Here is a 72,089-nt window from a genome sequence, read left to right on the forward strand (position 1 = left end):
ATAGATGGACTTTTTAGGGCTCACTTCCACCACCACAGATGGACTTATAAAACCTCCCAAGAAGTCTATTAGATGGGAGGAAGCAGAGGTGTGAATGTCCTGGGGCACTACTGGGGACCTTTTCAATGTAAAGTGATTTTAAAAGATTTTAATGTAACTTCCAAAGGTCATTTGATTGCTGTGTAGTATTCACCCCCAAAGGAGCGGCAGAAAATTTTGCTTTGCTTTCATTTTACTTGACAACTTATCCAAACACCAATGGTGACAAATTGGCTTTATTAAAGAAATAATAAGTCCTGAAGAGCGGAAGTGACTACCAGGATTGACAATAATAAACACAGTGCTTCCATAACAGTGATACAATTCTATATCACATCCATGGTAAGAGAGTTGGTACTCGTACTTTCCCACCAAAGAAAGGCCTTGCCTGAAATGCACAGTGGGTGGAGAATGACATTGAAAGCAATAGAAGCAAACAATCAATGCAACCAGTGTCCTCTATTGGCGATAGAAGGGTTCCACTAACTATAGAGACCTAACTGGGCTCCTTGAGGGTAGGGACTGATGTGAGTATGCAATTTACAGGGATAGGGACAATGGTAGACACTAACTCAGGTTGAACTGGATGGACTGGTGTCTTCATTCAACCTTACTAACTATGTAACTATGTTATTATGTAACTACGTAACTGGACTCTAAGCCCTTGTACACACGGTCGGAGAATCCGTCGGAATGTGTCCTATCGGACCGTGTTGTCGGATAATCCGACTGTGCGTGGTATGCATCGGACTGAGTCCGTCGGAATATCCGTCGGACCCAATTTTCCAACTTCTTGGAAATATTTTCCGACCAACTGGTTCGATCGGACATACTCCGATCATGTGTAGAGAATTTTGATCGGACCATGTGCCACGCATGCTCAGATCAAATTCCTACATCGAAGCTATTGGCTACTAGCCTGAACGTAGTCCCATCGTAACGAAATTACGTCATCACGTTCTGAATGATCGGATTTTTCGACAACTTAGTCCGACCGTGTGTATGCAACAGTTTCGGACAAGATCCGACGGGCAAAATCCGACGGACAAAATCCGACGATTTGGTTGTCAAAATCTCCGACCGTGTGTACATGGGCTTAAGATACTAAATAATCACTGACCAGTGGGTAAGTCTATCAAAGTCTGCCAGGACTGTTTTAAACTTCACAGTTGAACACTCAACCTTCAAGAGAAGGTATTTATGACCCACAGGCAGGGCAGGACTTACCATTGGGCTTGACTGGGCTCAAGCCCATGGGCCCCGCCAAATAGGGGGCCCCACCGAGATACATAGCCGAGTGTACTCAGCTCAGCTCCACTCACAGTCACGCCCAGTCACGCCCTATGATGGACATAACACAGGGACTGGGCGTCAACCTGAGCCGAGTACACTCGGATACTCTCTGCTCCGCTCGGGACTGCGACAGGACCCGAGAGCCGCCAAGAGGACCCGAGACCTGCCGAGATCTATCTCGGCGACGCCATTTTTAAACTTCAAGACTGCAATGACAAGGTTACAATTGCAAATGACACTGGGGCAAGGCTGCAAATGACAAGGCTACACTGACAAGGCTGCAATGGCACTGGACAAGGCTGCAGGTGGATGGGCAAGGCTGCAGATGGACACTGATAAGGGTGCATTGATGGGCATTTAAATGTAAGTTATTTTCCTTAAAATCCCCTCCTAAACTTCGGGTGCGTGTTATTTGCCACTGCATGTTATACGTCGATAAATCCGATAATGTATAGAAGGTAGGGCCCGAAAATGACTCAAGGCCAGGGGCCCCCACCACCCTAAGTCCTGCCCTGCCCACAGGTAAACATATCTCAGTGTAGTGTCCTAAACAACTAACAATGAAAGGTTGAATAGGATCCCTTTAATAAAGCTTTACAATAGATGGTGGTGTTCCCAAAAAGGGGTAAGCAAAATTTAACACAGCAAATGATGGCCAAAGACCACTCACCAGTCCAGTGTTTGAAAGATGTCCTTCTAGAATGCAGTCTTTTCTTTGGACACTCTTACTGGTGGATGAGAAATAGGCCACACTGTCTCTTGTAGGATTATGGCAGATGAGAGGTAGGTCACTCTATCTCTGGCATATCTTCCCATGGAAATTCTACCTATTGGGTCACATGGCTGCAGTACTAATGCAGGGAGATGAGTGGAGTTGAGCAATTGTCCTTTTTTTGCCTGTAAGGCCTCATTTCCAGATTGTGTAGTCTAGCTCCCTGGGGCCTAGTGGGTTCCCTCATGGGTCGGGTTGCCTCTCGCCGGCTGCGATACTGTCGTACTGACTAATGTCCCAGAGAGTTCTTTGTCTTCCCCTGTACAGTACCTGTAGTCTCAGGCCAGTTCACATCCACCGGTGGCATCACCCCTCTGCCTCTCCTTGCCTACCCTGCTCATTCCAGGAGTCCCTGGCAGCTCTCCCCACAGACCGAAACACATCAAATTATTGCACAGAACAAAATCACAATCTGATAGACATCAAACATGATATTGATCTGATTCCTCAGAAAGGGTAATTTCCCCATCATTTTCTCCAGCCCTCGATAAAGTCGCAATAGTGATTCAGCGCATCCGAAGGAGCCGGGTGATGTCCAAGTTTGGATTCTGTCAGTGTTCAGCTCTTCTGTGGCCCCTTTGTCTTGCCGAATGTCAGATTTTTAAATGTAAGTTATTGCATTGATTTGAATAAATAGTAATTTTTACTACACCATGAGGAGTTTTATTGTATTTCATATGTACGAGCCGATTCATTACCTGTAAGCCCTTGTACACACGGTCGGAGAGTCCGACAACCAAATCCGTCGTATTTTGTCCGACGGATTTTGTCCGAAACTGTTGTATACACACGGTCAGACGAAGTTGTCGGAAAATCTGATCGTTCAGAACCTGATGACGTTATTTCGTTATGACGGGACTATGTTCAGGCTAGTAGCCAATAGCTTTGATGTAGGAATTTGATCTGAGCATGCGTGGCACTTTGTCTGATCGGAATTCTCTACACATGATCGGAGTATGTCCGATCGGAGCTTTTTGTCGGAAAATATTTCGGGCAAGTTGGAAAAGTTGGTCCGACGGATATTCCGACGGAAACAGTCCGATGCAGACCACACACAGTTGGAATATCCGACAAAATGCTCCGATCGGACACATTCCGACGGAATCTCCGACCGTGTGTACAAGGGCTAAGAGTGATGGAGGCTACATGGAGGCCAGTGTTTGACTTATTGCCTGATATTCTCCTGAATAAGGTGAGCGGCCATTGAACTTCCTGGTGGATTTCACTCATTGCTCTTGATTAGGCACTGGACTACGTGAACAATATTTTCGCCATTTGGATTTCGAATATATATAGTTCTTTTAGCACTGTCACTTTAGTACTTTTTTTTACACTTTTTTTGCACTTGACTATTTTTTCACTTAAGGTTACTCTTGACTGGTATTTTGTTTTTTTCTGTGGTGGATTTCCCCTCACTGGATCTTCAGGTTATGTTGATTACATACGTTTTTGTTGTGTGCAAGCTCCTTTTATTGTGATTTTTATATTTTTATATATAAGCACTTTATATTGTGATTTCTACAGATTTAGCGCCTTTGCATGCATTACAATCATCACTGTTCATTTTCCCATCAGCTTTGCTGATTGTTACTTTCTTATAAATTATTATAGCCGGGTGTTATGACGTCATCTTCATCACAGTACCTACTCTGACACAGTGGCGTAACTAGAACCTTCAGGGCCCCGATGCAAGAAACCAAGAAGGGCCCCCCTGAACCCAAGCCAGGGCCCTTCCCTCCGAGTCCGGCGGTGGAACTCCAGGGCGTGGTCACAGGTATGACCTTTGTGAGCCCTGTAGTTCCACCACTGGTATCAGTAGTTTTTATTTTTAGGTGCCCCATTGGGGGACTGTCCCTAGGTAGGATGGGGTCCCCATCCCCAGAAGAGATGAGGTCCTTTTCTCCAGGGAAGATGAAGTTACTGCCCCCAGGTGAGAAGGGGTCCCTGTCCCCAGGGGGAGATGGAGGGGGTATGTAATGGTGTGTGGAGGATGGGGTCCTCTCACTCACCATGACCAAGTGACCAAGCTGTAGGCTGCACACTCATCCAAGTTGGCCTGGGCTCCATCCAGTGTGCTGGACGGGCGATCAGCATATCTCCCAGAAAGACCTTTCATCATCTGTGTATGACGGGGGAGAAGGGGGGCTGGCAGACAAGCCTACAGTGTCCTCCGGGGGGCTCTCTTAGGGCTGAACTGCATTTGTGTGCTTAAAGTTTGTTTACCTGGGAGAAGTATGCAGTGCAGTGTGGGCCGGACTTGGGGGGGGGGCGGGACTCTGGCTGGGGACAACAGACATCGGACTGAGCTGCAATGCATGGAGCAGGAAAGGGGTACTCTGAGGAGCCGGCTGAGGACACAGGTCATGCGGGGAATGCACAACTAAAGAGCATCCAGTGCGATAGTCGAGCATGGAGCTCTGCTAGTCATCCTCCACCTCCAGCCACCCATGTGCATGGTGCACTGGTACCCCTAGCTGCCTACGCTGCTGCCGGCCATATGTAGAGGGGGCTGCATGGGCCCCCTGCATCACAGGGCCCGGTTGCGGTTGCTACTGCTGCACCCCCTATAGTTACGCCCCTGCTCTGACATATGAATAGAGTAGAGCAGCCTTTTTGAACCTTTTCAACACAGCGGAATCCTTGAAATCGTTTTCTGGTCTCGGGGAACCCCTTCTAAAAATTAGAAATCTACAACTCATGATACATTAGTGTGATGGTCAGTGGGGAGAATGGTCTTTACACTTGTGGTCAGTGGGAAGAATGGTCCTTACACTTGTGGTCAGTGGGAAGAATGGTCCTTACACTGGTGGTCAGTGGGAAGAATGGTCCTTACACTTGTGGTCAGTGGGAAGAATGGTCCTTACACTTGTGGTCAGTGGGAAGAATGGTCCTTACACTGGTGGTCAGTGGGAAGAATGGTCCTTACACTTGTGGTCAGTGGGAAGAATGGTCCTTACACTTGTGGTCAGTGGGAAGAATGGTCCTCACACTTGTGCTCATTGGGAAGAATTACCTCCTTACAGATAGATAAAAGATCAATGGTTTGAGTGGGAACTTATCTGAGAGGCAGAAATTGCCCAATACTGAAGGAACCCCCAGCAACCTCTGGAGGAACCCTGGTTGAGAATCACTGGAGTAGAGGGCTGGAAATGTATGGAAGGGCAGTTTCAGGTAAAGTGGAGCCAGACACAAGCGTACATTCCTTAAAACCGCTCTACTAGAGTAATTAAGACATGCATTAAGAGTCTCTACTAATGAAGGTTTACTATTTCACAAAATGTCTTTATTAAAGTTTCTGGAGGTTTATGACCCCCAGTAATAGTCAGGACATATCAGACTCTGTATATTATATATAGTTACATAGTAGGTGAGGTTGAAAAAAGACACAAGTCCATCAAGTCTAACCCATGTGTGTGATTATATGTCAGTATTACATTGTATATCCCTGTATGTTGCGGTCGTTCAGGTGCTTATCTAATAGTTTCTTGAAACTATCGATGCCCCCCGCTGAGACCACCGCCTGTGGAAGGAAATTCCACATCATTGTCGCTCTTACAGTAAAGAACCCTCTACGTAGTTTAAGGTTAAACCTCTTTTCTTCTAAGTTTCATGAGTGGGTACATGTCTTGTTAAACTCCTTTCTGCAACAAAGTTTTATCCCTATTGTGGGGTCACCAGTACGGTATTTATATATTGTGGGGTCACCAGTACGGTATTTGTAAATTGAAATCCTATCCCCCTCTCAAGCGTCTCTTCTCCAGAGAGAATAAGTTCAGTGCTCACAACATTTCCTCATAACTAATATCCTCCAGACCCTTTATTAGCTTTGTTGCCCTTCTTTATACTCGCTCCATTTCCAGTACATCCTTTCTGAGGACTGGTGCCCAGAACTGAACAGCATACTCCAGGTGCGGCCGGACCAGAGTCTTGTAGAGCCGGAGAATTATCGTTTTATCTCTGGAGTTGATCCCCTTTTTAATGCATGACAATATTCTGTGTGCAGCAGCTTGCTATTGCTGTGCCTATCATCTACTAGGACCCCCAGAACCTTTTCCATCCTAGATTCCCTCAGAGGTTCTCCCCACCAGTGTATAGATTGCATTCAGGTTTTTGCCACCTAAATGCATTATTTTACATTTTTCTACATTGAACCTCATTTGCCATGTAGTTGCCACCCCATTAATTTGTTCAGATCTTTTTGAAAGGTTTCCACATCCTGCGGAGAAGTTATTGCCCTGCTTAGCTTAGTATTGTCTGCAAATACAGAGATGGAACTGTTTACCCCATCCCCATCCTCCAGGTCATTTATGAACAAATTAAATAGGGTTGGTCCCAGCACAGAACCCTGAGGGACCCCACTACCCACCCCTGATCATTCCGAGTACTCCCCATTTATCACCACCCTCTGAACTCGCCCTTGTAGCCAGTTTTCAATCCATGTAATCACCCTATGGTCCATGCCAACAGACCTTATTTTGTGCAGCAAACGTTTATGGGGAACTATATCAAATGCTTTTGCAAAATCCAGATACACCACATCTATGGGCCTTCCTTTATCTGGATGGCAACTCGCCTCCTCATAGAAGGTTAATAGATTGGTTTGCCAAGAACGATTCTACATGAATCCATGCTGATTACTGCTAATGATACCGTTCTCATTACTAAAATCTTGTATATAGTCCCTTATCATCCCTTCCAAGAGTTTACATACTATTGATGTTAGGCTAGCTGGTCTGTAATCCCCAGGGATGTATTTTGGGCCATTTTTAAATATTGGTGCTACATTGGCTTTTCTCCAATCAGCTGGTACCATTCCAGTCAGTAGACTGTCAGTAAAAATTAGGAACAATGGTCTGGCAATTACCTGACTGAGTTTCTTAAGTACCCTCGGGTGCAAACCATCTGGTCCTGGTGATTTATTAATGTTAAATTTCCCAAGAGGTGTAATGCTTTGCTAGAGGTGTTATGAGATGCCAATTTTATGACAGTGCCCAATTAGAAGACGTTTGAAGTTTACATACCCCTAAGCAATGTTTATTCAACTCTGATCTGCTGGAGCTGGCTGTTTTAGTGAGGCAATATTACATGGGACATGTCAGACCTCTGTCTGGACCTTGAATACAAGATTTGAATCTGATGGTTTGTCGCAGACTTGTGAATGTTGGAGGAATGGGGTTGACAATGTGTGCAACGTGTCTGCCTCCTTCTCACTCAGTCTGGTATTTATCAGACTCAAAATCATAACGCAGGCACTCACAGATTCTTGGCCTCCCGCTTGGCATGTCAATCAAAAGGAAAGAGATCTCACGGTGTGCTGGTGATAATGCTCTGAGCAGTGGGCCTTTGCTTTAAAGGGACTGCCAGCCAGGGCTACAACTGTATGTAGACAAGGAAGCATGCTATAATCATGTTTGCTATATCTCATTAATACTGTAAAAGGCTTTGCTTGTGTAGCGCTGTGATTCTTTGCCAGGCAATGTTATGGAGCAAAACCATGTTGTTGGATTGGTATTTGGCTCCCTCTACTGGTATGTAATAGAAGAAGACTTGTTTAACTTGCAAATAACAGCTAAGCAGGAAGTGACTTAATTGTTTACTTTGTGAAAGGACTCACTTACCCACAATGCCCACTCATCTACCCATGAACCCTGAGTGGCTAAACTGCATGTTGGGTAGGTTATAAAAAGCCCGGTGCAGCCATTATCTGGCTCTTTTGAATGCGTGGCCTGCCTACAGGGATCTGTGAGGGAGTGTTCTAGAGAGCGTTACCTGCATTGTGCAGAGCGGAACAGCAACCACTGAGAGTGCCTTACCACAGTGTGCTGGAGAAGCTGTGTGATTGGGTCTGAGATCCAGAATGCCTGACGGAGCCAAACGAGGGTCCCAGTCATCTTGCGGATCAGTGCAGCGTGATGGAGCTGGCTGGCAGCAGGACGGAGACCACCAGAGTGGAGGCATCAAGTTATCCAGGCCTGGTGTCGTGAGAGGGCTGTTGCCCAGAAGTTATATACAGCACTTTACACATTTAGACTAACTGTGCAGTGTTTCTGAGACCTGCAGTTCCACAGCAAGGGTCTCATTTAAGTGGACTGAGTCCAACCAGGCCTCAAAGCTTATATTCCACTAGTTACTGACTGATGGCTTGAGTGTGCTTTCACTTGAGACAGTTACATGTGTATTACATAACTAGAAGAATTGCTGTCACCATTCACTTTATGCCACTTTATTACCTATCAAACCTTTGGATTACAAACACTGCAGTACAATAGCTAGCAGAAGAAAGAAGACCAGAGACTATATCTTCACTGGGGGACTTGGTGTCACAGTTACATGCAAAGGACTGCATTATACCTCAGGGAGAGTTCTGTGTTGTGTCTGGAAGTAGGAAGGTGCCCAGAGTCAATATCTTATCATCCTGAGCATTAGTCCCACTTGGAGATGCATCTGCATATGTCAGTTGTTTAGAGTGTGTTTATATCAACCTTTGACAATACCTTCACTGTAATTATTTGTTGTATTACTAAATCTGAGAGGTAGTTTCTCTGAGCAACAAAATCTTTTCCAGTAAACTTATAATATTCTTTAATTACAATAGAGTGTGATCTTTACTTTGAGTATGGAACCCGAGGTGTCAGAGGGAAGGGTAGTCCAGAGTGCAAGGGATAGCCAGTGGGAAATAGAACAACCCAGCAGCCCCCATGGGGGTACCGCTACACTTGAATTAAATATCTATAATGCCGCGTACACATGACCGGACTTTTCGAGGGACTAGCTCCGACGTTCTTTCCGACGGACTTTCGGCAGAGTTCCGATGGACTTTCCGAATGAATGGACTTGGCCACACACAATCACACCAAAGTCCGATGGATTCGAACGTGATGACGTACGACTGGACTAGAGTAAGGAAGTTCATAGCCAGTAGCCAATAGCTGCCCTAGCGTCGGTTTTTGTCCGTCGGACTAGCATACACAAAAACTGATTTCTTGGTCCGGCAGAGTTCCGGTGGAAAAATTTAAAACATGTTCTATTTCTAAAGTCCGCCGGATTTTTGGCAAGCAAAGGTCCGATGGAGCCCACACATGATCGAATTGTCCAACGGACTCGTTCCGTCGGACCTTTGCTGTCAAAAAGTCCGGTCGTGTGTATAAGGATAACTATTGTAAAGCGCTGCGTAAACTGTTGGCGCTATATAAATCCTGTATAATAATAATAATAATAATAATAATATCTCTCTGATAAACCTGTAACATTAAAGTGTATGTATTGACTTTTTTTCCAACACCAGCAACATTTCCAGGGACACATCTCTAAAGCCGGAAATCAAAGAAGCTCTGCAGTTATGATTGTGCTCCGATAATAAACTACATTTGTGATATTTCAAGTAGCCACTAGTTCCAAGCATTGGCTCTACAATGAACCAATCCCACACTCCCTCCCTGTGATGTCATCAGTTTCTGGGTGGAGTTCTCATATCTCAGGATTTTCCTTCACATATCTTTATAAAACCTCTCACTACACATAACACAGCATGAAGGGGCTCAGTCAAGGTGGCAGTGGCAGTGAAGGTGTGGAGGTGTCGGATCGGGTCACACAGATCATAAAAGGAGATCCGCCCGGCCTCATAATCCAGATATATCCTGACTCTGTTACTGGAGAGATTGGTGGGTAAGAGGATCTCTTTATTATCATATCTCACAAAATACTGATTGCCAGACCTGATCAAACCCAAGGACTTGTTATTCCTTCCTACTCCTGCCTGTAAATCTTTTCTGTCTATACGGGGGAAACACATCCCGACTCTCCAGAAATCTGATCCCCCAACATCCACATCCCAGTAATGTCTCCCTGAGGAGAAACTTTGACTGCTTATCACCTGAGGATAATTTACAAACCTCTCTGGTGTGTCTGGTCGCTGATGTGTTATATCTGACCTGGATGCAGTTTTCCTGTCATCTGATATCTGTAGATCATTACTAGCTGTGTTTACATCCAGTAATATGTCTGCAGCTCCCTGTATATAGAAGTATACATTTACCTCTGTTATTATATCAGATAAACCTGTGTGTAAGACCCCCGCCACATCCAGACCCCCTCCATCATGGAGGAGTTTCTCGTGTCTCTCTCTGTCCTCATTATCTCCATCCTCAGTATCACACAAGTCACCTGTGTCTGATTCCTGTAAGACAGTCAGTGGATCCGTCACGTTACACAGCTCCTCAATGTGACGCAACTTCCTGGACAGCTCCTCCTTCTTTATTTCCAGATCCCGGATGGAGATGGAGATCCGCTCTGCCCTCCCAGAGATGTCCCTCAGGACTCTCTTCTCCAGGTCTTCCAGACGTCTCCTGAGGTCTCTAAACAGGGCAGTGACTCTCTCGGTGTCACCAGAGGCTTCTTCTTCTACTTTCCTCCGGTGTTCCTGCAGACTCTGGACTCTTTCCTCCGTCTCCTCTCTCTTTGTCAGAAGACACTGCAGAACATTCCTCAGTGACTCCTTCTTCTTCTCAGCAGCCTCATCCAATATTTCCACCTGGTGTCCTCGATGTTCTCCAGCCAAACTGCAGGTCACACAGATACAGCTGCCATCCTTAGTGCAGTATAATTTAATAAGTTCGTTATGAGTGGAGCATTTCCTGATCTTTAGAGAAGTGGCGAGGTCAGATATCACATGATCTGGTGCCTGGTTGTGGACTCTCAGATGTTTATCACATAAATAAGCCTCACAGTGTAGACAGGACCTGACAGCAGGTACAGGAGAGTCCACACAGTAACTACAGATGACTTTGGACTTCTGATCTGACAGAGTAGACAGGAAAGTCTCTGCTATGTTCCGTAGTTTCCTATTCCTGTGCAGTGCAGGCCGATCCGGAAACTTCTCTCTGCATTCAGGACAGGAATATCCTGCAGACCCCTCCTGTGTATCCAGCACACCATCAATACAGACCCGGCAGAAGTTGTGACCACATCTCAGGTTTACAGGATCTGTATAAATGTTCAGACAGACGGAACATTCCAACTCAGCTCTCAGATCACCAGACGCCATCGCTGACAGCAGAAGAGGAAAGTGAAAGTCTCTGATAATTCTCTGAGATTATCTCTAAGTAGTTTCATGGACCTTTTACATTGCTGAAATTACAAAAAGATTAATTCATGATTGGCTGTTTTTACAGGACATAAGTAACATAAACATGATAATGTTCTACTATGAAGTTCCAGCTGATCACATTTTTGTGCTCCATGTTGTACTGACTCATCGCTGTACTATGCAGCTAATTGATCCATTTAAAGTGAACCTGTCCTGGGACATTTAGATCAAATCAACAGGTAAACCTAACTTCCACCCTCCCCAGTATCACATGTGTACCTTACCTTTTACTCCTCTATCATTCTGCATAGTTGCTGGAAACTAAGAAGGGAAACATTGCGTAAGCTTCAAATAAATACAGTCAGAGCTTACATAGGACTAAGGGCTCTCCCCACTTCCATATGACAGCGAAAGGCCAATCACCAAAACTGCTGTCATATGGGAGGAAGGGAAGTGAGTGACTCCCAGTTAAGTTTGCCAACAAATCAACTTATGCCTATACAGTGTATGTCCCACTCAGGCCTGGACTGAGACAAAAAATAGGCCCCGGGCATTTTAGACTGGGCAGCCCATGACTTACCGGCCCCTTCCCCACTCTTCATCCTAATGGAGGTGAGGGGGGTCAGGAAAGAGCACAGGGGGGAGAGAGAATGTGGGAGCCAGAGAGCATGGGGGGGGCAAAGAGAACAGGGGGAGGTGGAGAGCACAGAGGGGGCTGGAGAGCACTGGGGGAGCTGGAAAGCATAGGGGGGCCAGAGAGCACTAGAGGAGGCTGGAGAGCACTGGGGGGAGCCTGAGAGCACTAGGGGGTAGAGAGCATTGGGGGGTGGAGAGTGCTAGGGAGAGTTGGAGAGCACAGGGGAGAGCGGAGAGCACTGGGGGAGCCTGAGAGCACTGGGAGGGGGGTTGGATAGCACTGGGGGTAGACTGAGAGCACTGGGGGGCTGAAGATCACAGGGAGGGAGTGTAGAGCACTGGATGGAGCTAGAGAGCACTGGGGGGGCTGGAGAGCACAAGGGGGAGCAGAGAGCCTAGAGGGGGCCTAAGAGCACTGGGGGGCTTGAGAGCATAGGGGGAGTGGAGAGCACAATGAGGGGCGGAGAGCACTGGAGGAAGCCTAAGAGCACTGGGAGGCTGGAGAGCACAAGGGGAGCGGAGAGCACAGGGGGGAGCCAAAAGCACTGGAGTGAGCATGAGAGCACTGGGGGCTGGAGAGTACTGAGAAGCTGGAGAGTACTGAGTGGGGAGCTGGAGAGCACTGGGGGGAGCCTGAGAGCATGGGGGGACAGAGATTATTGGGGGCTGAAGAGCACAGGGGGAGTGTAGAGCACTGGATGGAGCTTGAGAGCACTGGGGGGGCTGGAGAGCACAGGGGGGACAGAGAGCCTAGAGGGGGCCTAAGAGCACTGGGGGGGTTGGAGAGCATAGGGGGAGCGGAGAGCACAATGAGGGGTGGAGAGCAGGGGGGCAGAGAGAACTGGAGGAAGCCTAATAGCACTGGAAGGCTGGAAAGCACAGGAGGAGTGGAGAGCACAAGGGGAGCGGAGAGCACAGGGGGGAGCCAAAAGCACTGGAGGGAGCATGAGAGCACTGGGGGGCTGGAGAGTACTGAGAAGCTGGAGAGCACTGAGGGGGGAGCTGGAGAGCACTGGGGGGAGCCTGAGAGCATGGGAGGACAGAGATCATTGGGGGCTGAAGAGCACAGGGGGAGTGTAGAGCACTGGATGGAGCTTGAGAGCACTGGGGGGGGGGCTGGAGAGCACAGGGGGGGCAGAGAGCCTAGAGGGGGCCTAAGAGCACGGGGGGGGGGGTTGGAGAGCATAGGGGGGAGCGGAGAGCACAATGAGGGGTGGAGAGCAGGGGGGGGCAGAGAGCACTGGAGGAAGCCTAATAGCACTGGAAGGCTGGAGAGCACATGAGGAGTGGAGAGCACAAGGGGGAGCCAAGAGCACTGGAGGGAGCATGAGAGCACTGGGGGGCTGGAGAGCACTGGGAAGCTGGAGAGCACTGGGGGGGGACTGGAAAGCATGGGGGCATGGAGAGCACAAGGGAGAGCGGAAAGCACCGTGGGGCAGCCTGAGAGCATGGGAAGTGGAGAGCACTGGAGGGCTGAAGAGAACTAGAGGGTCAGGAGAGGGGGTAGAGAGCATTGGGGGGTGGAGAGTGCTAGGGAGAGTTGGAGAGCACAGGGGAGAGCGGAGAGCACTGGGGGAGCCTGAGAGCACTGGGAGGGGGGTTGGATAGCACTGGGGGTAGACTGAGAGCACTGGGGGGCTGAAGATCACAGGGAGGGAGTGTAGAGCACTGGATGGAGCTAGAGAGCACTGGGGGGGCTGGAGAGCACAAGGGGGAGCAGAGAGCCTAGAGGGGGCCTAAGAGCACTGGGGGGCTTGAGAGCATAGGGGGAGTGGAGAGCACAATGAGGGGCGGAGAGCACTGGAGGAAGCCTAAGAGCACTGGGAGGCTGGAGAGCACAAGGGGAGCGGAGAGCACAGGGGGGAGCCAAAAGCACTGGAGTGAGCATGAGAGCACTGGGGGCTGGAGAGTACTGAGAAGCTGGAGAGTACTGAGTGGGGAGCTGGAGAGCACTGGGGGGAGCCTGAGAGCATGGGGGGACAGAGATTATTGGGGGCTGAAGAGCACAGGGGGAGTGTAGAGCACTGGATGGAGCTTGAGAGCACTGGGGGGGCTGGAGAGCACAGGGGGGACAGAGAGCCTAGAGGGGGCCTAAGAGCACTGGGGGGGTTGGAGAGCATAGGGGGAGCGGAGAGCACAATGAGGGGTGGAGAGCAGGGGGGCAGAGAGAACTGGAGGAAGCCTAATAGCACTGGAAGGCTGGAGAGCACAGAAGGAGTGGAGAGCACAAGGGGAGCGGAGAGCATAGGGGGGAGCCAAGAGCACTGGAGGGAGCATGAGAGCACTGGGGGACTGAAGAGTACTGAGAAGCTGGAGAGCCTTGGGGGAGCTGGAGAGCACTGGGGGGAGCCTGAGAGCATGGGAGGAAAGAGATCATTGGGGGTTGAAGAGCACAGGGGGAGTGTAGAGCACTGGATGGAGCTTGAGAGCACTGGGGGGGGGGCTGGAGAGCACAGGGGGGGCAGAGAGCCTAGAGGGGGCCTAAGAGCACTGGGGGGGTTGGAGAGCATAGGGGGGAGCAGAGAGCACAATGAGGGGTGGAGAGCAGGGGGGGGCAGAGAGCACTGGAGGAAGCCTAATAGCACTGGAAGGCTGGAAAGCACAGGAGGAGTGGAGAGCACAAGGGGAGCGGAGAGCACAGGGGGGAGCCAAAAGCACTGGAGGGAGCATGAGAGCACTGGGGGGCTGGAGAGTACTGAGAAGCTGGAGAGCACTGAGGGGGGAGCTGGAGAGCACTGGGGGGAGCCTGAGAGCATGGGAGGACAGAGATCATTGGGGGCTGAAGAGCACAGGGGGAGTGTAGAGCACTGGATGGAGCTTGAGAGCACTGGGGGGGGGGGGGGGGCTGGAGAGCACAGGGGGGGCAGAGAGCCTAGAGGGGGCCTAAGAGCACGGGGGGGGGTTGGAGAGCATAGGGGGGAGCGGAGAGCACAATGAGGGGTGGAGAGCAGGGGGGGGCAGAGAGCACTGGAGGAAGCCTAATAGCACTGGAAGGCTGGAGAGCACATGAGGAGTGGAGAGCACAAGGGGGAGCCAAGAGCACTGGAGGGAGCATGAGAGCACTGGGGGGCTGGAGAGCACTGGGAAGCTGGAGAGCACTGGGGGGGGACTGGAAAGCATGGGGGCATGGAGAGCACAAGGGAGAGCGGAAAGCACCGTGGGGCAGCCTGAGAGCATGGGAAGTGGAGAGCACTGGAGGGCTGAAGAGAACTAGAGGGTCAGGAGAGCACAGTGGAAAGCGGAGAGCACTGGGGTAGCCTGAGAGCACTGGGGGGGGGGGGGGTTGGAGAGCACTGGAGGTAGCCTGAGAGAAAGGGGGGGGTCTGAGAGCACTTGGGGGCTGACGAGCACAGGGGAGAGTTTAGAGCACTGGATGGAGCTTGAGAGCACTGGGGGGAGCAGAGAGCCTAGAGGGGGCCTAAGAGCACTGGGGGGCTGGAGGACATAGGGGGGAGCGGAGAGCACAATCAGGGGTGGAGAGCACGGGGGGCAGAGAGCGCTGGAGGAAGCCTAAGAGCACTGGGAGGCTGGAGAGCACAGGGGGAGCGGAGAGCACAGGGGGGAGCCAAGAGCACTGGAGGGAGCATGAGAGCACTGGGGGGCTGGAGAGTACTGAGAAGCTGGAGAGCACTGGGGGGGGAGCTGGAGAGCACTGGGGGGAGCCTGAGAGCATGGGAGGACAGAGATCATTGGGGGCTGAAGAGCACAGGGGGAGTGTAAAGCACTGGATGGAGCTTGAGAGCACGGGGGGGGGGGGCTGGAGAGCACAGGGGGGGCAGAGAGCCTAGAGGGGGCTTAAGAGCACTGGGGGGGTTGGAGAGCATAGGGGGGAGCGGAGAGCACAATGAGGGGTGGAGAGCAGGGGGGGGCAGAGAGCACTGGAGGAAGCCTAATAGCACTGGCAGGCTGGAGAGCACAGGAGGAGTGGAGAGCACAAGGGGGAGCCAAGAGCACTGGAGGGAGCATGAGAGCACTGGGGGGCTGGAGAGCACTGGGAAGCTGGAGAGCACTGGGGGGGGGGGACTGGAAAGCATGGGGGCATGGAGAGCACAAGGGAGAGCGGAAAGCACTGTGGGGCAGCCTGAGAGCATGGGAAGTGGAGAGCACTGGGGGGCTGATGAGAACTAGAGGGCCTGGAGAGCACAGTGGAAAGCGGAGAGCACTGGGGTAGCCTGAGAGCACTGGGGGGGGGGGGGGTTGGAGAGCACTGGAGGTAGCCTGAGAGAAAGGGGGGGTCTGAGAGCACTGGGGGGCTGAGGAGCACAGGGGAAAGTTTAGAGCACTGGATGGAGCTTGAGAGCACTGAGGGGAGCAGAGAGTCAAGAGGGGGCCTAAGAGCACTGGGGGGCTGGAGGACATAGGGGGAGCGGAGAGCACAGGGGGGAGCCAAGAGCACTGGAGGGAGCATGAGAGCACTGGGGGGTTGGAGAGCACTGGGAATCTGGAGAGCACTGGGGGGGGGACTGGAGAGCACTGGGGGGAGCCTGAGAGCACTGGGGCGGAGAGAGCGCTGGGGGGAGTCTGAGAGCATGGGGGACAGAGATAACTAGGGGGGCTGGAGAGCACTGGGAGGCTGGAGAGCATGGAGGCACGGAGAGCACAGGGGGAGCCGAGAGCACTGGGGGGAGCCTGAAAGCACAAGGAAGAGCGCAAAGCACTGTGGGGCAGCCTGAGAGCATGGGAAATGGAGAGAACTGGGGGGCTGAAAAGCACTGGGGGGTCAGGAGAGCACAGTGGAAAGCGAAGAGCAGTGGGGGCCTGGAGATCACAGGGGGGAGCGGGGAGCACTGGGGGAGATGGAGAGTACACGGGGGGCAGAGAGCACTGGGGGGAGCCTGAGAGCAAAGGGGAGAGAGTACTGGGGGACAGAGAGCACTGGGGGGGCAGCAGAAAGAAGCTAGAAGCTGCATATAGAATAATCAGTCTCTCCATCTTCCTCCTGCAGCCTCTGAATGCTTGCGGGTGGGAGAGGAGGAGAAGCAGGTTTTAAGAGGCTGCAGGAGGAAGATGGAGAGATTGGTTATTCTACACTTCTATAAAGCCGCCCCCTCACTCCTCCTATCCAGGCACACAGTGAGCTTACTTTCCCTCTGGTCCAGTGTCTCCTCAAGATCCTCTCCCTCTTCACTGTCACAGGACACCTGACCTGTTGTTTCCACCCCCCCCAACCCATCGGCTGAACTAAACTGGTGGCTGGTCGGGTGGCCAGCCACAGAGACGGCAAGTGAGCGGCGTGCGTTTAAGAAGCAGCCCAGCTGCCTTGGGTCCCACCAGGAAATGCCGCCCGGCAGCCTGGCCCACTGGGCAAGTGCCCATTTAAAACAATCTATAAAGCATGCTGTTGGAAGGCAATATGGTTTAATATCATATATTTCAGTTTTACTGCATGGTTGATACAGCCGTTTGGCCTATGTTGGGAATTGCCATCTTGGAATGCCAGTACAGGAAGTTTACCCAGCAGGGTGTTCGTAACAAGGAGTTGTAAATGGGAATTCATTTTCTAACAGGATGTTCTTGCATAGGCCTCCTAAAGTGATGTATGGGGGTAGAAGAGCAACAGATAAGACCTCCTGGGGAGGTTACGCCAACATCAAAGGCCAGCTGTTACTGAAAGATGACCCGGGTCAAAAGCAGTGATTCATGGACTAATGGTGCCCCCAGTGGAGAATACAGCATGCTTCCTGGAAGATTGACAAGGGAAGAGTATACTTCCTAATCAGATGACCCGGGTCATCTTTCAGTAAAAGCTGGCCTTTGAAGTTGTTGTAACCTCCCCAGGAGGTCTTATCTGGTGCTCCTCTACCCCCATACATCACATCAGGAGGCCTACTGTATGTGAGAACATCCTGTTAGGAAATTAATTCCCATTTATGACTCTTTGTCACAAACCCCTTGCTGGGTAAACTTCCTATACACTGATGAAGTCACGTGGTCGTGACGTCACGCGTAGGGACAGGATAGGCACTTCATATTGACGTAGACAGCACGAGCCCGCTGCTCGTAGGAGATAAGTGTTATTATTTCATTTGTTTATGCAAGTACCCTGTATAATATTGTAATAAACATGCCGATTGATTAAAATTACTACACTATGGTACTCCCCCTCTTTTGATTTACTCTTGCTCCCACTGAGAGACAAAGACGTAAAAGAGAAATAAGGACCCATTGGGATAACTATCCAGGGATATGGGGAGAAGAACCTAATGCGTCCAGTGTTTTGTGTATATGTGGTTACCTCTTTACCGCAAGGTAAGGGGCCACTACCTATCAGTGTGTGTTTGCACAAAGTGGAGAGATACCTGGATGTTTTCACCTTTTTTGGAATTGTTGCACATTTAAAATATTTGCAGAGCGAAGCACTTGCACTTTGGAAGATTTGCACTAAATGCATGGTTGAACGTTAATATATTTATATGCCGTTTTATGCATAGAAGACATTTTTTGGGATAAAAAGACTATAATTTTTATTTTATTTTTATATATTTTTTGTTGGATTTTCACAAATTTAATTTATTTTTGTGATATTAATTTATATATTAGCTGCTACACTGTTGCTTGCATTAATTTGCACAGGTTAGGTTCATAGAACGTATGATTTTTGTTCATTTTTGCATGATATCACTATCTATACACCCCCCCTATTGTATTATATACATATTATTGTATTTTTTTGATATTATTCACTTTGCACTTTATTACGGACTTTTGCACAAACTTTTATATATTACTGCTTACATTTGTATTATTTGCACACATGATATTTTGCATTTTTTGTGATATGTTTTTTCTGATGTCACGTAGCACTTTAATAGTAGGGTGAAGATACTGAAACATCTTTGTGCACAGGGTTGTATTAGACTTTAATCTATACTCTAATTTTACTACATTCCTTGTTTTCCTATACTGAAGTACTATATCTGTTGCATTCTGCAACTACTGGCTCACTACCAGAACTGCGGATTATCGTAACGTATCTCCCTAATTTTCATCATTTTTTATCCTATCTTACTATTCTGTAGAACAGCGCAACACCACCCTCTTAATTTAATACCATTTGTAGTGGATACGGTTTGATCCACATTCAGTGTCTGCATCAGTTTATTTTATTGATACTGCTCCCTCCAGTGCTTTTGGCTCCCCCCCTGTGCTCTCCGCTCCCCCTGTGCTCTCCGCTCCCCCTGTGCTCTCCGTTCCCCTTGTGCTCTCTGTTCCCCCTGTGCTCTCCGTTCCCCCTGTGCTCTCTGTTCCCCCTGTGCTCTCCGTTCCCCCTGTGCTCTCCAGCCTCCCAGTGCTCTCCGCTCCCCCTGTGCTCTCCGCTCCCCTGTGCTCTCCAGCCTCCCAGTGCTCTCCGCTCCCCCTGTGCTCTCCAGCCTCCCAGTGCTCTTAGGCTTCCTCCAGTGCTCTCTGCCCCCCGTGCTCTCCGCCCCTCATTGTGCTCTCCGCTCCCCCTATGCTCTCAAGCCCCCCAGTGTTGTTAGGCCCCCTCTAGGCTCTCTGCTCCCCCCTGTGCTCTCCAGCCCCCCCCCCCCAGTGCTCTCAAGCTCCATGCAGTAATCTACACTCCCTCCCTGTGCTCTTCAGCCCCCCAGTGCTCTCAGGACCCCCTTGCTCTCAGGCTACCCCCAGTGCTCTCCGATCCCCCTCCCAGTGCTCTCAGGCTCCCCCAGTGCTCTCCACTCTCCCCTGTGCTCTCCAACTCCCCCTAGCACTCTCCGGCCCCCCAATGCTCTCTACCCCCTAGTGCTCTCAGGCTACATGGTAGTGCAGGAATATCTATTCATTACATAAACTTCCTGTACTGGCTTTCTAAGACAGCCCCCCACACTTTGTCCTGGGGGCACCCATGTGGGCTCACTCCCGTCCCCCTGCTCCCGTATCACAGGATTTGATTGATAGCAGCCTATGGCTCCTGCTGCTATCAGTCTGTCCAATGAGGAGAGAGACAGCGGCTGGTAGACATGGGCGCCGTCAATAAATTTGTTTCGTTCTGTTCCGTTACGGTTCGTATTAAAATGAATTTGTACTTGGTATTTCGTGTCCGAAATTAAATTTCAATTCGTAGGAAATATGAATTGTCGTTTAGGTTCGTTAACTTGTACGAACGTTCGTTATGATGAATTTAAAGGCAAAAATATACCTCAATATGACAGTCGATGCTGATGGAAGTTTGGTTTTTATCCGAAATACAAAATTCCGTTGAAGAATTTCCTATCCGAAATACGAATTTTCGTTAGATGAGGGTCTCCCACCATCCCTGTGCTGTGCTGACTTCCTCCTGGGGATTCGTAAAACAAAAGTTCGTATTTCGTACAAAATTCGGACGCATTGGCAATTCGTATTTCGGATCCTCCCGAACGTATGAATTTAGGGAAATTCGTACGAATTTGAGATTCGTACGAAATGAATCGCACATGTCTAGCGGCTGGTGCACATTGCTTAATCGGATGGGCTCAGGTAAGAAAAAGGGGAGTCTGGGTGGAGCTACAGCACATAGCATGCATTAAGATGAAAAAAAACTTACGTTTTTACAACCACTTTGAGCCTTTTTCACTTTTATTTTGTTTTATCTTGTACTATTTTGTACTATATTATTCAGAAACTAATAAAAAGTCATAATAAAATCCTTTGAAACCTCATGTAACAAAAAAAACAAAAAGTGTGGTTCTCCCAAAGTCTATACCAGACCCTTTTCTATCATGCAGCCTTTCTGGCTAGGGGAGGCAGGGAACAGGGGTTCTCCTCCTGCTCCTGAACCATACCAGGCCAAATGCCCTCAACATGGGGCTGGTATGAATTTTGAAGGGACCTCATACAATTCTAAATACATCACTTATCACTGAAGATGGAGGTCCAGCCCAGCCGAACACCCAATTAGTTTGGCCGTTCACCAAACCTCTGAACAAGCAATATTCATCTGAACATGGTTTTTGGAATGGGCCAGAAGCTAATCTTTAATGGATAGCCCTATGGAGTAGGGAATGGTCACCAGGACAAATAGAGAGAGTGAATTACAGACAGGAATAAAATAAAAAATAAAATAAAAAATAATTTATATTTACACTATTTACCAGTGGAGACCCGAGATGCAGGGCGCACGGGCGGCCTATGAGGTCAGGGCCTATTTTTGGTGTGTGTGTGTGTGTGTGTGTGTGTGTGTGTGGGTGGGGGGGGAGTGTATACAACACCCTCCTAGTTAGGTTGCTAGTAGGCTTGAGGTAGATCTAGTTTTTGGCTCCTCTGTAGCCCATGGAGCAGAGTTTGATTGCTTTTGGCTGTTCTGGGTTCTTCTAGTTGCAGGCTCAACTACTTTCCCCTGATTTCTAGTGAGCTCTAGAATTTAGTGTTTTGGAAGAGGCAGACCCTGGACCTGCATATTTGTGCAGCCTCAGTCTATCCTGTGGGGGAGGGGAATAATTAGTAAGGACTGAGGAGTGTATGAATATGAATTTGTAGGCTGGGGCCTGGAACAGTAGGGTCCTTGCCCTGTAAGAGAAGACCCAACCTGAAGAGCTTGTGCCCTTCTTGGCAAGTTAGCTGAAGTCTTCAGGAGTTTCAAAGAGGTCCCAGCTTAGGGAGAGCCGGGGGGGGGGGGGGGCTATCTCTAAAGCTGCTGAAGTTAGTATGAAGGAGGTCCACTGAGGATACGGCTTAGAGGCTCAAGGTTCGGAGTCTGTCTGGTATTGGAAAGAGGCATCCATGTACACAGGGACACAGTGACTATAGGCCTGAGAGAGATCCTAGTGACTGCTGTTATTTAACCCTTGGATAGACTGTTCCAAAGTTGCTGGCTTAGAACTACTGGCTTAGTTGTTACCAGAAAGAGTCCTCTGTGGTCTGCTTACTCTTTTTTGGTGGTCAGTAGTGATGGACGAACTTCCGACGGGACGTTTCGCGAACGCGAAATGCGAACGGACCCAAACGTTCGCGAAACCGACCGTTCGCCGCGGGCCCCATTGACTTCAATGGGAGGCGAACTTTGCAAACCTTCATGTCGAATTTGCGGCCACGTGGTAATTATTAGGGGGTAAAACGTAGTCCCACCATCTGGACAATGACATAATACATGTATGAGGTGAATTTGGGATCGATAACTACAAGCATTTTTATTTTATTTGGGAAATTGTTCTAACAATTCAGGACTATGGAGCTAATGAAGGCAATGGAGGAGAGGGAAGGTCAGGGACCAGGGTAGGCAAAGAAGAGGGTGCAGGAGATGATCACCAGCAGCGTGACATACCGGAATGACACATGCACCGTGATAGAGGCATCTGACAGCAGCACCGTAATACAGAGCACTGACAGCAGCACCGTGACATACAGCGCTGACAGCAGCACCGTGACATACAGCGCTGACAGCAGCACCGTGACATACAGCGCTGACAGCAGCACCGTGACATACAGCGCTGACAGCAGCACCGTGACATACAGCGCTGACAGCAGCACCGTGACATACAGCGCTGACAGCAGCACCGTGACATACAGCGCTGACAGCAGCACCGTGACATACAGCGCTGACAGCAGCACCGTGACATACAGCGCTGACAGCAGCACCGTGACATACAGCGCTGACAGCAGCACCGTGACATACAGCGCTGACAGCAGCACCGTGACATACAGCGCTGACAGCAGCACCGTGACATACAGCACTGACAGCAGCACCGTAAGCAGCCCCAGGAGGAAGTCAGCACAGCACAGGGATGGTGTGATCCCCTCATAATAAGAACCCCCAGGAGGAAGTCAGCACAGCACAGGGATAGTGTGATCCCTTCATAATAAGAACCCCCAGGAGGAAGTCAGCACAGCACAGGGATATCATAAGCAGCCCCAGTAGAAATATGACACCGCTCAACCTCTTCAAAGAGGAGGGTAGGGGCATATAGTACGGTGTGCTTTTTTGGGTCAAGGAAGTGAGCCAAATGAATTAAGAAGGTCTGTGTGCTTGATTAAAAAAATAGTTTATAGACATATACATGGTCTACTGGTCACATGTGTTGAATTCCTCCGAGATCCATGCCTCATTCATTTTTAGAAATGTGAGGTAGTTAACACTGTGGTGAGCTAGGCGAGTACGCTTATCGGTCACAATCCCCCCTGCTGCGCTGAACGTCCTTTCGGACAGGACACTGGATGAGGGGCAAGCCAACAGTTCGATTGCAAATTGGGCAAGCTCTGGCCAGAGGTCAAGCCTGCCCACCCAGTAGTCTAGGGGTTCATCACTCCTCAGAGCGTCCACATCGGCCGTTAACCCAATGTAGTCGGACACCTGACGGTCTAGGCGTTCCCTGATGCTGGATCCGGATGACACCTGTCGATGGGTCGGCTGAAAGAATGACCTCATATCCGAAGTCACCAACACATCTTCAAACCGGCCTCTTCTTGCAGGCGCTGTTGGATTGGTACCCGCAAATCCTTCTCTGGGAGTGGGAATTGCTCCTCTGCCAGTGCACGCAAAAGCAGAATGCAGCATTTCTCGAAGCAAGGCCTGGAAGTGCTGCATTCTGACAGCCCTCTGCGACGGCGGTAACATTTCCGCCATTTTGTGTTTGTACCGGGGGTCTAAGTACGTTGCCACCCAGTACTGGTCCTTGACCCTCATGCTTTTTATACGGGGGTCCCTATTAAAACACTGGAGCATGAAGGCCCCCATTTGCACTAAAGTGGAAGCGGTGTGGTGGCCTGGCTCCTGCTCATCATCCAGGATAATGTCGTCCTCTTCATTCTCCTCTCCCCATCCTCGCACAACAGGGATCCCAGAAAGGTTTAAAGCATGCTCTTCTTGCTCCTGCTCATCCGCCCCGGCACCATCCTCCTCTGACTCCTCATCAGACTCCTGTTGTTGACTTGTCTCAGATAGAGTAGCCCCCCCTGGGAATTCATCCAGCATTGCGACTTCCTCATCTTCCCGCTCCTGCTCCTCCACAGCCTGATCAATGACACGACGCAATGCACGCTCCAGAAAGAAGGCATAAGGTACCATGTCACTGATGGCGCCATGGCTGCGACTGACCAGTTTGGTGATCTCCTCAAATGGCCGCAGAAGTCTGCATGTGTCGCGCATGAGCAGCCACTGGCGCGGTGAAAAAAAACCCAGCTCCCCAGAACCGTTTCTTTCGCAGAGTTCATACAGGTAGACGTTAACTGCACGTTTCTGCTGGAGCAGCCTATCAAGCATATAGAAGGTTGAGTTCCATCGCGTCGGGCAATCGCAAATAAGACGTCTGACCGGCAGATGGTGTCGCCGCTGAATGTCAGCAAGGCGAGCCATGGCCGTGTAAGATCTTCTGAAATGGGCCGAGATTTTCCTTGCCTGCCGCAAGATGTCCTGGACCCCAGGGTATTTGACAAGGAATCGCTGCACGACCAAGTTTAAGACGTGTGCCATGCACGGCACGTGCGTGATTTTGCCCTGTTTCAATGCGCTAAGCAGATTGGCACCGTTGTCACACACCACTTTACCAACTGTCAAATTGAGCGGTGTTAGCCACTCATCTGCCTGTGAACGCAAAGCTGAAAGGAGTGCCGGGCCAGTGTGGCTCTTTGCTTCCAGGCACAACAGACGCAGCACGGCATGGCAACGTCTCACCTGGCATGTGGAATAGGTTCTGGGGAGCTTGGGCGGTGCAGTGGAAGAGACGCTAGCAGCGGAAAAGGAGGAGGCAGCTGAGGAGGAGAGGGAGGAGGATGGAGTAGGAGGAGGAGAAGAAGAGTCAGGCCTGCATGCAATCCGTGGCGGTAAAACCAAATCTACACGGGTGCCACGGGTTACATGCTTGACGGCCGTCAGAAGGTTCACCCAGTGGGCAGTAAAACTGATATACCTTCCCTGCCCGTGTTTGCTAGACCACGTGTCTGTGGTCAGATGTATCTTGGCACCGACACTGTGTGCCAGAGATACATTCACTTGCCGCTGAACATGGCCATATAGCTCTGGGATGCCCTTCTCTGAGAAATACTTCCTTCCTGGGACCTTCCATTGTGGTGTTCCAATGGCCACAAATTTGCGAAAGGCCTCCGAGTCCACCAGTTTATATGGCAGTAGTTGGCGGGCTATGAGTTCTGACAAGCCAGCCGCCAACCGTTGGGCAAGAGGGTTATCCGGCATCATCATTTTTTTACGCTCAAACATTAGGCCCACGGAAGCCTGCCTTTTTGCAGAAAAATGTGAGCTTGGCGTGATGGAAGGTGGAGTGGAGGACAATTGTGAGGAGAGAGGAGAAGGAGAAGTAGAAGACGAGGCTGGACGGTGAGAGCCTGCAGTGTGGCTTTGTGTGTTCCGTTGCTCCCACTGGGCTCGGTGATGGCTGCTCATGTGCCTTCTTAAGGCGGTCGTCCCTAGGTGAGTATTGGGCTTACCGCGACTAACGCGTTGACTGCAAAGATTGCAGATGGCAACGCTATTGTCAGCAGCGGACACGTTAAAAAAAGCCCACACTGCGGAGCCATGTGCCGGTGTCCTGGGAGCGCCAGATGTGACCGTACATGGTCGATGACTCGCTCCTGATACATTTGCAGTCTGCTTTGTCCCTGCTGTGCAATGTAAGTCATTGCTGCTTCTCCTCCCTATCTGCTGGTCCATATCTCCCTCTGAACTCCCCTCCTCTTCCTCTCTTGTGGGCACCCACGTGACATCACTAGACACGTCATCATCAACGTCACCTTCCCCACCGCTATAAGTAGAGATCTCGGAGTAGGCAGCAACACCGGGGACCAACCTCCTCCTTGGGCTGATCTGGGTACTGGCGTCAGACTGCTGAGTAGCGCTTGTTGCTACCTCCTCTTCCTGATCCAATACCAAGAGTGGCTGCGCATCAGAAATGTCCTCTTGATATGGATCGGAAAATAATTCCAGTGACTCAAGCGGAAGGTATGTGGTGGTGGTGGTGGTGGTCGTGTTGTTGGTGGTAGTGTCTTTGGGGGTGCACATAGCAGAGAGTGAAGAAGAGGGTGCAGATCGAGAGGATGAGGAGGGTGCAGAAGAGTAAGGCTGAGCGAGCCACTCAACCAAGTCTGGTGCATCCTTTAAAGTAATTGAACGCACCTTCTGCAACTTCCCACTTTGGCTCAAGCCTGTTGCTCCTGCCCTACCCCTACCACCCCTGCGGAAGGGCCTGCCTCTTCCTCTGCATGTCATTTTTTAAATGACCCTGTGACAAAACTCTTAGTCCCTATACCGCTGAAGGACTGCTGCAGTATAGGTGAGCGGTCAGCAGTGGTGCACGTCAACCCTATCTATTGTGGACCTATAGCGGTCCTTACAGAACAGCAGACTGTACCGCACTCAAGCCTATGTACCGTAGCACCCTATACCAAGTTACCAGTCCTTATAAGAACTTTTGTGGACCAAGCAGGTTGTGTATTAGTGTTTAGCAGACTGTACGTCAGTCCCTATACCGCTGAAGGACTGCTGCAGTATAGGGCAGCGGTCAGCAGTGGTGCACGTCAACCCTATCTATTGTGGACCGATAGCGGTCCTTACAGAACAGCAGACTGTATCGCACTCAAGCCTATGTACCGTAGCACCCTATACCAAGTTACCAGTCCTTATAAGAACTTTTGTGGACCAAGCAGGTTGTGTATTAGTGTTTAGCAGACTGTACGTCAGTCCCTATACCGCTGAAGGACTGCTGCAGTATAGGGCAGCGGTCAGCAGTGGTGCACGTCAACCCTATCTATTGTGGACCGATAGCGGTCCTTACAGAACAGCAGACTGTATCGCACTCAAGCCTATGTACCGTAGCACCCTATACCAAGTTACCAGTCCTTATAAGAACTTTTGTGGACCAAGCAGGTTGTGTATTAGTGTTTAGCAGACTGTACGTCAGTCCCTATACCGCTGAAGGACTGCTGCAGTATAGGGCAGCGGTCAGCAGTGGTGCACGTCAACCCTATCTATTGTGGACCGATAGCGGTCCTTACAGAACAGCAGACTGTACCGCACTCAAGCCTATGTACCGTAGCACCCTATACCAAGTTACCAGTCCTTATAAGAACTTTTGTGGAACAAGCAGGTTGTGTGTTAGTGATTAGCAGACTGTACGTCAGTCCCTATACCGCTGAAGGACTGCTGCAGTATAGGGCAGCGGTCAGCAGTGGTGCACGTCAACCATATCTATTGTGGACCGATAGCGGTCCTTACAGAACAGCAGACTGTACCGCACTCAAGCCTATGTACCGTAGCACCCTATACCAAGTTACCAGTCCTTATAAGAACTTTTGTGGAACAAGTGAGTTGTGAATGTTTAGCAGACTGCAGCAGAAGGGCAGCAGTCAAGTATAATATCCTTTCTATATTTGGAAGAAAGAATATTATACATGTACAAGCCTATTACTGTACCACTGATACCAGTCCTGAAAAGAACCTTTGTGGAACTAATAATAACAGCAAGTCTTTAAAATTACCCTCACTGCCTGACAACACTGCTTCCTTCCTGTCCCTATACAAATTGGCAAAAAAAGAGAACGATTAGTGGTTACTGGAACAGCTCTTTTGTGGACCTTGATAGTAACAGCTAATGATGATGATGATGATGATGATGATGAAAGACTAATCTGGCTGTCCCTGTAGCATACACCGTCCTTTCCCTTTCTCTAAACTAACAAAAGACACTCAGGCTGCTGCAAGAATCAGCAGCACAGCAAACCTATCAACACCTAACACCTATACCAGTCCTGAAAAGAACTTTTGTGTACCAAATAGCTAGTGGTTTATCTCTCCCTACTCCACACAGGAACCTGTCCCTATCTTAACAGAAGAAAGAATGTAAAATGGCCACCGGATCGGGTGTATTTATAGGTTAGGGGGAATGTACAAGTGTCCATGTGCTGTCATGTCTCAATTGGCTGTCCTGTATCACATGATAAACGTGTCACCAAAGGTTAAAGTTCTTGTATACATTAAACACGTAAGTCCGCCGCGGCGAACGACGGAAAAAGGCGTTCGAACGTGCGGACCGCGAATGTCGGAAATTCGCCGCGAAACGACCGCCGGGCGAACCGTTCGGCCATCACTAGTGGTCAGTGACAAGAAAATGCCTTACATTGTTAGTCAGGGGAAGAATGCTCCTTACACGGCTGGGGGTCAATAGAAACAGCCCCATTAGTTGTCCTCCTAACTGGTGATAGATAAAGATCGGGTACACAGTATATTATCATCCTTCATACCTGATGCTGCGATCTCTGTGCTCGGTGATATATCGCTGTGTGATGCGGAAGTTGGCTATGAAATGTCTTCATTTAGTTTAGTTTTATTTCCCAGTTCTGTCCTCAGTCCCCCCTCCCCTTCTGTTTCCTCCGTTGTGTGGAGTACTCAGACTTGGCTCCGTGTCCTGGCACGCTGGTCGGTGATTCTTCAAAACATCTCCACAATAATCACACAGACACACCAACACCCACACACACCGTTCACTAAAGCGGGAGAGACTATTCACTCCGGACATGTTAGTAAATAAGGTGAAGATGTATTCAGTTTGAATATCCAATCATGTGCCAGGAAATTACACCAACGGGACACACAGTGTGAAATGATCTGCCACTTCTCTAACTTTAAGTTTACAAACATCTTAATTATTGGGCAATTTCCCACATCCCTCTACACCCGCTCCACCCAGATCCCTCTCTACCTCATCACCACCCAGATACCCCATCTACCCTATCCACCCATATCCACTTCCACCCTGTCTTCAGCTAAATCCCCCTCTACCCCTCCACTCAGATCCCCCTCCACCCCACCTTTACCCAGATCCCTCTCCACCCTCCTTCACCCAGATCCCTGTCCTCCCCATCATCACCCAGATCCCTCTCTACCTCATCACCACCCAGATACCCCATCTACCCTCTCCACCCATATCCACCCCCACCCTGTCTTCAGCTAAATCCCCCTCTACCCCCTCCACTCAGATCCCCCTCCACCCCACCTTCACCCAGATCCCTCTCCACACTCCTTCACCCAGATCCCTGTGCTCCCCATCATCACCCAGATCCCTCTCTACCTCATCACCACCCAGATACCCCATCTACCCTCTCCACCCATATCCACCTCCACCCTGTCTTCAGCTAAATCCCCCTCTACCCCCTCCACCCAGATCCCTGTCCTCCCCATCATCACCCAGATCCCCGTCTAGCCCCTCAACCCAGATCCCCCTCCACCCCACCTTCACCCAGATCCCTCTCTACCTCATCATCACCCAGATCCCCCTCTACCCTCTAGCCCCTCAACCCAGATCCCCCCCCCCACCCCGCCTTCACCCAGATCCCTCTCCATCCTCCTTCACCCAGATCTCTGTCCTCCCCATCATCACCCAGATCCCCCTCCACCCCACCTTCACCCAGATCCCTCTCCACCCTCCTTCACCCAGATCCCTGTCCTCCCCATCATCACCCATATCCCCCTCTAGCCCCTCAACTTAGATCCCCCTCCACCCCATCTTCACCCAGATTCCTCTCTACCTCATCATCACCCAGATCCCCCTCTACCCTCTAGCCCCTCAACCCAGATCCCACTCCACCCAGATCCCTCTCTGTGTTGTCAGTAATAGGAAGTGTCTCCCAGCCACTAATCAGATTTACACATGTCTTGGGAGTTTTAGTCTGATTGGTGATAGAGGAAGCAGAGAGAGGAAATTACACAGCACTGACCCGAGGAACTACAATCCTACTGCCCTTCAACTGGGGTCTACTAGACTCTCCTCTGCCCTCAAAAGCATCTAATCAGACTGAGATTGGCTTGATCAGATGCTTTCACAATGGTAACAGCTTGTAAATAAGGATGAGCCAAATTTTTTGCCTGTTCGGATGTTCTGGTGTGAACCTAACAGACAAAAAATTCGGACGAACACCATTAAAGTCAATGAGACACGAACATGAAAAATCAAAAGTGCTAATTTTAAAGGCTTATATGCAAGTTATTGTCATAAAAAGTGTTTGGGGACCCGGGTCCTGCCCCAGGGGACATGTATCAATGCAAACATTTTTAAAAAATGTATTTTTCGGGAGCAGTGATTTTAATAATGCTTAAAGTGAAACAATAAAAATGAAATATTTCTTTAAATATCGTGCCTGGGGGTGTCTATAGTATGCCTGTAAAGTGGTGCATTTTCCCGTATTTAGAACAATACCACAGCAAAATGACATTTCTAAAGGAAAAAAGTCATTTAAAAAACTGATCGCGGCTGTAATGAATTGTCGGGTCGGGATAAAACTCATTGAAAGAAATGGCATGGGGTCCCGCCCCAGTACATTCCCAGGTCCTTTGGGTCTGGTATGAATATTAAGGGGAACCCCAAACCCCCAAAAAATTGCGTGGAGGTCCCCCCCCAAAATCCATACCACTTTACGATAAAAGTGCTTTTGTACCAGTTGAGTGACAGTGACAGCGACACAGAGTTGCTCGCAGAACTGAGTGATAGTGAGTCGTGGGGAGATTGGTCGTCTGACACTGACACTGATCTGGCAAGCATCAACGGTGATGATCCTGCACCTGACCTCAGAGATGTGCGCACTTGGTGCCCTATTGACTGCGATATGGACCAGGTAGCGCCCCCAAGATTCCCCTTCACTGGATCACCTGGGATTAAGGTAGATGTTGAGCGTGACAACCCTCTGGCATACCTGCAATTATTCCTCACTGAGGAGGTAATTGAAAAAATTGTCACAGAGACAAATTGCTACCAAGAGCAGCAATCCGCTACGCTGAATGCCAGGTTTTCCAGAAGCAGAAAGTAGGACCTGGGGAGATGGTACTGGACCACCAATAAGTTACTGGCCACTCTGTTTTTTGGCACCGTGATGTCAGAATACCGGTTTTCCCTCATCATGATGTATTTCCACTTCACGAACAATGAAGAATTTGATGAGGCCACGCATCCTGCGCCCAAATTAAAAAAAATCTGGGAGGTATGCCAAATTATTGTGACCAATTTCCAGCGGACCTACGTGCCAGAAAGGGATGTCAGCATGGATGAAAATTTGATTGCCTACAAGGGACGCCTAAGCTGGACACAGTTTATTGCATCCAAAAGGAACGGTTTGGCATCGATGTCTATTGAAGTCGCACCTGAAATCGGCAAAAGTAGTGCAGTAACTACTTTAGCAAATCGGTGCGGCACCACAAAATCGGTTTTGGACCGATTGGAACAGTGCCATTGCTGCCATTAGTCATGCAATTGGATCTCTCGAATCGATCCAATGTAAATCTAGGCTTCAGCTCACCTGCAAATAAATGATAAAGGTGGGATCTTATATATATATACCAGATGGGGAGAATTGCAGGTAATAAATTCAGCTGGTGGATAGGCAGTGTTGTATGTGTCGGCTCTGGTTCACAATGGTCCTATTTGACATGTCAAATCGGTGGCAATTGCACCATTTTAATTGGTGTGACTTTAAATGAAAGCTCCTTTCTATTAAAATATATAGGACTTGTGTCACAGTTGGGGCAACTTTGGACCTCCGAGTTGCTTGACAATGATTCTCAATGATAACCATTCATATCTGTGCTACTTCAAGTTGCAACAACTTTAAAGTAGTCCCTGTACTACTTTGGTGTGACTTTCATGGAGCCTAATTCAAAGGTTTTATCAATGAATCTCATTAGGTTCTTTCACACTTGGCCGACTTTTCCTACAACTTGAGGTCCATAAGGCCCCTTTCACACTTGCGCGATCTAAAATACCAGCGATTTTGCAGCATTTTTGCAGCAAATTTGATGCGATTTGAAGCAATGCCAGTGTAATCTTGAGGTCTATGGATGCAGGAGTCACAGGAAAAGTCGCACAAGTGGGAAAGGGGCCTTAGGGTCGGTTCACACTGCTGTGCTGTCCGACATCGGATGTGATTTGCCCCGCACTGTTATTCACATGCGATGTCTGTGTGATGCAAACTTAGCCATACTGATTGGATGGTTGAATTTGCATCGCATTTTGGACCAAACTCGCACAGTACCCTTTTTTTGTTCCACAGCAGAATCAGATTGCATGGGTGTTGTCTGAATTTGCAGTTCGCTCTGCGATTTGAATTGGGGGTGTCATTATCTTTCTACTGACACTCCCAGCAGTTGGCATATGGCAGTGTGAATTACCTGCGAGTTGTATGCGATGCGGGAACCCCCACTGGATATGCAGAGTTCCCGCATCGCTACTAGGGATTGGCCAAACACAGTCAAACTTTTTTTTTGCATTGATACATGTCCCCTGGGGCAGGACCAGGGTCCCCAAACACTATTTATGGCAAAGAACTTACATATAAGCCTTCAGTGAGAACTTTGGATTTCGCAGGTTCGAGCCCCATTGACTTCCACTATTCCAGCATATGTGATCTGACAGGCATTATTTCCGCCAATAGCGCTGCTTTCCATTTGCATTAGTGCTCTGTTTCTGAGAGTTGAAGTCTTTTTTTGAGCGCTATTTTTTGACACTGCTGGATAATTTTTTGGCACTATAGTAAATGACCCCCTGTGCGGCATTATAGACAAGGCACTTGAGGCAGAGCAGCGGGATGAAGAGAACAACTTCCTTTCCTCTTAAGGCCCACTTTATGCAGACACTATTCTTGCGACGCCACAGAACACACAACAGGAGAGGGAGGAGGAGGATTCTGGCAATTTTGGAAGCATTGAAGCAGAGGAAACCTTAAGAGATGGTTTTCAGCCCCTAGAAACCTTGGGAGTAGTATGTGGCTGGGAGGAGGCAGTTTCCGATACTGTAATCCTCAGTGACTTTGAGGACTTCTCAGCCTCTGCAAACTTGCTGTGCATGGGCTCCCTTATTCTTCGAAGCCTGTGAAAGGACCCGAGAATTTGTGATATCAAAGAGAGGGATCACTATTGGTTGGCAACCCTCCTTGACCACCGTTACAAGGGAAAAGTCTCGGAACTCATCCTGCCCTCACAGAGGGAGCACAGGATGAAATTTCTTGAGGACATCTTAAAGACCTTTAATGCCTTTCCAGACTCTGGTAGGTTACAGTCTCGTGTTAGTAGGTAGTTTTGAGGCTTATGTTGGTGAAAAGGAGCGGTGGAGAAGAGCGATGCATTTAAAAAAAATGTAGTCCTTGGAGCCCAGGGCTTTCTGCTCCAACATCCCATTGGCAGCGCCTGCATCATATGGTGGAATATTATCTAGGGGTAAAAACAGACATGGAGAGCTTCGCAGTAGACTATCCACTGGGTTGCCTGGTGATGAGAATAAACCACTGGCAAGAAGTTGCCCAGTATGCAGTTGAGCTGCTGGGCTGCCCTGCATCCAGTGTGATTTCCAAATGGGCATTCAGTGCTGCTGGAGGTTTTGTGACAGATAAAAGAGCACATCTGTCCACAGACTCCGTTGACCAGCTAACATTTAATAAAATGAATCAGTCCTGGATTAGCAGCAGCCATCAAGCCCCTGATGTCACTGATTAAGTGTTTTTGGGATCTAGAATTTCTGCAAAACTGTCTAGGCTAGGCTTTGTGGGTGTTGATATTGTCTTGAAATATTTTTTTTTGGTATAGGTTTCATGGGCACAATTATCACCCAAGGACCAATTTTTACACAGCTGTTTGATAGATGCATCAATTTTTTTTTTTTTTTACAACAATGCCAAATTTGTCTTTTATCAAGAGTATTTCTATTGCAGGGATCTCCAAACTACGGCCCTCCAGCTGTTTCGGAACTACGCGTCCCATGAGGTATTGTAAAACTCTGACATTCACAGACATAACTAGGCATGATGGGAATTGTAGTTCCTGAACAACTGGAGGGCCATAGTTTGGAGACCCCTGCTCTATAGGGTTACAGTGTGAAGGCACCACCAACACCTAAAGACCAATTTTCTGCACCTGTTTGACTGGGGCATATCATTTACATTTTTCACAGGAAGGCCAATTCTTGCTTTCATCAAGAGTACCTCTATAAGGTTATGGTGCAGAGGTACCACCAACAATCAAGGCCCAATTTTTCCACACCTGTTTGACAGCCAGGTGCATATAATTTGAGTGTTTTTGCAGCAGAGTCCAGTCCTGCTCCCTCTGTGGGGAGTTGCAGTGTGCAGGCACCACCAACACCCAAGGATCAAGTTTTCCACACCTGTTTGACATAATTTTTAAGAACAGTATCCAATCCTGGGTTTACCAAGGATAACCGTGAAGGGTTATGGTGTGAAAGCACCAACAACAACCAAGGCCCAATTTTTCCACACCTGACTATCTAAAACAAAAAATTGTTTATCTTGGCCTGAGTATATCATAATTTGGCTTCTTCACATAAGGCTTGCTCACTGTGGTGCAAAGCTTTGTTATTTCCATCCAAAGTCTGCCAAAGAATTTATCCAAAAAATTTCTAATCTTGTTCCGAGTGGACTAAATTGTGGCCTCATCATACAGACTGACTCTGCAAGCCGTTGTTTACAAAATAAAGAAAGCTTGCAGGGAAAATCTATTTAAATGTCCTTTTTTTCTTTATAATTGTCGGTTTTGCTGCAGCAGGTTCTATACACGGTACAGATGCACCACTTTAGGGGCAGACTAAAAGAACCACCAGGTAATATATTTAAAGGAAATGTAATTTTTAGTGTTTCACTTTAAGCATCAATAAAATCACTGCTTCAACAAAAATCTTTTTAAAAACTTTTTTTTTGCATTGATACAAGCCCCCAATGGTAATACCCTCACTCCCATACCCTTTTAAGGGCCAATAACTTGCATACAAGCCTTTAAAAAGGGGGACTTTTGATTTTGCACAAAGCAAAGTCCATGAAGATATGGATGAGCGAGTTTAGAGTGGAGGAACTTGACTGGCCTGCACAGAGTCATGACCTCACCTCGATAGAACACCTTTGGGATGAATTAAAGCAGAGAAAGCAAGCCAGACCTTCTCATCCAATATATGACCTCACAAATGCACTTCTGGGAGAATGGTCAAAAATGCCCATAGACACATTCCTAAACCTTGTGGGCAGCCTTCCCAGAAGAGTTGAAGCTGGTATAGCCTATCAGTGCCCATTAGTGCCACCTATCAGTGCTCATCAGTGCAGCCTCATCAGCGCACATCAATGAAGAAGGAAAATTTTATAGCAAAAACTATTTTTTTTTCTAAATTTTCTGGCTTTTTTTCATTTGTTTAGAAAAAAATAAAAAAACAGCAGTGAATTAATACCACCAAAAGAAAGCTCTATCTGTAAAAAAACAATACAATTTTCTCGTCAAATGTGTTTATTAATTTTAAAATATAACAAATATTGACAAATCGAGTACATACAAGGATGGTGGTACATATGTAAAAATGTAACAAGTAGAGCAACGAATAAACCAATAAAGTATTACATTGAAAGCATTAGAAAATTCCATCAGAAGGAAAAACTTAACCCAAGGAAGCCAGAGTTTCTCAAATTGACCAATTTGATCTCTTTCGATAAATGATACAATTTTCATATGTGTACAGTGTTACATGGCTGTGCAATTGTCAGTCAAAGTGTGACAGTGCTGAAAGCTGAAAATAGGCCTTGGGTAGGTAGGGGGTGAAAGTGCCCAGTAGGCAAGTGATTAATGGAGGTTGTGCCTATGGACTGAGTGTGTGCCAGGATCCTGTAAAGCCTCTTTATCTGTGCTAAAGTTTCTTCATTGTCTCTCCAGCTGGGAAACATGGACTGTCCCAGTCTGCCTTTACCTATGCTCAGGGGTGTAGCTACAGGGGTCACAGGAGTCGCAAATGCGACCCAACCGCATGCTCCAGGGGGCATGTGCCTTGCCCTGTACAGCTGGATAAGAGGGGCGGCAGCCCATAGAGCAACCAATCCCCTGCTGAGACGCTGAATGCCTGATTCTCTGCACATGCATTCAGTGGCTGCAGGAGGAAAAAGGAGGCAATAATGTTCTCTATAGGCTGGCGTCCCTCCTATCCAGCTTCCCTCTGCTGCCCCCAGGCCTCTGAATTCTCTCCCGGCCTCTGTCCTCTCTGTGCCAGAGTCAGATCTAGGCAGGTGCTGTGCTGGGCTGTGCTCTCCCCACTCCTGTTAGAGCAGAGATCCTCCAAACAGCAGATGGAATGGGATCACTCGTACTCAGATTGCACTGTGCACAGACTGTACCCACCCCCTACTGACATTTCCTGCTGCAGGAGGTGAACACATGTAATCAAGCCATGTATAGTCTGGTCTGATAGCGATCTGTGTCTGTATGGGGCAAATCTGTGGGGGGACCACAGCCCAGCACACATCCTCCTGACTGGGCTAAGATGGGGATGGGGGGTTATTTGAGCTAGAAAGGGGAATGGGGGGGTTGAGCCTGGAAGGAGAGATTTATGCTGCTAGGATTGGGGGGAGTTATGCTAGAGAGGGAGGATTTGGGGGTGAGCATTTGTGCATTTGGAAATTGGAATAAAACGGGGGATTTGGGGGTGGGAATTTGTGCTAGGAGGGGGGGTGGAAGGGAGGATTAGTGCTGGTAGGAGGGGGTTATGGGACTTAGGCTAGAGGATTTAGGGGGGATTGGGAATTTGTTCTAGGATAGGAAATTTCAAAGGGAAAAGGGATGTGTGTTATTTATTGGGTGGGGAGATTTGTGCTAGGAGGGGGGGGATTGAGAGGGATTTGAACTAGGTACTGGGCTTGAGGGGCAAATATTTATGCTGAGAGGGAGGATTTGGACTGGAAGGAAGCTAATTTTTGCATTCAGGATGGAGAGTGGGGAAGGGGCCAGTAAATTTGTCATTTATTGGCCCCTTCCTTGTCTGAATGAATAGAGTCAGTGATCCATACCAATCACCGACTCTGTACATTCATATCTAAAGCATAGTAAACTATGCTTCAGTTTCAGTGGCAGCCTGTAATCCAATGTGCTTGGTCCTCTAATTTACATGCAGGGAGCATGGTTTACAGGTTTTTTTTTTTTTTTTTGAAGCACGTAATTAGAGCCAGAGTCTTTAATTGGCTTCAAAAATGGATCAGCTCGGGGCGCAGTACCACTTGTGGGACAATAGCAAATTAATATTCACTATTGTCTTCCTGATTCTCCTCCCGGCCAATCAGGAAGCGAGACCCGTCACCTACTTGGCCTAACGGAGAGGCAATCCAATTGGTCGCCTAGGAGGAGGAGGGAGGAGACTCACAGCACATGGAGGAGAGGAGGGAGGAGATGCATGGTGTTATGCAGGAGAGGAGGAGACACAGGGGAGGCCACCGTCCGCTACCCAGAGAAGCGCTGTTTACGACCTGGATGGGGTAAGTGCGGGGCTAGCCGACTAAACGACCGGTGGGTGGTGCACAAGTGACCCGACCAGGGGGGGTGGCATCTCCCTCCCAAAAAATAAAAAAAAAATAAAAAATTACCACCAGCCCCCACTGTTCAGTTTGTGAATGAACAGGTAGCTCTGTACAGAGCTAATCTTGTCCATTCTGTGCAGCTGAGGCTGCAGAGATGGAGATTGAGGGCTGTGTCCTCAATCTCTTTTCTCTGTGTCAAAAGGTGAACCATCAGAGGCCTGACATTTCACTAAATCCCCCCCCCCCCCAACGGGGCTCCTGAATTAAAAAAAATAATAATAAAAAATAGTATTGTAAAAAAAAATTTAAAATATCTACAGACACCAATGGCCGAACAACCAGGGTCGCAAAGGTTGCACTTCTGACAGGGCTCTGACATTCCACCACTGGGCTTGGAGGGAAGGGCCCTGGCTGAGGGGGGGCCCTAATGGTTTCTTGCACCAGGCCCTGAAGGTTCCAATTACGCCTCTGCCTATGCTCATACTGTTTCATGGTCTCCAGCTGTGAACCTATAGACTATTCTAGTCTACCTGTACTTTTTGGTATTGCTTCTGAGAGAGAAGTGTCCTCGGCAGACTGTGCTTAATGTTTTGGAGCATCTCACACAACTTTATCCTCTCCAGTTACAAGTTCTACAAGCAAATAATCTTTAAAAAGAGATATACCCTAGACCAGGGATATGCAATTAGCGGACCTCCAGCTGTTGCAGAACTACAAGTCCCATGAGGCATAGCAAGACTCTGACAGCCACAACAATGACACCCAGAGGCAGAGGCATGATGGGACTTGTAGTTTTGCAACAGCTGGAGGTCCACTAATTGCAGATCCCTGCCCTAGACTGCTCAACGAGCTGGAATGAATGAAATATTGCTGTGGGCCTGGCTAATTCTGCACTGTTTTAGGAAAAGAATGTGTTGAACTCAAAAACTCCTACTTGGGTAGCGCAATCTATTTTTAGTTGGTTATGATTCTTGGGGGGTCTATAAAGTACATATCCATGTCACTGTTCAAACATGTTTTGCTTACAGTGGGGAATCGAAAGTTTGGGCACCCCAGGTAAAAATGTGTATTAATGTGCATAACGAAGCCAAGGAAAGATGGAAAAATCTCCAAATGGCATCAAATTACAGATTAGACATTCTTATAATATGTCAAAAAAAGTTTGATTTTATTTCCATCATTTACACTTTCAAAATTACAGAAAACAAAAAAAATGGCGTCTGCAAAAGTTTGGGCACCCTGCAGAATTTATAGCATGCACTGCCCCCTTTGCAAAGCTGAGACCTGCCAGTGTCATGGATTGTTCTCAATCATCGTCTGGGAAGACCAGGTGATGTCAATCTCAAAGGTTTTAAATGGCCAGACTCATCTGACCTTGCCCCAACAATCAGCACCATTGGGTTCTTCTAAGCAGTTGTCTAGAAAACTGAAACTGAAAATAGTTGACGCTCACAAAGCTGGAGAAGGCTATAAGAAGATAGCAAAGCGTTTTCAGATGTCAATATCCTCTGTTCGGAATGTAATTAAGAAATGGCAGTCATCAGGAACAGTGGAAGTGAAAGCAAGATCTGGAAGACCAAGAAAAATATCAGACAGAACAGCTCGCAGGATTGTGAGAAAAGCAATTCAAAACCTACGTTTGACTGCACGATCCCTCCAGAAAGATCTGGCAGACACTGGAGTTGTGGTACACTATTCCACTATAAAGAGATACTTGTACAAATATGGTCTTCATGGAAGAGTCATCAGAAGAAAACCTCTTCTACGTCCTCACCACAAAAATCAGCGTTTGAACTTTGCAAATGAACATATAGACAAGCCTGAGGCATTTTGGAAACAAGTTCTGTGGACCGATGAGGTTAAAATAGAACTTTTTGGCCGGAATGAGCAAAGGTACATTTGGAGAAGAAAGGGCACAGAATTTAATGAAAAGAACCTCTGTCCAACTGTTAAGCATGGGGGTGGATCAATCATGCTTTGGGGTTGTATTGCAGCCAGTGGCACAGGGAACATTTCACAAGTAGAAGGAAAAATGGATTCAATAAAATTTCAGCAAGTTTTGGTTGGTAACTTGATGCCATCTGTGAAAAAGCTGAAGTTAAAGAGAGGATGGCTTCTACAAATGGATAATGATCCTAAACACGCCTCCAAATCCACGGGGGATTACATCAAGAGGCGTAAACTGAAGGTTTTGCAATGGCCTTCACAATCTCCTGACCTCAACATTGTTGAAAATCTATGGATAGACCTTAAAAGAGCAGTGCGTGATAGACAGCCCAGAAATCTCAAAGAACTGGAACACTTTTGTAAGGAAGAATGGGCAAAGATACCTCAAACAAGAATTGAAAGACTCTTGGCTGGCTACAAAAAGCGTTTACAAGCTGTGATACTTGCCAAAGGGGGCAGTACAAGATATTAACTCTGCAGGGTGCCCAAACTTTTGCAGATGCCATTTTTTTGTTTTCTGTAATTTTTAAAAGTGTAAATGATGGAAATAAAATCGAACTTTCTTTGACATATTATAAGAATGTCTAATCTGTAATTTGATGCCATTTGGAGATTTTTCCATCTTTCCTTGGCTTTGTTATGCACATTTTTACCTGGGGTGCCCAAACTTTCGATCCCCACTGTATACATGCACTTTAAAATATTTGTGCTGGGATAAAAACATTTGTACTGCCACACCCTTGTACTAAAAACATTGTTTAAAGCTAGTAAAGAGGTAAAGTTTGGCTCAAACCTATGGGAATCTGTCAGAAGATATCAGGTTTCTGGCCCAATCAGCTGTGGCCAAGGATATTTCTGCCCTTCAGCCATGGGTAACAAACAGGCATGAATACTAATGACATCATTGACCTAATATGGCGACATGGTAGGCTGACAAGACATCCCCGATTTCCGGGGACGCTCTCCCCGGACGGAATATGTCCCCGGTTTTGTCCCCAGACTGGTGCGGTAGCAGCCATGACACTATTTTCGGCTGCTTGGTCTCAGGCACTTCCGCATTTTAGCTCCGGGAGTTGGGCTGTATCGCCGGTTGCCCATCCCACAAGCACTTCTTGGATCCTTCCTCACTCCACCACCTGTCCAATCAGACAATCTGCTCAAATTGGTATCCGCCCAACCCCGCCCACACTCCAGCCTCCTGCAAGCAATGCATGCACTGTGCTCAGCCTTCTTGTGAAAACCAGCCAGATAGGGGATGCATAATTGGTGGGTGAGCCATCCGCTCCATGAACAGCTCTCCTCTCTCCCCAGACCTCTTTGCTTCTTTCCCTTCTCATTTCATTTTTCCCCGTGCAGACTAGGGGGGAGGATTGTGCAGACTTGGGGGAGGATTGTGCAGACTGGGGGGGAGGATTGTGCAGACTGGGGGGGATTGTGTAGACTGGGGGGGCATTGTGCAGACTGAGGGGGGGATTTTGCAGACGGGGCTAGGTGGATTGTGCAGACTGGTGGGGAATTGTGCAGACTTGGGAGGCTACACAGTGCTCTGGACGGTGGAGGCCTGTAATGTACACAGTGCTCTGGACGGTGGAGGCCTGTAATGTACACAGTGCTCTGGACGGTGGAGGCCTGTAATGTACACAGTGCTCTGGACGGTGGAGGCCTGTAATGTACACAGTGCTCTGGACGGTGGAGGCCTGTAATGTACACAGTGCTCTGGACGGTGGAGGCCTGTAATGTACACAGTGCTCTGGACGGTGGAGGCCTGTAATGTACACAGTGCTCTGGACGGTGGTAAGAAGTATTTTTTTTTATCTCATGGACAAAATGTGAGAATCAATGTATATATCATACAATCATTCCATAAACACATACCACATACACTGCATATATCATTTGAGAAAAATTATAAAATAGTTTACCATTTTGTCAATAAAAAAAAAATGTCCCCGGATTTCATTTTGAAAATCTGGTCACCTTACATGGTCATATGTTTATGGTCATATTTTATATGGTCATATTTGGCCAATGTCGCTAAAGTTATCACTGACTTCAATCGTTGGCTCTACAATGAACCAATCCCACCCTCCCTCCCCGTGTTGTTACCAGACTCTGAGCGGAGTTCTCAAATCTTCCAATTTCCCCCACATATCTTTATGCAACCTCTCTTTACACTTAACCCAGCATGGAGGGGCTCAGTGAAGGTGGTGGTGAAGGTGTGGAGGTGTCGGATCGGGTCACACAGATCATAAAAGGAGATCCGCCCGGCCTCATAATCCAGATATATCCTGACTCTGTTACTGGAGGGATTGGTGGGTAACAGGATCTTATCACTGTCATGTCTCACAGAATACTGATCATCACACCTGAGTAAACCCCAAGACTTGTTATCCATTCCAATACTTGACTCCTCCCCTCTCCTCTCTATACTGGGGTAACACATCCCGACTCTGCATAAATCAGATCCCCCGACATCTACATCCCAGTAATGTCTCCCTGAGGAGAAACTCTGATTGCTCAACACCTGAGGATATTCAGTAAATCTTTTTAGTGTTTCTGGGAGCTTCTGGATCCTATCTGACCAGGATACAGTTTTCCTGTCATCTGATATATATAGATAATTATGAGCTGTGTTTACATCCAGTAATATGTCTGCAGCCCCCTGTATATAGAAGTATACATTTACCTGTGTTATTATATCAGATAATGTGTGTAATGTGTGTGATATCCCATCCACATCCAGACTCCCTCCATCATGGAGGAGCTCCTCATGTCTCTCTCTGTCCTCATTATCTCCATCCTCAGTATCACACAAGTCACCTGTGTCTGATTCCTGTAAGACAGTCAGTGGATCCGTCACGTTACACAGCTCCTCAATGTGACGCAACTTCCTGGACAGCTCCTCCTTCTTTATTTCCAGATCCCGGATGGAGATGGAGATCCGCTCTGCCCTCCCGGAGATGTCCCTCAGGACTCTCTTCTCCAGGTCTTCCAGACGTCTCCTGAGATCTCTAAACAGGGCAGTGACCCTCTCAGTATCACCAGCGGCTTCTTCTTCTACTTTCCTCCGGTGTTCCTGCAGACTCTGGCCTCTTTCCTCCATCTCCTTTCTCTTTGTCCAAAGTTTCTGCTTAACATTTCTCAATTTTGTTTTCTTCTTCCCATAAGCCTTGTCCAGTGTTTCCACCTGGTGTCCTCGATGTTCTCCAGCCCATCTACAGGATGTACAGATATCATCCTCAATGCAGTAATATTTCATGCATTCGTTATGAGTGGAGCATTTCCTGATTTGTGAAGAAGTGGTGGGATCAGATAAGACCTGTTGTGGTGCCTTGTTGCGGGCTCTCGGGTGTTTATTATACAGAGAGTCTTCACCGTGTAGAGGGGATCTAACAGCAGCTGCAAGAGGGTCCACACAGTAAGTACGGAAGACCTCAGACTTCTTCTGATATGGCTGCACTCTACAAGTACTTGATGTGTTCTTCTGTAGTTCGGGACGTTTCTGAAACTCTTTACTGCATTTAGGACAGAAATATCCATCAGACCTTCTCCCTTGTCTATCCAGCTCCTGATCAATACAGTCCCGGCAAAATTTGTCTCCACATGGCAGCATTACAAAATCTGTATAATTGTTCTTACAGATGAAACATTTCAGCTTGGTTCTCAGATCAGCAGACATCATCGCCGACAGCAGAAGAGTTTAGTGAACGTTTCTGATGTTCTCTGATCTTATCTAGAAGTACCTTCATGGACCTTTGGGCATTGCTGTAAATTACAGAAAGATAAATTCATGGTTGGCTGTTCTTACAGGACATAAGTAACATAAACATGACATTCTTCTATAGTAAAGTGTCAGTTGACCACACTTTTTATGCCTCATGTTGTACTCGCTATACTATGCAGCACTGTACAGCTGATTGATCACTTCAAAGCGAACCTGTCCTGGGTCCTTTGGGGCAAATCAACAGTAAAACCTAATTTCCATCCTCCCCAGCATTACATATGTAGCTTACCTTTTACTCCTCTGTCATTCTCTGTTTGCTGGGATCTAAGAAAATAAAGCATTGTGTAATCTTCAACTTACACATGACATATGTAGGGCATAAGCCTAGTAAATGACAACCTTAAGTCATTACCCATTCCTACCCCTTAAATAACAGGTGACTCGACAAGGTATGGAGTAAATGGCCAGCCGGCCTTTTATTATAATAATATATAAAATGTAATAAATAACTTTTTAACCACTTTCAGACCGGACCATTTTGCTGGTCAAAGACCAGACCACTTTTTGCGATTCGGCACTGCGTCGCTTTAACTGACAATTGCGCGGTCGTGCGACGTGGCTCCCAAACAAAATTGACGTCCTTTTTTTCCCACAAATAGAGCTTTCTTTTGGTTGTATTTGATCACCCCTGCGGTTTTTATTTTTTGCGCTATAAACAAAAATAGAGCGACAATTTTGAAAAAAACACATTATTTTTTACTTTTTGTTATAATAAATATCCCCCAAAAATATATAAAAAAAATATTTTTTTCCCTCAGTTTAGGCCGATACATATTCTTCTACATATTTTTGGTAAAAAAAAATCACAATAAGCGATTATTGATTGGTTTGCGCAAAAGTTATAGCGTTTACAAAATAGGGATAGTTTTATAGCATTTTTATTAATAATTTTTTATTATTATTTTTTTTTACTAGTAATGGCGGCGATCTGCGATTTTTATTGTGACTGCGACATTGTGGGGGACCCTTCGGACATTTTTGGGACCATTGTCATTTATACAGTAATCACTGCTATATAAATGCAGTGATTCCTGTGTAAATGACACTGGCAGTGAAGGGGTTAACCAGTGGGTGGCAGTGTAGGGGTTAAGTGTTCCTAGGGGTGTGTTACTAACTGTGGGGGGGTTGGGCTTTCATTTAGTGTACACTGATCTCTACTCCAATCACATGGAGCAGAGATCAGCGTCACTAGTTGCTAGGCAGAATGGAGAAATGTTGTTTATACAGCATTTCCTCCATTCGGCCGCTCCGTGAGACGATCGCGGGGATGCCCGCGGCGATCGAGTCCGCGGGTCCCGCGACCGGACTCACGGGGGTCCCGACCAGCGCGGGAACGCGCCGCCGGTGGCGCGCTCCCGATGGCAGGGCGGCATCGAACATTGGACGTACCTGTACGCCAATATGCCTGCCCGTGCCATTCTGTCGACGTACATCGTCGTGCGCTGGTCGGGAAGTGGTTAAACTCCTTTTTTAATGGGTCATAAACCAAGTGCAACCACCAACCACTGGTCACTGTGAACAACTATCCTGAACTTTGAACTCTTGCCTCCAGTCGGAAACCCCGGACTCGGAGGCGGTACCCAACGTGTCACAGTGACCTACCCTTTTTTAACCCTTCCGGGTTAACCCCTCGTAACCCGGAAGTACAATAACCACCCCCATCCCATGGATGGGTACTACATGTTCCATACATGTACCTCTCCTTCTCCTCTTCCAGCGACCCAAAGGACTGCCACAGCCTAATAATCCCTTTTACAACAAATATCCTCCAAATACAGGGCGGATGGGTGGGAATCTCTTCCTCCTGCGTTTGAGACTGGCGTCACATCCTCCTTCCTGGCACTATCCTTTTGCCTGCATACCACCCAGCCCCTGAACCCTCCCCTCCTCTTAAAGTTCCAACAACCTTTTATTTTAAAACGGTTACTGTGCTAGTCCCAGCACTGTCATGCTGTCCCTCCACCTATGTCCTTTTTCTTCTGCCCCGGGACTCTCTGGACTAAGGGCTCACTCCCCTCCCCCACATAAGATTGAAAGGCCAATCACCAAAACTACTGTCTAATGAGAGGAAGGAAAGCAAGTAACTCCCAGGTGTGTTCATCTTTAAACCAATTCATGCTTATATATGTCCCACATACATTTGCACATTTGTACAGTGTGGACCTCTGTTATGAAAAGAGAAGTAGATTTGTAACCTGTAACCAGGTGCTTACAGTTGTTGTTTTTTTAGAGAAGTATTCTAGGCTGCCCAGGGTTAAGCTAGGTTCTGCTGTTTCCCAGGCTTTTGTGGGCTCTGAAGCAGATAGACATGAACATTTACATATCCACATCAACTGGTACAAATCAGGGATTTGAAATTCAAGTGGCATTACATTTACATATTCACATCAAGTAGTACAGATCAAAGATATGAGGTACAGGTGGCGCTGACGCGTTTCGACCCACACTTGGGTCTTCCTCAGAGGGACATGCTGTTAGGGAAATGTATAGCAATTATTTTCTACACACAATGTTTGGCATATTACCATCACATACATACATATATATATTTACCCCATAAATGTATCCAAGTAACGACACAATTTAATTCCACAAGTAATGCTTCTCACTCGGAAGAAAAGGGAAAAAAAATAAATAAATAATAATAAAAGAAAAAACAACAAACAACAGCGAGGGCTCCGGGCTCCTCCACAGGCGCCGCAATCCAAGACAGGCCGGGGCCACAAAATACACCTCACGAGAGGTCACACTTGAGTCCGCATCCTCCCCCTAAGCTAAGAGGAAGGAGGGACAATCACACGATGGTGTGGTGGTGGGCAGACAATACCTGTGGTAATAAAGTACAAAAAATAGTTAATAATATTTTATTGACTGCCAAATATGCAGTATCGGGAAAGAGGCCCAATAGGACATATTGGCTTAGCCAAAAAGTGTCGGGGGAAGGGGAAAAGGACATAGATGTATGCATTATCCCCTCCCACATCTCTAACAACTTATTGCATACATTGGTGGTATATCCATACGTACCAATCCCCACCCAGAAGCAAACAGCAAGGGGCATCACAACCAAAACGCCCATAAAGTTTTTGTTGGATAACCCATGTGACGTATGTGTGGATAAAAATAGGAGTGACACACAGCCCTATGTAAAGAGATGAACAAATATATGTAATAAAACAAGAGTGACGCACTGCCCTGCGTGAGCAAAGTGAACAAATGCAAATGCAAATGCAAAAAAAAAAAAAAAGGAAAGGAGAGATGTTGTGTGTGTAAAGGCCTATGGTATGTGAACCATTCAATTACCAAAGTGCCGCAGCCCAAAAACGGGCGTACCTTGGATATCACTGAAAGTGATGGTGAAGTATAAAGCCCCGTACACACGAGAGAACTTATGTCCGACAGACTTCCGAAGGAGTTCTGCCGGAGTTCTGCCGGAGTTCCGACAGAGTTCTGACGGACTTTTCGACTGAGCGGACTTGGCCACACACAATCACACCAAAGTCCGAGGGATTCGAACGTGATGACGTATGACTGGACTCGAATAAGGAAGTTCATAGCCAGTAGCCAATAGCTGCCCTAGCGTCGGTTTTAGTCCGTCGGAATAGCATACACACAAGCAAATTTTTCGGAGGGACCGGGTCCGGCGGAGTTCTGGCGGAAAAATTTGAAGCATGTTCCATATTCTAAAGTCCGTCAGACTTTTGCGAATCAAAAGTCCGTTGCAGCCCACACACGATCGAATAGTCTGACGGAATCATTCCGTCGGACTTTGGATGTTCAAAAGTCCGCTCGTGTGTACGCGGCATAAGGAACAACACATAAGTGACATGGAAGTGAATGTATATATATATATATGCTTGTATAAGAAAAGTGACATTTAGAGTATAAAGCAAATATATGTGCTAAAAGTTGGTATGGGTGGTGTCTAACAGAGAAGGACATATTGCATTAGCTTACACTGCTCCAGATATATTGATATGGAGAGTGATATCACCCGGAAATAGTCACTGTCCGCCTGCAAGTAAATAGTATGTATGAAGTACCATTGGTAGTCTATAAGTATATTTAATGCCTGGAAATGCTAATGGGGCAGTGAAGTGTCCCAATCTAATGACAGAAAACCTACCAGAAAGAGGCGATCGGTGTGTCCGATTCCTCTGCTGTGCCGTTGGGAATGGGAGAGCCAAACAACGTTGGAATATATATAATGTCAATCAATTAGTAAAATTGATCAGCCATTGCCCACAGGTGTGTCCATATCCCACCCGTCCAGCGGTGTAGGGCTGTCTACAACGAGGCTGCCCTGTGTGGCTTCCCCGGCATTCCAGGAAGTCAGCAACGACCCTGAAATGACGTCAATTCCGTGGCAATGTCATGACGTCCACAAGTCATGCGCCCACGCGCGGGGGGCCCCACGCATGCGCCGCGAGAAGCGGCGCCCGGAAAGTGCCCTGGGACGCCGCCGGCAAGGAAGTATTCCCCGCTTGGACAACGGGACCAGCCCGTCTGTTCCACAGCTGGGAACATTGGGAGGAGAACTGAAATTACAGATCTCCTCCCCCCCCGCTGGGAAGGCATATTGTGGATGCCAGATCTATCCAGGATGCGCCCCCTGCCGGACCCTTCGGAGTCCTGGGGGGGGGGGGACTCACAACAAAAAAAAAAGTAAAAAAAAAAGCTTTATACTCTAAATGTCCCTTTTCTTATACAAGCATATATATATATATATATATATATATATATATATATATATATATATATATATTCACTTCCATGTCACTTCTGTGTTGTTCCTTATACTTCACCGTCACTTTCAGTGATATCCAAGGTACGCCTGTTTTTGGGCTGCGGCACTTGGGTAATTGAATTGTTCACATACCATAGGCCTTTACACACACAACATCTCTCCTTTCCTTTTTTTTTTTTGCATTTGATCACTTTGCTCACACAGGGCAGTGCGTCACTGTTGTTTTATTACATATATTTGTTCACCTCTTTACATAGGGCTGTGTGTCACTCCTATTTTTATCCACACATACGTCACATGGGTTATCCAACAAAAACTTTATGGGCGTCTTGGTTGTGATGCTCCTTGCTGTTTGCTTCTGGGTGGGGATTGGTACGTATGGATATACCACCAATGTATGCAATAAGTTGTTAGATGTATGTATCATCCCCTCCCACATCTCCATGTCCTTTTCCACTTCCCTCTGACACTTTTTGGCTAAGCCAATATGTCCTATTGGGCCTGTTTCCCGATACTGCATATTTGGCAGTCAATAAAATAGTATTTACTATTTTTTGTACTTTATTACCACAGGTATTGTCTTGGATTGAGGCGCCTGTGGAGGAGCCCAGAGCCCTGGCTGTTGTTTGTTGTTTTTTTTTTCTTTTTTCTTTTATTATCATTATTTATTTTTTTCCCCTTTTCTTCCAAGTGAGAAGCATTACTTGTGGAATTAAATTGTGTCGTTACTTGGATACATTTATGGGGTAAATATATATATGTATGTATGTGATGGTAATATACCAAACATTGTGTGTAGAAAATAATTGCTATACATTTCCCTAACAGCATGTCCCTCTGAGGAAGACCCAAGTGTGGGTCGAAACGCGTCAGTGCCACCTGTACCTCACATCTATGATCTGTACTACTTGATGTGAATATGTAAATGTAATGCCACTTGTATTTCACATCCCTGATTTGTACCAGTTGATGTGGATATGTAAATGTTCATGTGTATCTGCTTCTCTCTTTTTTTTTCTTTTTTGTGTTTCTAATATTCTGTTGCCATAGGAGCTCATGTTTTTACTGTTATGCTAAGGGGGTTTTGTTCTGCCCCTTTTCGAATAAATATAATCTTTTTTACATCTCTATTCAATTGTATTACCCTTTGTCTTGCTGCCTAAAAACCCCATTCTCTGGGGAGGTTTTTCCATTCAACGATCCTTCTCCACTATGGATCCCCCCAGTTGTACTCCCTCTAGCATGTATGATGCATATTCTTAGCCCCCAAGGTTCGGTTCACAGCAGAACATGCAAACAGGCAAAACATTTATTCGAACACGCGACCACCATTAAAGTCTATGGGACACGAACGTGAAAAATCAAAAGTGCTAATTTTAAAGACTTATATGCAAGTTATTGTCATAAAAAGTGTTTGGGGACCCGGGTCCTGCCCCAGGGGACATGGGTCAATGCAAAAAAAAAAGTTTTAAAAGCGTCTGTTTTTTCGGGAGCAGTGATTTTAATAATGCTTAAAGTGAAACAATAACAGTGAAATATCCCTTTAAATTTCGTACCTGGGGGGTGTCTATAGTATGCCTGTAAAGTGGCGCATGTTTCTCGTGTTTAGAACAGTCCGAGAGCAAAATTACATTTCTAAAGGAAAACATTTTTTAAAACTACTCGCGGCTACAATGAATTGTCGGTCTCGGCAATACACATAAAAGTCATTGAAAAGAAAATGGCATGAGATTCCCCCACAGTCCATTATCAGACCCTCCGGGTCTGGTATGTATATTAAGGGGACCCCCGAACCAATTTTTTTTTAAATTGCACGAGGGTCCCCCCAAAAATCCATACCAGACCCTTATCCGAGCACATAACTTGACAGGTCGTAGAAAAAAGGGGGGGGGGGGGCGAGAGAGTGCTCCCCCTCCTGACCCGTACCAGGCCACATGCCCTCAACATGGGGAAGGTGCTTTGGGGTAGCCAAAGCACCGTGTCCCCATGTTTATGGGGACAAGGGCCTCATCCCCACAACCCTTGTCCGGTGGTTGTGGGGGTCTGCGGGCGGGGGGCTTACCGGAATCTGGAAGCCCCCTTTAACAAGGAGACCCCCAGATCCCGGAATCCCCCCCTGTGGGAAATGGTAACTGGGCACAAATTTACCCCTACCATTTCACAAAAAAAGTGTAAAAATTGTAAAAATTACATGACACGGCTTGGGGTCCTTTAATAAAAAAATAAAAAACTGTCCCACAAAGTCTTCTTCTCTTGCTCCGTCGACGGACTGAAAAAAAGAAAAAAAAACAACCTGCCTCCATGGAAGGCACCCACCGTAATGACCGTCCTCTCAGGTGACAGCTTGTTTTTTTTATAACTGAGGGCAGGGCCACACAGTGACGTCGCCGAGTTACCCCGACCCCCTCTGATGCACGGGGACATCCCTATGGCTTCAACCTTAGACAGACAGGGGGCTTATAGGAATCTAGAAGCCGCCTTTAACGGGGGGCCCCCCAAATCCCGCACCCACCATGTGAATAATTATTGGGTACATCGTACCCCTATCCATTCACCAAAAAGGAATAAAAACATGAGAGAAGTTTTTGACAAATCCTTTATTAAAATTTAAAAAAAATTGTGTCTCTAGATGTAAAGCCATTGCCAATTACGCTGCCCGCCGGATCACCGACCCAGAGAAAAATAAGCAATTCACCTTCTGGGACGGCCTCCCGCCGAATGCTTGCTCTGCGCTTTGACAGTTTTTATATAGGTAAGGGGTGGGGCCACCTGGCAACATCACCCTGTGGCCCCGCCCCCCCTTGTGACGTCACAAGCCCAGCATGCACCAGTCAGTGACATCAGAAGGAGCGGTATCACCAGGTGATGTACAGTGGTATGAAAAAGTGTTTGCCCCCTTCCTCATTTCCTGTTCCTTTGCATGTTTGTCACACTTAAAGCGGTTCTTCACCCTAAAGGGGATGTTCCGCTAGTATTATCCCTCCCCCTTCCGGTGCCACAATCGGCACCTTTCGGGGGGGAGGGGGGTGCAGTTACCTGGATAATCCAGGTAACTGCACCCACTTCCGGCCAGACCACCGCATGGCTCCGCCCACCCCTGCATGACTCCGCCCCGCCCCCCCCGTTGTGTTCTGGGAAGCACACAGTTCCCAGAGACACAGCGGGGAACCAGCGCAGCGCGACTCGCGCATGCGCAGTAGGGAACCGGGCAGTGAAGCCCTCATGCTTCACTTCCTGATTCCCTGACAGAGGATGGCGGCGGTGGCTGCAGCGAGACGAGCGATCGCTCGTCATCTGCCGCCGACATCGCTGGAACCTGGGACAGGTAAGTGTGATATTATTAAAAGTCAGCAGCTGCAATATTAGTATCTGCTGACTTTTAATATTTTTTTTTTAGGTGCAGCTCCTCTTTAAGTGTTTCGGAACATCAAACCAATTTAAACAATAGTCGAGGACAACACAAGTAAACACAAAATGCAATTTGTAAATGAAGGTGTTTATTATTAAAGGTGAAAAAAAATCCAAACCATCATGGCCCTGTGTGAAAAAGTGATTGCCCCCTAAACCTAATAACTGGTTGGGCCACCCTTAGCAGCAACAACTGCAACCAAGCGTTTGCGATAACGTGCAATGAGGCTTTTACAGCGTCCTGGAGGAATTTTGGCCCACTCATCTTTGCAGAATTGTCCTAATTCAGTTACATTAGAGGGTTTTCGAGCATGAACGGCCTTTATAAGGTCATACCACAACATCTCAATAGGATTCAGGTCAGGACTTTGGCTAGGCCACTCCAAAGTCTTCATTTTGTTTTTCTTCAGCCATTCGGTGGTGGACTTGCTGGTGTGTTTAGGATCATTGTCCTGCTGCAGAACCCAAGTTCGTTTCAGCTTGAGTACACGAACAGATGGTCGGACATTCTCCTTCAGGATCTCTTGGTAGACAGCAGAATTCATAGTTCCTTTTATCACGGCAAGTCTTCCAGGTCCTGAAGCAGCAAAACAGCCCCAGACCATCACACTACCACCACCATATTTTACTGTTGGTATAATGTTCTTTTTATGAAATGCAGTATTCCTTCTACGCCAGATATACTTGGACACACACCTTCCAAAGAGTTCCACTTTTGTCTCATCGGTCCACAGAATGTTGTCCCAAAAGTCTTGGGGATCATCAAGATGTGTTGTGGAGAAATTGAGACGAGCTTTGATGTTCTTTTTGCTCAGCAGTGGTTTTCTCCTTGGAACTCTGCCATGCAGGCCATTTTTGCCCAGTCTTTTCCTGATGGTGGAGGCATGAACGCTGACCTTAACTGAGGCAAGTGAGGCCTGCAGTTCCTTGGACGTTGTTGTGGGGTCTTTTGTGACCTCTTGGATGAGTCGTCGCTGCGCTCTTGGGGTAATTTTGGGCGGCCGGCCACTCCTGGGAAGGTTCACCACTGTTCCATGTCTTCGCCATTTGTGGGTAATGGCTCTCACTGTGGTTCGCTGGATTCCCAAAGCTTTGGAAATGGCTTTATAACCCTTTCCAGACTGATAGATCTCAATTACTTTCTTTCTCAATTGTTCCTGAATTTCTTTGGGTCTCGGCATGATGTGTAGCTTTTAAGGATCTTCTGGTAGACCTTACTGTGTCAAGCAGCTCCTATTTAAGTGATGCCTTGATTGTGAACAGGTGTGGCAATAATCAGGCCTGGGTGTGGCTAGAGAAATTGAACTCAGGTGTGGACAACCACAGTTATAGTATGTTTTAACAAGGGGGGGCAATCACTTTTTCACACAGGGCCATGATGGTTTGGATTCTTTTTCACCTTTAATAATAAACACCTTCATTTACAAATTGCATTTTGTGTTTACTTGTGTTGTCCTTGACTATTGTTTAAATTGGTTTGATGTTCCGAAACACTTAAGTGTGACAAACATGCAAAGGAACAGGAAATGAGGAAGGGGGCAAACACTTTTTCACACCACTGTATGCAGTATGTATATCCAACCCCTGTTTGTGTAATATGCGAGCAAGGACCTATATATACATACAAGGTCCATAAGCTGTCTCTCTAAAAGATACATCCTATTTAGAAAAAACTAGTATGTATGTCATGTGCGTCATCCAAAATATACATATACTTATACATGTATATATCTCTAATGCCTACACTAGATGCACCCCATATATCACTGGAATTATCGTTGCAGTGAGCAAAGAGAGGTAAATATGTAATATATATCCACCACCTCCAAGATTTTTATCTCTATGAGGTGTCATTTAAGTTGAAGGGAACTTCTTACTGACTAATTAATAAAATCACAGGCGGGAACAAACGCAAAAACCTGAAAATATTCCAAATATTAAAAATATTCAAAAATACCGTAAATATTATGAGTCAACACAAATTTGAACATGATCTTTCTATAATAGCCATAGTAATCATATTAGTCAACTCATGTCAAAAATTTAGTAATTCATTGTATATCAGCCATAGAGTAATTGTAGTTACCAAAACTCTATATGTCCATGGTATTTATATATAAAATTGGTATAGATATGTAATGGTACAAACGTAAAAGACCGTACCGTGAATGTCTTCATTAATCCATACACTATATAACCTACCCAAGCATCTAGCTGGATACTGCTTAAAGGATTACTACTTAAAAAATTAAAATATTTAAATATTAAGAGGAAGGGAACGTAAACCATACAATTTAATAATCACTGATGAAACAATTAATATCTAGGTCCACATTTAACCCTTTTGGTGTTAAAGTGTCAATCAAATATATCCATTCCGTTTCGCGTTTGGATAACTCTCGTACCATATTTGACCCTCTCCAGGAGGGTTTCATATGTTCTACACCCCAAAATCTGAGTCCAGATGGATCCTGATTATGATAAAGCTTAAAGTGTAGGGATACATTATGGTCCTTAAAACCAAGTTTAATATTAGCCACATGTTCCGCTATTCTTATCCTTAGAAGTCTTTTGGTCCGGCCTATATAGATCAACCCACATGGGCATTGTAAAGCATACACAACATACGATGTATTACAGGTAATAAACCCTTTGATTGTAAATTCTTTATTATTCCCTGCTGCTAAAAAGCGTTCCATTGCTCTTATTGGTGTGTTTACTTCTTTACAAGCCCTGCAACGTCTACAAGCAAAAAACTCATCTTTTTCCCAAAAAGTGGGAGGATGTTTAGGCGGGTCAATCACTTTTTTAACTATCTTATTGGCATAGTTGGGAGCTCTTCTATATATAAACCTGGGTTTTGCAGGTAGCACTGGTTGTAATGTTTTATCCATCAAAAGGATGTGCCAGTGTGATAAAAATATATTCTCCACCTCCCTATATTGTGAATGGTACCCTGATATAAAATTCCATTCGTGACTATTGGAAGTGTGATTGCCCATATTGTTACTCAAGAGATTATCTCTTGATGTGGATGCTACTCCTTCAATCACTTTGTCCAGTTGTTTATCACAATAGCCCTTTTCCAGGAATTTTTCTTTAATCCTATTCGCCTGGGAGAAGAAATCATTATCGTTGGAACAGTTTCTTCTGATCCTGGTCACTTGACCTTTAGGAATATTCTTTAACCAGACCGGGTGATGCCCACTCTGTATCGGTAGATAACTATTTGCGTCTGTAGGTTTGAAATAAGCCTTGGTACCGAGTCTTTCTCCATGTCTGTAGATGTTAACATCCAAAAAATTGATGCTTTCAGTGCTTATTTCACTAGTCAGTTTAATGTGACTAGTATTATTATTCAATTCGGCAAGGAAATCAGTGAGGGAAGATCTTGTTCCAGACCAAATAAAGATCAGGTCATCTATATAACGTCTGTATATCAATAACTCTTGTCTCTTAACAGAAAAGATTTTCTTGTCTTCCCACTCTCCCATAAACAGGTTCGCTATGCTAGGTGCGAACTTGGCGCCCATTGCGACGCCGCGTTTTTGGGAGTAGAATTTTCCGCCATACCAGAAATAGTTATGACCTAAACAGAAATCGAGAGCATTTCTCAAAAAGACTTTTTGATTATGTTTCAGATCATCTCTCCGACTAAGCGCCCAATTAAGGGCCAAAATAGCATCATCGTGTTGGATGATAGTATATAAAGACGCAACATCCGCTGTGACTAAGTATACCTCTTCTTTGCCAACTAAGTCCACTTCTTCCAATATTTGTAAAAGATTTTTAGTATCCTGCAAATATGCTTTTGTCTGTATCACACTTTTTTGTAGATATAGGTCAAGATACTGGCCCATTCTAGAAGTAATGGATCCTATCCCATTAACAATTGGTCTGCCAGGTGGACATTTTATATTCTTATGGATTTTCGGCAAAGTATAGATAGTAGGAATCCTACTACTACTAGGGGTTAAATACCTCATTTCTTTGTTAGTTAGGACCCCAGTTGAAACTCCGAAATTCACTAAAGCCTTCAGCTCATACTCATATTGTTTAGTAGGGTCTTTATCCAATTTCTTATACGTATCTTCTTCCATCAACATTTCTATTAGTTGGTTGTGATAAAATTCTTTTGTCAGTAAAACAACCCCGCCCCCTTTATCAGCGGGTCTTATGATCAGCTCCTTTCTTTTTTCCAAACTCTTAATGCCTTCATGAATATATCGTGGATTAGCATTTTTTTTGGGGGATGAGAGTTTCCAAATCACGTAACACCAGATTCTTAAAAACGTCTATTTGTTGATTAGCACTATTAGCGGGGTTAAATAGTGACTTATTCCGTAACCCGCTATCAGTCTGCACTGATGCGGTCGCAGTGACAGGTTGGGAATTTTTATTCAAAAAATACTTTTTCATATTAATTTTCCTCATATATTTATGTACATCTATAAATACATTAAATTTGTTTAGTGGTGTCTTCAGGCCACATTTTAATCCCAAATTCAATATATTGATTTCTTTATGTGTCAAGGAGGCTTCTGCTAAGTTAAAAATCCCCCCTAGTCCTTTTCGCGTCTTCTTTTCCTGGACCCTTCGTCCTGCTCTGCAGCCTCTCGTTCGTTTCTCCTGAGGTCTGGGGAATAGATTTGATTCCTCTCCCATTGCGTCTGATCCCTCCAATGGGGGTCTTGTGTTGGATAGGCCTGCATCGGAGGAGCTTGTGTTTTCAGCAGTGTCTGGTGAGTTTAACCCCCTTGGGGGTACGCATCGCATGTGGGGAAGCACTTCCGGTTTATGGTGGAAGAAAGGTTGACAGCACTTTGATCACCTTGCAACTCTGATTAGATCACTATAGACACCTTATCTGCACATTAAGAACTTTCTAGTGATTGCTCGTACATTGTTACTTCTATAAAGGACTTTCTACAAAGCGCTGTTTTAATGTGGACATTCTCAGATTTACCTTGATGAATTGTTTGTATTACTTTTTTAATGTATTTGTACGATAACTTTTTAACGGCTGCTATTTTTGTCCGTATTGCTAGGTTTTAATACACTTAGCAGTTATTATTTAGTTTGCTGTGGTTTTATAATTTTTGCAGGCATCTGCATATGAAAAAATCTTTTTCTTTATATATGTGGGTGCGCCATACAGGTTGGTACATATACATATATATATAAATTTAGGGAGTGTGTGAAGGTCCCAGTTTGGCGCAGAGAGGTATATGATAGGCCGGCTTTAAAATATACCTTTTTTTTTGGTTCATATATATATATATATATATATATATATATATATATATATAAAATATAACACTACGTGTTATTCAATGAGAAGAATGCCCCTTACATTGGTAATCAGTGTCTGGAATATTTCTTACTTCGTTGGTCAATGGAAAGAATGGCCCTTATATTGATGTTCAATAGGAATAATACTTCTTACATTGCTAGTCAATGGGAAGAATACGTGTTACACTGGTAGTCACTAGGAATAATGGTCCTTACATTTTTGGTCAGTGTGGAGAATGCTCCTTACATTGGGTGGTTAATAGAAAGATTTCTCCCTATAACAGATAGATAAAGATGGGATACACAGTATATTATCATCCTCCATACCTGACGCTGCGTCCTCTGGTCTCGGTGATATCTCGCTGTGTGATAGGGAAGTCAATTATAATATTTCTTCATTAAGTTTAGTTTCGTTTCCCAGCTCTGCACTCGGATCCTCCCCCTCCCCCCGTTTCCTCCATTATGTACCGTACTCAGACTTGGCTCCGTGTTCTGGCACACTGGCCAGTGATTCTTCATAACGTCTCCACAATAATCACACAGACACACCCCAACACCCACACACACCATTCACTAAAGCAGGAGAGACTCTTCACTCTGGAAATGTTAGTAAATAAGGTGAAGCTGGGTTCAGTTTAAACATCCAATCATGCATATATGGATATCCAAAGTGAACACAGCTTCTGAAAAGAATATCTGAACCCAAGAACAGAAATGTAATATATTGCAGGTTATCCATAGCACCCAACCGTCCCAGATTTGGCGGGACTGTCCCGGATTTGGAGCAATGTTCCTCTGTCCCTCATTCCTCCTCCATTGTCCCTCATTTTGGTCCGATCTATATAGATGTATATAAAATGCATTTTTTTATCTTTCAAAAGGGGTTTCCCAGCGCTAAACCTTTCATCCAACTTCTAAATGTCTGCATTTGTAAATTTTAAAAGCCAATATAAAAAAGGAACAGTAGTGGTAAAAAAGCACTTGTGGATTTAATAAACTTTATTTTTTTGGTTAATTCTCCTTTAAGGGGGTGTGTCGGGGGGGCATGTCCTATGCCTACATATGTTTGCTAGTAGGTGTCCCTCATTCCCATCTCAAAATGTTGGGAGGTGTGAGGTTACCAGTCCTTAGCCCTTGTACACACGGGTCAGACATTCCGACAACAAAATCCGTCGGATTTTGTCTGACGGATTTTGTCCGAAACTTGTGTTGCATACACGCGGTCGGACAAAGTTGTCGGAAAATCCGATCGTTCGTAATGTGATGATGTTATTTAGTTACGACGGGACTACGTTCAGGCTAGTAGCCAATAGCTTTGGTCTAGGAATTTGATCTGAGTCTGTGTGGCACTTCGTCCGAATTCTCTACAAACGATCAAAGTCCGATTCGGATCATGTTGTCAGAATTTTTTTTATAGCCCAGCTCTAAAACTTTGTTGGTTGGACATTCCGACGGAAAAAGTCAGATGAAGCCCACACACAGTCGGATTATCCGACAACACAGTCCGATCGGAACATTTTGTGTGTACAAGGGCCAAGATGTAGTGGCTGCATTCGTTTTCTTATTTTCAGACTAAGAACATTTTTGCCAATTACAGAAAACTCCACTTGATCCTGCCAGAAATCCAGTGACCTTGTGTCTTCCTGTGAGCTGAACCAAAATCTCAGACATTGTTATCAGCCTTCCCAACTATCCTCTGTGGACTACAGACCACTGTTCCTTCTATATAATGGCGATGAGGAGAGTGAGTTGTAGTCCCAGGGTCACAAGGCTGCTCTCCCATAGATACAGTACAGTGAGCTTCGTCACCCTAGGACAGGAAGTGAATTAGTGGCAGGATCACAAGGTAAACATATATGGAAAAAAGTCCTTACTTTTACTACCATATCCCAGGACTGTAACCTGCAATATATGGCACTTTTAACCACTTAAAGGTCTGAGCCTCTCTCTGAGATTTGTTGTTAAAAACATTTTTTTTTTTGCTCGAAAACTATCAAACATTATACATTTTTTTTCTAACACCCTAGAGAATAAGATGGTGGTCGTTGCAATACTTTGTTACACCGTATTTGCGCAGCGCTCTTACAAGAGCACTTTTTTTGGGAAAAAATAATTTTTTTATTAAAAAAAAGTGTAGGACAACAGTAAAGTTAGCCCATTTTTTTTTATATTGTGAAAGATGATGTTACGCCGAGTAAATTTATACCCAACATGTCACGCTTCAAAATTGCGCCTGCTCGTGGAATGGCGACACACTTTTACCCTTAAAAATCTTCATAGGCGATGTTTAAAAAATTCTACAGGTTGCATGTTTTGAGTTACAGAGGAGGTCTAGTGTTAGAATTACCGATCGCGGCGATACCTCACATGTGTGGTTTGAACACCGTTTACATATGCGGGCGCTAGTCACATATGCGTTTGGTTCTGCACGCGAGCTCGGCGGACGGGGTGCGTTTACATTATTTTTTTTATTTTTTTCTTATTTTAATTTACCTTTTTTTTTTAATTTTTACACTGTTTAAAAAAAAAAAAAAAAAAGTGAGTCTTTTATTCCTATTACAAGGAATGTAAACATCCCTTGTAATAGAAAAAAGCATAACAGGACATCTTAAATATGAGATCTGGGGGGGGGGGGGGGGGTCAAAAAGACCTCGCATCTCATATTTACATTAAAATCCAATAAAAAAAAAAAAATGTAATTTAAAAAAAAATAAAAAAAAATGGCCCTTTAAGAGCAATGGGCGGAAGTGATGCTTTGACGTCGTTTCCGCCCTGCAATGATATGGAGACGGGTGGGGGCCATCTTCCCCTCACTCATCTCCATACCAAGGCAGGGAACAAACGTGGCTGCCAACAGCTCCGGTAAGCGGTGGAGGGCACCGGATCACGGCGGGACGGGGGGGGGGGGGGGGTTGCCTCTCCCGCTGCCGATAAAAGTGATCTTGCGAAGCCGCCACAGAGACCACTTTGATCTTAAACCGGACCACTCACTTAAAGCGGGAGTCCGCCGGGACTCCACGTTTTTTTTTTAAAAGCCAGCAGCTACAAATACTGCAGCTGCTGACTTTTAAAATAGTGACACTTACCTGTCCAGCGCGCCCGCGATGTCGGCACCCGAAGCCGATCTCTAGATCGTCTCTCGGGTGCTGCCGCCGCCATCTTGGGTATAGGAATCAGGAAATGGAGCCTTTCGGCTTCATTTCCCGGTTCCCTACTGCGCATGCGCGAGTCGCGCTGCGCAATAAGGATGGACCCGCTGCCTCTGGGATCTGTGTGTTTCCCAGCAGGCAGCGGGGCACTTGCGGAAAGGGGCGTAATCAACGCCCCTTTCCGCAGAGAGCTATCCCGAAAGTGGGTGCAGATACCTGTACTGTACAGGTATCTGCACCCCCCTCCCCCCTGAAAGGTGCCAATTGTGGGGCCGGAGGGGGGGAGGGTTCCGATGAGCGGAAGGTCCACTTTAGGGTGGACCTCCGCTTTAAGAAGAAGAGGAGGATACCGGGGTTATGGCAGCTAGCTGCAGCCATAACAACAACATGATCCTTCAAAGTACCGACATATAAGGACGCTGGGCGGTCCGGAAGTGATTAGTTTTGGCCAAGTTACAAGCCTCTAGTGCTTGGGTAAACCAAACCTCTTTCTGGTAATGGGACTCTGCTGGGGACACTGGATCCCAAACAAGCACACCACTTTTCCCAACTTACTAGGTTGTCAAACTTAAAAACCCCCCTTCATAACTGTCTGATCTTACTCAGACCTCTCCTCTAAAAAGGCTGGGACTACCCATCATGCCCATTTGAAGGATTGTTTTTCCCTGACCCCACTACAGTACTGTATATGTAGGAACCACCAACTTGAGGCACCAGTGGGGCATTAATGCCTTCCTGAGTTACTGTGCATGTGACAGTTGGCATGTACGGTATGTATCTTTCACGGTGTCTGCAGTAGACTCGCTGACTGTATAGCCGCGTACACAGGGGCGGACTGTCTGGCCAACTAAGTCCGTCAGACAATCCGACGGACAGTCCGTCCTACTTTCGAATGAACGGACTTGACCACACACGATGAACAAACAGTCCGTTGAAAGCTTGCGCGATGACGTGTACAGCGCGTACGACGGGACTAGAAATAGGAAGTCCAATACTCAGCAATGCAACCTTCCGCCGTGTAAATCCTTTCTGGGCATGCGCCATACTTAGTCCGTCCAACTAGCCTACTCACGAGCGGACTGTCCGCTGAAACCAAAGTTGGACGGACAATATTACGGAAATTCCGAAATACTTAGTCCGCCAGACTGCCCGCTGAAAAAGTCTGCTGAAGCCCACACACGAGGGGACTGTCCGCTGAAATGTGTTTCGGCGGACTAAGTTGGACAGACAGTCCGCCCGTGTGTACGCGGCTTATGTCTTGGCTCTGCCATAGTCATTTATCAGCATGCTGGAGAAGGTCTGGGGATAATAATGAGCTGCTTTGTCATTATTGGTGCCGTGAAAATCCTTTTCATAATCAATGTGACCGATCTTAGGTCACCCTGTGGATGGGTCAGATTGTGCTGGAGCTGGTAGGACAAAAAGTGGTGAAATTTCGATGAATGTAGCAAAGCAGATTGTTTTAACCCACCAGTGCTGGGAACCTACAATAAAAATAGCTACATATGAATTTGCAAAGGATACCAACCTACAGCCAAAACTGAGTTATCTGCCCTCAGTCACCCTTTGCAGTTATAAGTGGCCAACAGTCTTACAAGACGGTGTTTATTATTCTATTGTGGAGAATACAGCAAGAGAAGTAAGACCCATTTTACAAAAGAATGCTGTGGGGTGCAGTAACTGGGGCTTGGAGTTTGTTAATTAAGAAGATGACACTCCACCCAGATAGAAAGATTTCTGATAACTCAGCTGTCAGTGGAGTTTTAAGTAATATTATTACTGGTGCCGAGTCTGTTATTCCATAAGAAATATAATTTACTAGAATGTAACTAACTTTGTACCTGCATGACTGATATCTGCATGTACCCAATTTACCAGGAACATCAGAAATTCCTGAGTCCGAACAGACCGGGGTCTTCAACGCTGGCAGTTAAGGGCACTTCTCTTTGGTATCTCGGCAGCCCCCAGAATATTCGCAAAAGTTGTATTGGAAGTGATGGTCTTTTTTCATCTAAAAAGAATCTCTGTATTTGGCTACTTAGATGACTTTCTCTTTTTTTTTTGCAGGACCAAGTAAAACTGTCGCAGGATTTCCAGATGGTTCTTTAATCCTTTTCAAGTTTAGGCTAGATCAGTGATTCTCAACCAGGGTTCTGTGGAACCCTAGGGTTCCTCCAGAGGTTTCTAGGGGTTCCTTCAGCATTGGGCAATTTCTGCCTCTCAGATAAGTTCCCACCAACACCACTGATCTTTTTAGCTATCTGTAAGGAGGGAATTCTTCCCAATGACCACAAGTGTGAGGACCATTCTTCCCACTGACCATCACACTAATGTATCATGAGTTGGAGAGTTCCAATTATTAGCAGGGGTTCCTTAAGACGGCAGAACTATTTCAAGGGTTCCTCTGTGTTGAAAAGGTTGAGAAAGGCTGGGCTAAAGACTCAATCAGGGCAAATCAAATCTGGTACACAGTCTCAGTTGATTGGATACAGGATTCACACTATCCAACTAATAATTGTTTTCACAGAGAAAAAGGTGTTGAAATGGGTTTCCTCACTACAGAGTATCAAGTCCGGCAAGGCTCTCAGTCTGGCAATTCATGCAGGTTCTGGGACACATGACAGGCAGCATCTATCCCAGAAGTAGGGATGAGCCGAACACCCCCCCGGTTCGGTTCGCATCAGAACTTTTAAACGGACCGCAAATTCGTACGAACTTTAGAACCCCACTGAAGTTTATGGGACTCGAATGTTCGAAATAAAAACTGCTAATTTTAATGGCTAATATGCAAGATACTGTCCTAAAAAGGGTTTGGGGACCTGGCTAATGCCCCAGGGGACATGGGTCAATGCCTAAAATGTTTTTAAAAATGGCCGTTTTGGCGGGAGCACTGATTTTAATGATGATTAAAGTGAAAAAAAAAAAAAGTGCATGGGGGGGGGGTGTCTATAGTATGCCTGTGAAGTGCCACGTGTTTCCTGTGTTTAGAACAGTCCCTGCACAAAATGACATCTAATGGAAAAAAAGTCATTTAAAACTGCTTGCGGTTTTAATGCAATATCTGGTTCCAGCAATATATAAATGAAAATTATCTGAGAAAAATGGCATGGGTAGCCCCCCTGCCCATTACCAGCCCCTTTGGGTCTTGTACGGATATTAAGGGGAACCCCGTACCCATATGAAAAAAAGGAAAGATGTGTGGCCCCCAGGCCCTATATACTCAGAACAGCAGTATACAGGCGGTGCAAACAAGACAAGGACTGTGTAGGTTTGTTCTGTTAAGTAGAATCTGTTTGTAATTTTGAACTGGTACATTTTTAAAGTGTAGCTCCAGTCAAAAAATCTATTTTTAAGCTTTTTGGAAAACATAGGGAAGGGTTATCACCCCTGTATAATTTGTTTTGCCGTCCATCTTTTTTCATCTCACTTCCTGTTGTCTCCTTCTCTTTGCAAGTAGGAGACGTTTGTAAGTTGGATGTTTGAAAGTAGGGGCCTGCCCTATATGCTCTGCGGAAATGGCGGAACAAGGTGTTGATGTTGCCACAACATTGCAAGCCCTCAAAGTGACTCTTGGTGGGCACTGGAGCACCCTGCTGTGAACGATTATATCAAGAATTGTAATTACATGCCATTGTTGAACAGTGGTAGAAAAATTGGGCCTTTGGTGGTTGTGGTGCTGGTGCCACAACATTATAAGTCCTCACAGTTACTCTCAGTGGGCACAGGAACGGGCCCTGCTGTGAAATATTATATCAAGAATTGTAATTACATGCCCCTGTTAAACAGGGGCTGAAAAATTGGGCCTTAGGCACTGGTGCCACGACACTGCAACCTCTCCCATATACTCTAGTTGTAGTGCAGGAATGAGTCCTGCTGCAAAGCATTGCATCAAAAATTGTAATTAAACGCCCCTGTTAAACAGGGGCAGAAAAATTGGGCTGGTGGCATTACCCAGAACCAAAAATTGTTCTTCCAAGATATCAGCGGAGGAGGAAGAGGATAGACAATCAATATAACAGGACAGTCACTCAGCACTAGGCAGTCTTGAAGGGATGTGATATTTAAAAAAAAAAAAATTATTTAGTTACATCAGCTTCATGTGCTTGCTAGCTGTGGGTGATCCAAGACTGATTCATCTTTATGAAGGTCAGTCGATCAACCGAGTCGGTGGACAGGCGCACCCTGTAATCGGTAACAAAGCCACCAACAGCATTGAAGGTGCGTTCCCAAAGAACGCTGGATGCAGGACAGGCCAGTAGCTCAATTGCATACTGTGCAAGCTCTGGCCAGTGATCCATCCTCAAGACCCAGTAAGCCAGAGGATTTTCGGTGGGAAAAGTGTCCAAGTCTGACCTTGCCCCTAGGTATTCCTGCACCATGTAAATCAGACGCTGGCGATGGTTGCTGGAACCGATAATACCTTGGGGCTGCGGACTAAAAAAATTGTCTAAACGCATCGGTCAGACGGCCACCTTCTCCACCGCTCCTTCTGACCGATTCCTCAGCAACACGTTGTCCAGGACCAGGGGTTTCTTGGGACTGTAAATCATCCCTACAAGACTGCTGCTGCTGCTGCTGCTGCTGTCAGCCTCCACCTCCATGCTGACACAATCATCCTCCTCCTCCTCCTCTTCGGGTGTGATAGGTGGGACAGCAGGAACACTGTCTGGATAAAGGGGGCCTTGAGAGGCAAGGAAGTCCTCCTCTTCCTGCCTCTGTTCTGCCTCAAGTGCCCTGTCCATTATTCCATGCAGCGTATGCTCCAACAGGTGGACAAGAGGTACAATGTCACTGATGCATGCACTGTCACTGCTCACCATCCTTGTGGCCTCCTCAAACGGTGACAGGACAGTGCATGCATCCCTGATCATGCCCCACTGGCGTGGTGAGAAAAAACAGAGCTCCCCTGACTCTGCCTTGGTGCCGTAGTCGCACAGGTACTCATTGATGGCCCTCTGCTGCGTGTGCAGCCGCTGCAGCATGGCCAACGTTGAGTTACACCTGGTGGGCATGTCACATATAAGGCGGTTCTTGGGCAGGTTCAACTCCTTTTGGAGCTCAGCCAGCCAAGCACAGGCATTAAATTAATCGGCGGAAATGCACACAGACTTTCCTGGTCAGCTTCAGGACATCCTGTAAGCCTGGGAACTGCCCAAGAACAGCTGCACCACCAGGTTAAGGATGTGAGCCACACAGGGCACATGGGTCAGCTGTCCCTGTCGGAGGGCGGAGAGGAGGTTGGTGCCATTGTCCCAAACCACCATTCCTGGCTTAAGCTGGTGTGGCGTCAACCACCTCTCGGCCTGCCCCTGCAGAGCTGACAAAATATCTGCCCCAGTGTGGCTCCTTTCCCCCAAACAAACCAGCGCAAGCACGGCATGGTTTTGCCTGCGTACTTGCGTAGCCCCTTGAACGCCTACAGAGCACCGCTGGTTCTGAGAACAGAGCACTGGAAGAGGCCATGGAGGAAGAAGAAGAGGGGGTGGAGGAAAGGGGTGTGTCACAACCAGTAGTAGCATTTTGGAGGCGTGATGGCGGAACAACCTCCAACACTACTGCACCTTGTCCTGCATCCTTTCCAGCTGCCAGAAGAGTGACCAAATGGGCCGTGAAAGACAGGTAACGTCCCTGTCCATGCCTGCTGGACCATGAGTCAGTGGTAATATGCACCTTACCACTGACCGCCCTGTCCAGCGAGGCAAGGACATTGCCTTCCATATGCCGGTAGAGAGCCGGAATTGCCTTCCGTGAGAAAAAGTGGAACTTTTAGAATAACGTGCAGAGGCAGCACCCTGCACAGGCGGAGCTCTGCGGTGTGATTCAGTCAGTGTGCTGCCCCTAAGCTGGCCCCCGGAGGGCATCCTGCCTCGTTGGACATGTGTCTCCTCCTCTCTCCTACCAGGCACCCACGTGGAGTCAGTGCCCTCATCATCCCCTCCCTCTTCATCGCTGGAGCAAACCTGGCAGTATGCTGCAGCTTGTGGAACATGACTGCCAGATTGCTGTCCCTCTTGAGCATCCCCTCTCTCTGCGCTCACACTACTGCCTTCCTCTAGCTAAGTATCATCATCAGAGCCTACAAAACACTGGGCATCCTCCTGAAGCATGTACCCAACAATGTGCTCAAAGAGTTCAGGGGACTCCTCAGGAGGATGTGGTGGGTCTAGGGAAGGAGTCACTGATGATGACATTGAGACGAGGGAAGAGGATGCCTTGGCAGCTGCTTTGCTAGTACCCTGAGCCTGGGTGAGAGGATGAGGAGGATGAAGAGGGCTTGGTCATCCACTCTACTAAGTCTTCGGCATGATGCGGCTCAACACGTCCAGCTGCCGAAAATAAGGACAAGCGTGTCCCATGGCCATGTGCTGATGACGACGATGCACCGCGTCCACGACCAGCACTGTTGTCTCTACACACAGAACCTGCTTGCCCTCTTATCGGCTCGTGCATGTCTGCCTCTCCTTGTTGGCCTTCCAGACATGGTAATGGCCTGAAGGGAGATGCGAAAACCAGCAATTGGGTAGTGTATATTGTGCTGGAGGCACACACAACACCCAGTAACTCCTGCAGATGCCTTTATTATAGAACAGGAATTAAAGGGTAGATACTGGTGTATACTGTGCTGTGCTGGAGGCACACACTACCAACTAACTCCTGCAGATGGCTCAATTAGAGAAGAGTAGTGATGGACGAACTTCCGACGGGACGTTTCGCGAACGCGGACCCCAAACGCGGCCGATAGTTCGCGAACCGGAACGTTCGCGGCGGGCCCCATTGACTTCAATGGGAGGCGAACTTCGCAAACCTATAGGTCAAATTTGCAGCCACAAAATAATTATTAGCTGTGCAAACATAGTCCCACCACATGGCCAATGACATAACACATGTATGAGGTGAATCTGGGATCGAAAACTACAAGCATTCTTTTTTTATATGGGAAATTGTTGTGACAATTCAGGACTGTGGAACGCATGAAGGCAATGGAGGAGAGGGAAGGCCAGGGACCAGGGTAGGCAAAGAAGAGGGTGCAGGAGATGATCACCAGCAGCGTGACATACAGCAATGACACCTGCACTGTGATAGAGTCATCTGACAACAGCACCGTGATAGAGAGCACTGACATCAGCAGCGTGACATAAAGCACTCACACCAGCACCGTGATATACAGCACTGACAGCAGCAACGTGACATACAGCAATGACACCAGCACCGTGATATACAGCACTGACAGCAGCACCGTGATAGAGAGCACTGACATCAGCACCGTGATAGAGAGCACTGACACCTGCACCGTAAGCAGCCCCAGGAGAAAGTCAGCATAGCACAGGGATGGTGGGAGCCCCTCATAATGAGCATAGCACAGGGATGGTGGGAGACCCTCATAATAAGCAGCCCCAGGAGGATGTCAGCATAGCACAGGGATGGTGGGAGCCCCTCATAATGAGCAGCATAAGGAGTAAGTCAGCACAGCACAGGGATGGTGGGAGCCCCTCATAATGAGCATAGCACAGGGATGGTGGGAGCACCTCAAAATATGCACAGCAGAGGTACAGCCCCAGGAGGATGTCAGCACAGCACAGGGATGGTGGGAGCCCTTCATAATAAGCAGCCCCAGTAGAAATATGACACCGCTCAACCTCTTCAAAGAGGAGGGTACGGGCATATAGTACGGTGTGCTTTTTTTGGACAAGGAAGTGAGCCAAATGAAGAAAGAAGGTCTGTGTGCTTGATTAAAAAAATTGTTTATAGACATATACATGGTCTACTGGTCACATGTGTTGAATTCCTCAGAGATCCATGCCTCATTCATTTTTAGAAATGTGAGGTAGTTAACACTGTCGTGAGCTAGGCGAGTTCGCTTATCAGTCACGATCCCCCCTGCTGCGCTGAACGTCCTTTCGGACAGGACACTGGATGAGGGGCAAGCCAACAGTTCCATTGCAAATTGGGCAAGCTCTGGCCAGAGGTTAAGCCTGCCCACCCAGTAGTCCAGGGGTTCATCACTCCTCAGAGCGTCCACATCGGCCGTTAACCCAATGTAGTCGGACACCTGATGGTCTAGGCGTTCCCTGATGCTGGATCCGGATGACACCTGTCGATGGGTCAGCTGAAAGCATGACCTCATATCCGAAGTCACCAACACATCTTCAAACTGGCCTCTTCTTGCAGGCGCTGTTGGATTGGTACCCGCAACTCCTTCTCTGGGAGTGGGAATTGCTCCTCTGCCAGCGCACGCAAAAGCAGAATGCAGCATTTCTCGAAGCAAGGCCTGGAAGTGCTGCATTCTGACAGCCCTCTGCGACGGCGGTAACATTTCCGCCATTTTGTGTTTGTACCGGGGGTCTAAGTACGTTGCCACCCAGTACTGGTCCTTGACCCTTATGCTTTTTATACGGGGGTCCCTATTAAAACACTGGAGCATGAAGGCCCCCATTTGCACTAAAGTGGAAGCGGTGTGGTGGCCTGGCTCCTGCTCATCATCCAGGATAATGTCGTCCTCTTTATTCTCCTCTCCCCATCCACGCACAACAACAGGGGTCCCAGAAAGGTTTAAAGCATGCTCTTCTTGCTCCTCCTCATCCGCCCCGGCACCATCCTCCTCGGACTCCTCTTCAGACTCCTGTTGTTCACTTGTCTCAGATAGAGTAGCCCCCCCTGAGAATTCATCTAGCATTGCGACTTCCTCATCTTCCCGCTCCTCCACAGCTTGATCAATGACACGACACAATGCACGCTCCATAAAGAAGGCATAAGGTACCATGTCACTGATGGCGCCATGGCTGCGACTGACCAGTTTGGTGATCTCCTCAAATGGCCGCAGAAGTCTGCATGCGTCGCGCATGAGCAGCCACTGGCGCGGTGAAAAAAAACCCAGCTCCCCAGAACCGGTTCTGCCGCAGAGTTCATACAGGTAGACGTTAACTGCACGTTTCTGCTGGAGCAGCCTATCAAGCATATAGAAGGTTGAGTTCCATCGCGTCGGGAAATCGCAAATAAGACGTCTGACCGGCAGATTGTGTCGCCGCTGAATGTCAGCAAGGCGAGCCATGGCCATGTAAGATCTTCTGAAATGGGCCGAGATTTTCCTTGCCTGCCGCAAGATGTCCTGGACCCCAGGGTATTTGACAACGAATCGCTGCACGACCAAGTTTAAGACGTGTGCCATGAATGGCACGTGTGTGAATTTGTCCTGTTTCAATGCGCTAAGCAGATTGGCACCATTGTCACACACCACTTTACCAACTGTCAAATTGAGCGGTGTCAGCCACTGATCTGCCTGTGAACGCAAAGCTGAAAGGAGTGCCGGGCCAGTGTGGCTCTTGGCTTCCAGGCACAACAGACGCAGCACGGCATGGCAACGTCTCACTTGGCATGTGGAATAGGTTCTGGGGAGCTTGGGCGGTGCAGAGGAAGAGACGCTAGCAGCGGAAAAGGAGGAGTCAACTGAGGAGGAGAGGGAGGAGGATGGAGTAGGAGGAGGAGGAGGAGAAGAAGAGTAAGGCCTGCATGCAATCCGTGGCGGTAAAACCAAATCTACACGGGTGCCATGGGTTACATGCTTGACGGCCGTCATAAGGTTCACCCAGTGGGCAGTAAAAGTGATATACCTTCCCTGCCCGTGTTTGCTAGACCACGTGTCTGTGGTCAGATGTATCTTGGCATCGACACTGTGTGCCAGAGCTACATTCACTTGCCGCTGAACATGGCCATATAGCTCTGGGATTCCCTTCTCTGAGAAATACTTCCTTCCTGGGACCTTCCATTGTGGTGTTCCAATGGCCACAAATTTGCAAAAGGCCTCAGAGTCCACCAGTTTATATGGCAGTAGTTGGTGGGCTATGAGTTCTGACAAGCCAGCCGTCAACCGTTGGGCAAGAGGGTTATCCGGCGTCATTTTTTTACGCTCGAACATTAGGCCCACGGAAGCCTGCCTTTTTGCAGAAAAACGTGAGCTTGGCGTGATGGAAGGTGGAGTGGAGGACAATTGTGAGCAGAGAGGAGAAGTAGAAGACGAGGCTGGACGGTGAGAGCCTGCAGTGTGGCTTTGTGTGTTCCATTGCTCCCACTCGGCTCGGTGATGGCTGCTCATGGGCCTTCTTAAGGCGGTCGTCCCTAAGTGAGTGTTGGGCTTACCGCGACTAATGCGTTGACTGCAAAGATTGCAGATGGCAACGCTATTGTCAGCAGCGGACACGTTAAAAAAAGCCCACACTGCGGAGCCATGTGCCGGTGTCCTGGGAGCGCCAGATGTGACCGTACATGGTCGATGACTCGCTCCTGATACATTTGCAGTCTGCTTTGTCCCTCCTTTGCAATGTAAGTTATTCCTGCTTCTCCTCCCTATCTGCTGGTCCATATCTCCCTCTGAACTTCCCTCCTCTTCCTCTCTTGTGGACACCCACGTGACATCACTAGACACGTCATCATCAACGTCACCTTCCCCACCGCTATAAGTAGAGATCTCGGAGTAGGCAGCAACACCGGGGACCAACCTCCTCCTTGGGCTGATCTGGGTACTGTCGTCAGACTGCTGAGTAGCGGTTGTTGCTACCTCCTCTTCCTGATCCAATACCAAGAGTGGCTGCGCATCAGAAATGTCCTCTTGATATGGATCGGAAAATAATTCCTGTGACTCAAGCGGAAGGTATGTGGTGGTGGTGGTGGTGTTGTTGGTGGTAGTGTCTTTGGGGGTGCACATAGCAGAGAGTGAAGAGGAGGGTGCAGAAGAGTAAGGCTGAGCGAGCCATTCAACCAAGTCTGGTGCATCCTTTAAAGTAATTAAACGCACCTTCTGCAACTTCCCACTTTGGCTCAAGCCTGTTGCTCCTGCCCTACCCCTACCACCCCTGCGGAAGGGCCTGCCTCTTCCTCTGCCTGTCATTTTTTAAATGACCCTGTGACAAAACTCTCAGTCCCTATACCAATGAAGGACTGCTGCAGTATAGGGCAGCGGTCAGCAGTAGTGCACCTCAACCCTATGTATTGTGGACCGATACCAGTCCTTATAGAATAGCAGACTGTACCTCACTCAACCCTATGTACTGTAGCACCCTAGACAGACCAAGTTACCAGTCCTCTTAAGGACCTTTGTGGAACAAGTGAGTTGTGAATGATTAGCAGACTGCAGCAGAAGGGCAGCAGTCAAGTATAATATTCTTTCTATATTTGGAAGAAAGAATATTATACGTGTACAAGCCTATTACCATACCACTGATACCAGTCCTGAAAAGAACCTTTGTGGAACTAATAGTAACAGCTACTGATTAAACTGACCCTCACTGCCTGACACACTGCTTCCTGCCTGTCCCTATATAAACTGTCAAAACAGAGGCTGCTGGAACAATAACTGGTTACTGGAATAGCACTTTTGTGGACCCGATAGTAACAGCTAATGATTAAACTCACTCTCCCTGCAGCACACACTGTCCTGTCCCTTTCTCTAAAGTGACAAAAGACAATCAGGCTGCTGCAACAATCACTAGCACAGCACTGCCTATCCTGATCTACACCTAACACCTATACCAGTCCTGAAAAGAACTTTTGTGTACCGAATAGCTAGCGATTTGGGTCACTATAATGTCTCCCTGCTCCACACAGCAACCTCTCCCTATAGTGACAGAAGAAAGAATGTAAAATGGCCGCCGGATCGAGTGTATTTATAAGTTAGGGGGAATGTCCAAGTGTCCATGTGCTGTAATGTCTCAATTGGCTGTCCTGTACCCCATGATGGATGTGTCATCAGGTCAAAGTTTTTTTACACAGTAAAAACACGGAAGTCCGCTGGGCGAACAGCGGCGATAGTCCGCCGATCGGGTGAATCGCGAACAGCCGAAATTCGCCGCGAAACGACCGCCGGGCGAACTGTTCGGCCATCACTAGAGAAGAGCTATATCGGTGGATAATGGTGTATACTGCGGTCAGGGCACACAGACAACACCCACAATCTCCTACAGCTGACTGAAAGCTCTATTACAGAAGAGCAATATAGCTAGCGATACAGGTGGATATAATGGTGTATACGGAGGTCAGGGCACGCAGACAAGACACCCACAAACTCCTGCAGATTGCTAAAAGCTAAATTACAGAAGAGCAAGAAGGCTAAATCGGCTGATAACGAACGGTGTATACTGTGTTGAAGGTACACAGAGAACACCCACTAACTCCTACAGACGCCAACACACTACACAAGGCTGCTGCGCTGGTGGCCTTATATAGTGTGGGGCGTGTACTACACAGCCTGAGCTATGATTCCTGTGGCCAATCATGGCTCTCCTCGCTGCCGGTGCTGTGATTGGCCAAGCATGCGGGGTCACAGTGCATGCTTGGCCAATCATGAGCCAGCAATGCACTGCGATGGCGCAGTGCATTGTGGGCCGTGAGCGCCACACAAATTTGGTGCAAATATTGTTCGGTATTCGCCGAACAGCCGATGTTCGAGTCAAACTTATGTTCGACTCGAACATAAAGCTCATCCCTACCCAGAAGTGATCTAGGCTCAGATGCTCTCTAGAGGTCTTCAAAATGTTCTGTCTCCTGGGAACGTAGACATAGAACCTTGAATATCTTGTTAATGCTCCCCAAACCAGATTTTATAGATCTCTCCTGGTGGGAGAACCCTCAGAATTTTAAAGTAGGGAGACCCAGGATTCAGGTATTGCCCATCAAATTGACTGCAAACGCCAGCCTCTGGGGATGGGGAGCCCACT

The 72,089-nt window shown here is 47.2% G+C and overlaps 2 protein-coding genes across 3 annotated transcripts; both read right to left on the reverse strand.

Moving 5' to 3' along the window:
- Nucleotides 1–8,311: 8,311 nt before the first annotated feature.
- On the reverse strand, nt 8,312–28,416 carry LOC143961753 (E3 ubiquitin-protein ligase TRIM11-like). The gene is made up of 2 exons (XM_077471094.1): nt 27,987–28,416; nt 8,312–11,230 (listed from the first exon to the last, which is right to left on the reverse strand). Exon 2 carries the CDS (start codon nt 11,145–11,147, stop codon nt 9,579–9,581), a length of 1,569 nt encoding a protein of 522 aa, XP_077327220.1. The 5' UTR covers nt 11,148–11,230; nt 27,987–28,416; the 3' UTR covers nt 8,312–9,578.
- Nucleotides 28,417–39,650: 11,234 nt separating this feature from the next.
- On the reverse strand, nt 39,651–56,682 carry LOC143961754 (E3 ubiquitin-protein ligase TRIM39-like). Of its 2 annotated transcripts, none has more exons than XM_077471095.1 (2): nt 56,561–56,682; nt 39,651–42,767 (listed from the first exon to the last, which is right to left on the reverse strand). In XM_077471095.1, exon 2 carries the CDS (start codon nt 42,682–42,684, stop codon nt 41,128–41,130), a length of 1,557 nt encoding a protein of 518 aa, XP_077327221.1. In that variant the 5' UTR covers nt 42,685–42,767; nt 56,561–56,682; the 3' UTR covers nt 39,651–41,127. The 2 variants fall into 2 exon arrangements, with proteins under 2 accessions (XP_077327221.1, XP_077327222.1); XM_077471096.1 differs by lacking the exon at nt 56,561–56,682 and adding an exon at nt 43,016–43,064.
- Nucleotides 56,683–72,089: the final 15,407 nt, after the last annotated feature.

The sequence above is a fragment of the Lithobates pipiens genome, unplaced genomic scaffold, assembly GCF_037356315.1.
Source record: "Lithobates pipiens isolate NorthernLeopardFrog02 unplaced genomic scaffold, aLitPip1_a1.2 Scaffold_8, whole genome shotgun sequence".
In the NCBI taxonomy this organism is placed as follows: Eukaryota; Metazoa; Chordata; class Amphibia; order Anura; family Ranidae; genus Lithobates; species Lithobates pipiens.

Coding starts and splice junctions, on each gene's coding strand:
- LOC143961753 (XM_077471094.1), bottom strand. CDS start 11,147: ATGGCGTCTGGTGATCTGAGAGCTGAGTTGGAATGTTCCGTCTGTCTG.
- LOC143961754 (XM_077471095.1), bottom strand. CDS start 42,684: ATGATGTCTGCTGATCTGAGAACCAAGCTGAAATGTTTCATCTGTAAG.